At 62.8% G+C, this 60,948-nt stretch overlaps 5 protein-coding genes across 10 annotated transcripts in view; 4 read left to right on the top strand and 1 right to left on the bottom strand.

Moving 5' to 3' along the window:
- Positions 1 to 1,795: 1,795 nt before the first annotated feature.
- On the top strand, positions 1,796 to 27,064 carry PIK3R6 (phosphoinositide-3-kinase regulatory subunit 6). Of its 6 annotated transcripts, none has more exons than XM_077188410.1 (20): positions 1,796 to 1,961; positions 11,186 to 11,263; positions 12,900 to 12,983; positions 13,787 to 13,905; positions 14,250 to 14,318; positions 14,740 to 14,872; positions 15,742 to 15,811; positions 16,260 to 16,443; positions 17,367 to 17,508; positions 17,797 to 17,883; positions 18,533 to 18,953; positions 19,603 to 19,699; positions 19,910 to 20,026; positions 20,566 to 20,667; positions 22,030 to 22,120; positions 22,730 to 22,800; positions 23,289 to 23,379; positions 23,754 to 23,824; positions 25,201 to 25,313; positions 25,915 to 27,064. In XM_077188410.1, the coding sequence occupies exons 2-20, from the start codon at positions 11,251 to 11,253 to the stop codon at positions 26,069 to 26,071; spliced, it is 2,232 nt and encodes a 743-aa protein (XP_077044525.1). In that variant the 5' UTR covers positions 1,796 to 1,961; positions 11,186 to 11,250; the 3' UTR covers positions 26,072 to 27,064. The 6 variants fall into 6 exon arrangements, with proteins under 6 accessions (XP_077044525.1, XP_077044522.1, XP_077044521.1 ...); XM_077188409.1 differs by lacking the exon at positions 1,796 to 1,961 and adding an exon at positions 6,478 to 6,617 and having other exon boundaries at positions 13,814 to 13,905; XM_077188408.1 differs by lacking the exon at positions 1,796 to 1,961 and adding an exon at positions 6,478 to 6,617.
- A 977-nt stretch (positions 27,065 to 28,041) lies between these two features.
- MFSD6L (major facilitator superfamily domain containing 6 like) lies at positions 28,042 to 30,501 on the top strand. Its single transcript, XM_077188498.1, has one exon. The coding sequence runs from the start codon at positions 28,110 to 28,112 to the stop codon at positions 30,348 to 30,350; it is 2,241 nt and encodes a 746-aa protein (XP_077044613.1). The 5' UTR covers positions 28,042 to 28,109; the 3' UTR covers positions 30,351 to 30,501.
- Positions 30,502 to 34,420: 3,919 nt separating this feature from the next.
- Positions 34,421 to 46,358, top strand: LOC129128028 (bMERB domain-containing protein 1-like). The gene is made up of 7 exons (XM_054645057.2): positions 34,421 to 34,481; positions 34,602 to 34,720; positions 40,717 to 40,837; positions 42,689 to 42,762; positions 44,482 to 44,596; positions 44,725 to 44,798; positions 45,340 to 46,358. Exons 2-7 carry the CDS (start codon positions 34,645 to 34,647, stop codon positions 45,456 to 45,458), a joined length of 579 nt encoding a protein of 192 aa, XP_054501032.2. The 5' UTR covers positions 34,421 to 34,481; positions 34,602 to 34,644; the 3' UTR covers positions 45,459 to 46,358.
- Positions 46,359 to 47,240: 882 nt separating this feature from the next.
- On the bottom strand, positions 47,241 to 51,958 carry CCDC42 (coiled-coil domain containing 42). Its single transcript, XM_054645379.2, has 7 exons — positions 51,894 to 51,958; positions 51,136 to 51,241; positions 50,925 to 51,029; positions 49,637 to 49,834; positions 49,083 to 49,304; positions 48,267 to 48,425; positions 47,241 to 47,309 (listed from the first exon to the last, which is right to left on the bottom strand). The coding sequence occupies exons 1-7, from the start codon at positions 51,956 to 51,958 to the stop codon at positions 47,241 to 47,243; spliced, it is 924 nt and encodes a 307-aa protein (XP_054501354.2).
- A 5,629-nt stretch (positions 51,959 to 57,587) lies between these two features.
- Positions 57,588 to 60,948, top strand: part of LOC143695516 (TBC1 domain family member 24-like) — a 5,307-nt gene continuing 1,946 nt past the window's right edge. Inside the window, exons 1-3 of the mRNA XM_077188412.1 lie at positions 57,588 to 57,690; positions 58,750 to 59,785; positions 60,454 to 60,612. Of these exons, the coding sequence (XP_077044527.1) occupies positions 57,588 to 57,690; positions 58,750 to 59,785; positions 60,454 to 60,612 (1,298 nt within the window). The remainder of the gene's footprint in view (positions 57,691 to 58,749; positions 59,786 to 60,453; positions 60,613 to 60,948) is intronic.

Raw genomic sequence — 60,948 nt, 5'->3', positions numbered from 1 at the left:
GGAGCCGTCCTGCTCTCCCTCGGGGCGGCTCAGGGCGGGGCTGGGGAAGGGATGCAGCGTTTGGCACCAGCGCAGCGAGAGGAGCTGGCCCGAGGGACGCCGACAGCCCTCGCTGCCTCCTCCTGCCTTTCTGTCCGCTCAGGAAGGAAGGAGGTTGTTTTTAAACCTGGGCCCCAGGTACAGAGCGGTACCTAAGGCTTTTCCTCGTGCAAAAGGAATGGGAAGTGATGCAGAGTCAGCTGCAGTTCCCACACTCCCTCCAGAAGGATTTTCTTGCCCAAACCACTCCTCCAGCAAAGCTGGGTACCTCAAACCCTGCTCTGGGTACAGCTGGGAGCTCATCCTGCCCTGCCCCACATCCCACGGGGAGCAGCGCTCCTCTCCGTGTTCGGGCCGGGTCTGCCGTGTCCTCAGAGCCCTGCCGTGTCCCTGCCGTGTCCTCAGAGCCCTGCCGTGTCCCTGCCGTGTCCCCTCAGCCCTGCTGTGTCCTCAGAGCCCTGCTGTGTCCCTGCCGTGTCCCCTCAGCCCTGCCGTGTCCTCAGAGCCCTGCTGTGTCCCTGCCGTGTCCTCAGAGCCCTGCCGTGTCCCTGCCGTGTCCCCTCAGCTCTGCCGTGTCCCCTCAGCCCTGCCGTGTCCCTGCTGTGTCCCCTCAGCCCTGCCGTGTCCTCAGAGCCCTGCCGTGTCCCTGCCGTGTCCCCTCAGCTCTGCCGTGTCCCTGCCGTGTCCCTGCCGTGTCCCCTCAGCCCTGCCGTGTCCCTGCTGTGTCCCCTCAGCCCTGCCGTGTCCTCAGAGCCCTGCCGTGTCCCTGCCGTGTCCTCAGAGCCCTGCCGTGTCCCTGCTGTGTCCCTGCCGTGTCCCTGCCGTGTCCCCTCAGCCCTGCCGTGTCCCGGGTGCCAGCCCTGCCGTGTCCCTGCTGTGTCCCCTCAGCCCTGCCGTGTCCTCAGAGCCCTGCTGTGTCCCTGCCGTGTCCCCTCAGCCCCGCCGTGTCCCGGGTGCCAGCCCTGGGCTGTGCCAGCCCTGCCGTGTCCCTGCTGTGTCCCCTCAGCCCTGCCGTGTCCTCAGAGCCCTGCTGTGTCCCTGCCGTGTCCCCTCAGCCCTGCCGTGTCCCGGGTGCCAGCCCTGGGCTGTGCCAGCCTGCAAACAGATCTCGCTGTGCAGGCACCGCCAGGGCGCCGCCGGAGCCCGCAGCCCTGGGCAGCCTCACCTGGGCCCGGGGCTCAGCCCCGCTCTGCTGCCACTGGGTCACATTGCGGTGACAATGACACCGTGCTGAGCACAGACCCGCTCCAGGCTGGGCCGGGGCAGTCAGGCTGCTCCAGGAGGGGCCGGCCCTGCCCAGGCTGCGGCCCGAGCTGGCAGCGGGCTCTGAGCAAAAGCAGATGTGGGAGATGCTGCGGGCGGGAGGCGCTGCCAGGGGCACAAACACCGCGCCTGGAACGGGGAGTCCTTGGAGGCACTGCTGGTGTCCCGGGGCGACGCTGTTTGTTGGGAGCTGTGAGCACCCAGGCTCTCCCTTCCCTGCCTCCCTGCGCGGCAGCAGCGCCGGGACTGTCGCTGTCTGGGACGGCTGGCAGCACAGCAGGGGCTGTGCCAGGCCCGGGGCCGCTGCCAGGGGCGGTGCCAGGCTCTCAGACTCATCCCCGGGCAGCCCGACCGGCTTAGAGGGGACCGCGCCCAGGGCAGGGCTGAGCCCGGGGAGCGCCGGGGGAGCGAGCGGCGCACGGGGACAGCTCTGTCACCGCGGGACCGCTCCGCCAAAGAGGAAGTTGTCTCGAAAGAACTCGGCGCTTCCCCTTCTGCCCCCCACGCTTTGAAGCGGCTGCCGAGCCCGGGAGCCGCCGGGGCTCCGCCGCCACCCGCGCCCCCTGCCCGGTGTCCCCCGCGGGACCCCGCTGTGCCCCCCGCGCCAGCCCGAGGGGGGACTGCGGCTCCCTGCGCCCCCCGAGCCCGGCCTGAGGAAGGTAAGAGCCCCGGAGGGCGCGGTGCCCCGGCTCCGGCCGTGGGGAACGCTGTGGCTCAGCCTCCGCCATGCCCCACTGCGCTCGGGGCTGCTCTGGCACTGCCGAGGGCTTTGTCTGGGGACTGGCACCAGTGCGGGGTGTTTGGGGACTGGCACCAGTGCGGGGTGTTTGGGGACTGGCACCAGTGCTGGATGTCTGGGGACTGGCACCAGCGCTGGGTGTCTGGGGACTGGCACCAGCGCTGGGTGTTTGGGGACTGGCACCAGTGCTGGGTGTTTGGGAATGGCACCAGTGCTGGGTGTTTGGGGACTGGAACCAGTGCGGGGTGTTTGGGGACTGGCAGCACCACTGGCTGTTTGGGGACTGGCACCAGTGCTGGGTGTCTGGGGACTGGCACCAGTGCTGGGTGTCTGGGGACTGGCACCAGCGCTGGGTGTTTGGGGACTGGAACCAGTGCGGGGTGTTTGGGACTGGCACCAGTGCTGGGTGTTTGGGACTGGCACCAGCGCTGGGTGTCTGGGGACTGGCACCAGTGCTGGGTGTTTGGGGACTGGCACCAGCGCTGGGTGTTTGGGGACTGGAACCAGTGCGGGGTGTTTGGGACTGGCACCAGTGCTGGGTGTTTGGGACTGGCACCAGTGCTGGGTGTCTGGGGACTGGCACCAGTGCTGGGTGGTGTTTGGGACTGGCACCAGCCCTGGGTGTTTGGGACTGGCACCAGTGCTGGGTGGTGTTTGGGACTGGCACCAGTGCTGGGTGTTTGGGGACTGGCACCAGGGCTGGATGCCAGGGCTGACAGAGCCTGGAGGGCAAGGCTGGGGCAGAGCCATTCCTTTCCTCGGGAAGGACGAGGGGAGGGAGCCGCGGTGCTGCAGGAGATGAGGGCGGTGCTGCTGGAGGAACAGGAGTGCCAGCTGCCCTGCATCCTGCCGGCCACGGGCTGGCCCTGGAGCCTGTCCCGGCCAGGAGCGCGGGGTCTTTGCTGCCCCTGGCCCGGAGCGGGCACCGGGCGGGTTTGGTTTGGGGCCGCTGCTCCGGCCCCGGGACAGCCCCGCACAGCCTGGCTGGGTGAGTGTGTGTGTGCATGAGTGTGTGAGTGTGTGAGTGCGTGAGTGTGTCAGTGTGTCAGTGAGTGTGTGTGTCAGTGTGTCAGTTGTCAGTGAGTGTGTGTGAGTGTGTCAGTGTGTCAGTGAGTGTGTGTGTCAGTGTGTCAGTTGTCAGTGAGTGTGTGTGTCAGTGTGTCAGTTGTCAGTGAGTGTGTGTGAGTGTGTCAGTGTGTCAGTGAGTGTGAGTGTGTCAGTGTGTCAGTGAGTGTTTCAGTGTGTCAGTGTGTCAGTGTGTCAGTGAGTGTGAGTGTGTCAGTGTGTCAGTGAGTGTGTCAGTGTGTCAGTGTGTCAGTGTGTCACTGAGTGTGTCAGTGTGTGTGTCAGTGTGTCAGTGTGTCAGTGTGTCACTGAGTGTGTCAGTGTGTCAGTGTGTCAGTGTGTCAGTGAGTGTGTGTGTCAGTGTGTCAGTTGTCACTGAGTGTGTCAGTGTGTCAGTGTGTCAGTGTGTCAGTGTGTCACTGAGTGTGTCAGTGTGTCAGTGTGTCAGTGAGTGTGTGTGTCAGTGTGTCAGTTGTCACTGAGTGTGTCAGTGTGTCAGTGTGTCAGTGAGTGTGTGTGTCAGTGTGTCAGTTGTCACTGAGTGTGTCAGTGTGTCAGTGTGTCAGTGTGTCAGTGTGTCAGTGTGTCACTGAGTGTGTCAGTGTGTCACTGAATGTGTCAGTGTGTCAGTGTCTCAGTGAGTGTGTGAGCTCCGCCCCATGCCGGGGCTGCTGCGGTGCCAGCCCGCGCTGCTCAGCTTTGTTGTGCTCTGCAGCCAGGGACAGTCACCCGCGCAGTGCAACCGCCAGGCTCCTGTGCCCGCTGCCCGTGCCCGGGGGCTGTACCGGAGGTGCTGGCACGGCCGGGCTGATGCCCATGCTGGCACTGGCTGCGTGCGCGGTCCCGTGGCTGCCCTGGCCTTGGCCCGGCGCCTCGGCTGTCCCCTGGGGCCGAGCAGCGGTGACAGGGCAATAAAGAGCGATGGCAGCAGCGATAACGAGCAGAGAGCGAGGCCCCGTGCAGAAAGGAAGCAAAAATCTGCAGGCTCGGGCCGAGCTGCGAACAAACTCACGGGAGCCAACTGCAGGACGCAGGGCTTTGTGCTCCTGCCCTGAGTGCTCCCCTCGGCGTCCCCGGGCTGCTCAGAGCCAGCTCCCCATCACCATTCACCTGCTCGGGATGCTGCTCCCTCCCTCGGGAGCTCTGCAAGCAGGGAGATGCTCAGGGTCTGTGCTCCCCAGGGTGCCAAGAGAGCCCCCCGGGCCGGGCACACGGGGCTGGGTGCCACACACAGCCTGAGGGGTCACTCTGGTCACCCTCCTCCTGCCACCCCAGGTGGTTCCTCCGTGCCCTCCCCAGGTCACCCCCACCGTGGTCACCTGAGGGCAGCTGCCAGCAGGGGCTGGGCAATGGAGAGGGCAGTGCTGTGACCCTGCACGGAGCCGGGCCCTGGGGCACGGCACAGAGATGTGTCCCAGGGCTGGTGACAGTCCTGTCCAAGGGAGGGAATGGCTCTGGAGGGAGGCAGGGACCAGCTGTGCCACCCACAGCCCCTCCCAGCTGGGCTGCCTTGGGTACCCTGAGCCCTCCCTGCTCTTATTCCCCCTCAGGTGCTTGCCTGGGCTGTTTGTGAGCACAGTCCTGGCAGTGGCTCTCAGATCACACCTATTTTTTCCCTGTGATTGTTTTTCCAAAGTGGACTCCGGGGATGGAAAGAGATGCTAAATCTAAAAAGCTGCTGTTTCCGGAAAACTCTTTCCTTTCCTTAGGAAGAATGAAATGTGACGTTGGCAAGGAAGTCTCCAAACAGTCGGTGGTGTCCAGGAAGCTGCTGGACTTCCACAGCTGCAGCAAAGGCTGGGGGCTCTGCAGGGCTGATGGGCGCTCGCTGCAGGGCCAGTGAAGGCGTTTCACCCCTGAACTGGCCCCGGGGGCCGGGCGTGCTCCCCCCTGCACGGGCAGGACCCCCCTGGCAGGGCCGAGCCTTCCCCCAGCAGCCAGCAGGCAAAGGGAGCCTCAAGGAGATGCTGGAAAGCCGAGTCTGGGCTCCAGATTCTCTTCCTTGGCAGTGAGAGCCCCAGGGAGAGCATCTGCCTCCATCTCCAAGCTGGTGGGAGCAGAGTCCTGCCAGGGCTGCAGTTAAATCTGGAAATGAGAGCACGAGGGGCTCAGGCTGGGCCCCAGTGCCCCAGTGTGGCACTGCCAGCTCTCCTGCAGCTCTGTCCACTCCAGCAGAGAGCCCAAAGGGGCCAGGAAGGGGCCAGGGCATCTTTCTGTGGGGTTTGGGTCTCGTAGCCAAAGTTTTGCCCAGTTCTTGTTTGAGCTGGGAGCAGCTGAGGGAGGGGAGAGGAGCAGCCCCTGCCCTGGCTGTTTATCCTTGGCCAGGGGAGCCTGGAGCTGCTGCTGCCTGCAGAGCCAGGGGACTGGAGGAGGGAGAGCTGCCTTGTCCTGCTCTCCTACTGGCTGTGCAGCTGGGCTGGGGCTCGGCTGCACGGACAGACAGACAGGCTTTGAGAGGAGGGGACAAACGGGACACAGCATCAGCCTCTGCCGGGGTCCCCTGCAGCTCCAGGGCTGAGAGTGTGAGGGGTGTGAGGAATGTAAGGGGTTAAGGGACAAGGGGTATAGGGGATTAAGGGACCAGGGATGATGCAGGAGCCGTTTCTCAGCGTTCAGGAGTTGCCAGCTGCAGTTTGGGGCAGTCCAGAGGATGCAATGTCAGATTCCCAGCACGGCTTGGGGGACACGGCCCTTCAGCTGCCACATCCCCTCCTGCTCCCATCCCCATCCCCATCCCATCCCATCCCATCCCCATCCCCATCCCCATCCCATCCCCATCCCATCCCATCCCATCCCATCCCATCCCATCCCATCCCATCCCATCCCATCCCCATCCCATCCCCATCCCCATCCCCATCCCCATCCCCATCCCATCCCATCCCCATCCCCATCCCCATCCCCATCCCATCCCATCCCATCCCATCCCATCCCATCCCATCCCATCCCATCCCATCCCCATCCCCATCCCCATCCCATCCCATCCCCATCCCATCCCATCCCATCCCATCCCATCCCATCCCATCCCATCCCATCCCATCCCATCCCATCCCCATCCCCATCCCATCCCATCCCCATCCCATCCCCATCCCATCCCCATCCCCATCCCCATCCCATCCCATCCCCATCCCCATCCCCATCCCCATCCCATCCCATCCCATCCCATCCCATCCCATCCCATCCCATCCCATCCCCATCCCATCCCATCCCATCCCACCCCGCTCCAGCCGTGCCGGCTCCCGCAGTCAGCCCGGCCTGGGCGGGTACCGGGGGCCGTGCCCGGCTCTGCCGCCGCTCTCAGCGCCGCAGGAGCGCGGGAGGGCGGCACGGGGGGCGGGCCGGGGCTGTCCCCAGGCCAGCTGCCGTGCCGTGACGCCACCGAGCCCATGTGGGTCCGTCCGGTCGGGCTGAGCGCTGCCCGCGGCTCCCGCAGGACGCGCCGGTGCTGGAGCCGCTGCCGATGGAACCGGTGCGATCCCCCCGGGCTGGGGCAGAGCCGCTCCCGCTGCCGATGGTACCGGCGCGATCCCCCCTGGCTGGGGCCGGGGCGGGGCGGAGGGCTGAGCTGGGCCGGGAGGGGCTGAGCTGGGCCGGGAGGGGCTGAGCTGGGCCGGGAGGGGGCTGAGCTGGGCTCAGAAGGGGCTGAGGTGGGCTGGAAGGGGCTGAGGTGGGCTCAGAAGGGGCTGAGCTGGGCTCAAAGGGGCTGAGGTGGGCTCAGAAGGGGCTGAGCTGGGCTCAAAGGGGCTGAGGTGGGCTCAAAAGGGGCTGAGCTGCGCCGGGAGGGGGCTGAGCCGGGCTCAAAGGGGCTGAGGTGGGCTCAGAAGGGGCTGAGCTGGGCTCAAAGGGGCTGAGGTGGGCTCAGAAGGGGCTGAGCTGGGCTCAAAGGGGCTGAGGTGGGCTCAGAAGGGGCTGAGCTGGGCTCAAAGGGGCTGAGGTGGGCTCAGAAGGGGCTGAGCTGGGCTCAAAGGGGCTGAGGTGGGCTCAGAAGGGGCTGAGCCGGGCTCAGAAGGGGCTGAGGTGGGCTCAAAGGGGCTGAGCTGGGCCGGGAGGGGGCTGAGGTGGGCCGGGAGGGGGCTGAGGTGGGCTCAGAAGGGCTGAGCTGGGCTCAGAAGGGGCTGAGCTGGGGTGGCAGAGCCGCTCTGTGCCCGTGCGAGGCGCGGCTTTCTCTGTCCCTGCCCCGGAGCTCACAAACAGCCCCGGGGTGAAAGCTCGGCGTGCCCGGGCGGTGAGTTTGTAACCGAACACGGGCTGCAGGAGGCGTGGGGAGGCGCCTTGGGAGCGGATAAACAGAACGGGAGAGAGCTCGGGGATGTGCTCCGCGTCCTGCTGGGGCTGCGCTGGCCCTGGGGAGCGGGACAGGGACCAGCCCGGCTCCAGGTGGGGCATTTGGGGTGTGCCGGGCGCAGGGAGAGGATCCCGGACATGCTGGAGCTTCCCAGGGGAGCCTCGTTACTGCCAGCCCAGCTCTCACCACCCGAGGGTTTGGGGTTGGGTTTTCTTCCGTGGCTATTTCTGCCTCTCTTCAGCTATTTCTGTGCCTCTCTATTTCTGTGTTTCACCTGGCCGGGGGTGGTTGGCGTTCAGTGATTTCCGAGTGCTCACAGCCGGTGGCACAGAGCAGGAGGGGTTTGGGGAGCCAGCCCCACACCTCCGGGGGCAGCCTGAGTCCCCGCGATGGGGCTGCAGTGACGGCCCTGCATGGGCACGTCCCCATCCCTCAGGGGGATTCCAGTCCCACCCCGAGGGCTCCCCAGGGCTGAGCTCCAGCCCCTGCCATGGCTGGAGATGTCCCTCTGTGGGGTCGGGGCTGTGCTCTCCTGCAGGATGAGCCCAGGGCTGGGTGGGTGTGGATCCTCCTCCCTGGAGGACACGGAGCAGCCCGGCCTGGGCTCTGTGCGGGGACCGATGGCCCCGCAGGGACAGTGACCTGCTGGCTGTCCCTGCTGCTGCCCAGGACCCCCCCGACACACCCAAAGGGCACCAGGGCGATGTTTGAGCTGTGGAACCCAGCTGGTGACAGCGCCTTTGGTGCTCGTGATCTGCCCAAGAGAAGGGAGAGGGAACTGGGGGGGTGTCCCCAGAACAGGGGTGGTGTCCCAAACACTCGGGATGATGTCCCCAGCATTCAGGGTGATGTCCCCAGCACTGGGGGGGTGATGTCCCCAGTGCTCGAGATGGTGTCCCCAGCATTCAGGGTGGCGTCCTCAGTGTCCCCCCTGCCTGTAAGGATTAGGGAAGGGACAACCCTGGAGGGAGGTGACAATTTCCTTGTGCACACCTGGACTCGAGCTGGGGATCCCTGCTTAGGAGGAAGGAGCTTCAGAGGGATGAGCAGGGGGAGGATGGAGAGGAGCAGAGGCTGGAGGATCCCAGAGTGGGACAGAGCCTCCCCTGGGATTAGCGGGGCTGGGATGGGGCACTGGTATAAACAGCTCTGACCCCGGGCCCCCCGGCTGCTGCCCTGCAGAGGAGGCGCTGAGGAGGCTTTGGGGGGTGCTCAGCACCCCGTGCTCAGCCAGGTCCTGCTCTGCTGTCTCCTGCAGTTTGGAGCAGGAGGGTTCCCTTTAACCCTGCAATTCCCTTTAACCCGTGAATTTATCTGCCAGGGTCCAGGGAGAGCTGCACTTTCGCTGCCAAGTCCTGCATTTTTAAGAACAGAGCCACGTGTTCCCCAAAACTGCCCCAAACTCTTGGGGAAGGCAGTTTTGGTGTCATTTTGGATTTTTGTCCTATGAATCTCAGAATTATTGAAACCTGAAGGGAGAATTGTGACGACTCTTCTTGCCCATCCTTTTTCATTTTTTTTCCCTGCAAAGGGAATAAAATCCAGCTGATGCCACGGGTATTTTAGGAATTGCAGGGAGGAAGCAGAGATTTGCAGCTCTGCAAAGAAGTGGGATGAATGCAGAGAAGGCTCTGCTCTTGCTGAGCTGGCAGACAGCAAAACACCCAGGGATGGGATGAGCTGTGCCTCGTGCCTGCTGCAGGGATGAGGGGGACAGAGGGCACAGAGCCCTCCTGGGGTGGGCCAGGGAACCTTCCCAGCCTTCCTGGAGCACGGAGGGGCTCCAGGGAAAGGGGCTGAGTCCAGCAGGGGCTGGGACCGGAGCAGGGTCCATCCCCAGAAATGGGGGCAGCTCCTGTTGCTGGGGTCAGGGATCCTCTCAGGAGGGTTTGGCACACAGAGGGGCTGCCTGCAGCGGGGCTCTGGTGCCCAGCACCATTCCTGTGGGCTGGCATCATCCCTGCTGCCCTGCTGGGCCTGGGATGGGCACAGCAGGGCTGAGGGGCTGTGCCCCCACCCTGGGGAGCACAGCAGGCAGAGAACATCCAGGGAAAAGGGGGAATTTCTGCTCATTTGGGTTCCTGTGCTGCTCAGAAACATTCCCAGGGAAAAGGGGGAATTTCTGCTCATTTGGGTTCCTGTGCTGGTCAGAAACATTCCCATGAAAAAGGGGGAATTTCTGCTCATTTGTGTTCCTGTGCTGCTCAGAAACATTCCCAGGGAAAAGGGGGAATTTCTGCTCATTTGTGTTCCTGTGCTGCTCAGAAACATTCCCAGGGAAAAGGGGGAATTTCTGCTTGTTTGGGTTCCTGTGCTGCTCAGAAACATTCCCATGAAAAAGGGGGAATTTCTGCTCATTTGGGTTCCTGTGCTGGTTGGGAACATCCCCATGAAAAAGGGGGAATTTCTGTTCATTTGGGTTCCTGTGCTGCTCAGAAACATTCCCAGGGAAAAGGGGAATTTCTGCTCCTTTGGGTTCCTGTGCTGGTTGGGAACATCCCCATGAAAAAGGGGGAAGTTCTGCTCCTTTGGGTTCCTGTGCTGCTCCTGGCCAGGGGGAAGCAGTGGCTGGAGCTGGCAGGACCCTGCCTGACCCCAGTGCTCCTCAGAGCCTCTTCCTGTGCCTGTCCTCTCATCCCCCTCTCCCACGACTCCTGCCTGTCCCCCTGGGCAGCGTGACTGTCCTGAGCCTGCTGGGGACCTGTTCTGTCTCTTTATGTTGGATTTTCCCGGGAGACCCGAGCACTGGGAGCAAGCCGTGCCCTGTGCCTCAGCCCCAGCGGCTCTCTGCTGCCAGGGAGCCAAGGGAACCCTTTGGAGCAGGCAGGAGAAGCGGGAAGCGGAGTTTCTCGGGCTCACGTTGCCCTTTGCTAAATTTGGAAGCTGTGGGAGGCCGGCAGCGCCCGCCCCCGCAGCGCCGGGAGGATGCGGATGTGGGGAGCCACCGACACCTTCGGCCGCACTCCGCGAGCGGCTGCTTCCTCCGGCAGCGAGCGCCGAGAGCAGCCGGGGCAGCGAGGGGGTGGCCGGGCTCCGGGGGGCTCCGGGGGGCTCCCAGCTCCGGGGGGCTCCGAGCCCCGAGGGTCTGACAGCTCCAGGGATCTCCCAGCTCCGGGGGTCTGACGAGCTCCGGGGGTGTCCGAGCTCCGGGGGTGTCCGGGCTCCGGGGGGCTCCGAGCTCCGGGGAGCGCCGAACTTCGGGGAGCGCCGAGCTTCGGGGGGCTCCGAGCTCTAGGGATCTCCCAGCTCCGGGGGTGTCCGAGCCCCGGGGTCTCACAGCTCTGGGGGTCTCACAGCTCCGAGGTCTCACAGCTCTGGGGTGTCCGAGCCCCGGGGTCTCACAGCTCTGGGGTGTCCGAGCCCCGGGGTCTCACAGCTCCGGGGTCTCACAGCTCCGGGGTCTCACAGCTCCGGGGTGTCCGGGCTCCAGGGGTGTGCGAGCTCTGGGGGTGTGCGAACTCCGGGGGTGTGCGAGCTCTGGGGGTGTGCGAACTCCGGGGGTGTGCGAGCTCTGGGGGTGTCCGGGCTCCAGGGGTGTGCGAACTCCGGGGGTCTCCCAAGCTTCGGGGTTCTCCGAGCTCCGGGGGGCTCCGAGCTCACCCAGCAGCAGCTCCAGCCCCGGGACTGGCAGTGGCGGCAGCCCCGAGCTGGGGATTCTGCCCCAAACACCGCCCGTGCTCCCCCGGGCTCTGTCCTGGTCCCAGGGGGTCCCAGGGGGTCCCAGGGGGTCCCAGGGGGTCCCGGAGCGTTCGTGCTCCCCCCGCTCACCCTGAGCCCGCCTGTTCCGTTCCCTGCAGGGCCATGCCCCAGTGCCGTGAGCAGCCCCGCGCTGGTGCCCCAGGAGCTGCAGCCCGGCCCGGCCATGGACAGCTCAGGTGGGTGATGCTGAGCCCCGGGGCAATTCCCCCTCACCCACCCCTTACACCCCCCGCCCTCTGTTCGAACACCTGGGCGCTGCCCAAGGTGCTGCCAGGTGCTGCTGGAAGGTGGGAAATGGGCACAGGGCAGTGCAGAGGCAGCCAAAAGCTTTGCTGGGTCTGGGGCACTCACAGCTGGCAAAACATTTGAGTTTTAAAGCAGTTTATTTTATAGTAGTGTATTTTATTTTTTTAAATTATTTTTATTTTATAGTAGTATTTTTTATTTTATGGTAGTATATTTTATTATTTTTTTTATTTCATAGTACTATATTTTATTATTATTATTCTTTTTAATTTTATAGAAGTAGATTTTATTATTACTTTTTATTTTATAGTAGTATTTTTTATTTTATGTTAGTATATTTTATTATTTTTTATTTCATAGTACTGTATTTTATTATTATTATTATTTTTTATTTTACAGTAGTAGATTTTATTATTACTTCTTATTTTATAGTAGTAGATTTTATTATTACTTTTTATTTTATAGTAGTATATGTTATAGTAGTATATTTTATTATTTTTATTAATTTTTATTATTTTTCATTTTATAGTAGTATTTTTTAAAATTTTATAGTAGTATATTTTATTATTATTTTGTGTGTGTGTATTTCAGTCCATTTCCCCCACGTTTCATTTTCACGCTGTTTCAGAGGTGCTGTTGATCTCCCAGGGTCAGGATGTCAATGCTGAAAGGTTTTATTCCATTTCCAAGCCGCTGCTCTTTGTTGCTGGGTTTATTTTTTGCTGTTTTTAGATCAAAGTGCCTCTTGTTTGCGCTGGGTCAAGCTCTTTGCTCTGCCCTGTGAGGGACCCTCAGCGCTGGGGCTGCTTTGATGAGGAGGAGAGGCCAGGACTGAGAGCGGTGCTCAGGAAAAGCCTCCCCTGGCAGTTACAAACACACACAAAGGAAAAGAGCAGCACATTTCAAACAGCCCTTTGAGGCAGAATTCCCAATAAACAGGAGAGGGACATCAGGAGCTTCCCAAAATCCCTGAGGGGAAACCAAGGGTGAGGAAAGAGGAGTTTCTGAGACGTTTCTCCAATGACACCTCCTAAAGGAGACAGAGGCCGTGTCCTGAGGAGGTTTTGGTGCTGCGGCAGGGATGGGGCTCCCTGTGCACACACAGACCCTCAGCAGGGCAGCACTGCTGGCCCTGAGCCTGGGGCTGTTCCCTACCGCAGCTCCAAAGCCATTCCCAGAGCCACCTGTGTGGGAAAGGCAGCAGAACCTGGATCCAAAGGGGAATTTCTGAACGGTTCACACTTACCTGTGAGCCAAAACTGAGATTTCAGCCAAATGTTTAGCTCTCTTTGCTTAGAGCCATGGCTGAGGGATCTGACATAGAGCCTGTAGGCATTTGGGGTATCAAGTTTAGCACAGCCAGCCTAGCTGGGAGCTGCAGGCTGGGCCGGTGCTTGCTCACAAAAAGGGATGGAGAAGTCAGTTATTTCATTAACCACATGTACGAGGCAGTGATACCATCTTTAAGGGGATATAATGAAGAGAAAGCTCAGCTTTTTATCCTCTGCAAACCTGTAAAGAGGAGCAGGCTGCCAGGAGAAGCTCAGGTGTCGCTGTCCCCTGCAGAGCTGGAGTCGGACATCCTGCGGCGGGTGCGGGCGCTGCTGCGGGAGCTGGACGGGCACCACCCCTCCTGCCAGAGCGACCGAGGTGAGCGAATGCCCCTGCCCGGGCACCGCGGGCACCGCCTGCCCGGGCACCGCCTGCCCCGGCCCCTCCTGCCCGGGCACCGCCTGCCCCGGCCCCTCCTGCCCGGGCACCGCCCGCCCCGGCCCCGCCTGCCCCGGCACCGCCTGCCCCGGCCCCTCCTGCCCGGGCACCGCCTGCCCCGGCCCCTCCTGCCCGGGCACCGCCCGCCCCGGCCCCGCCTGCCCCGGCCCCTCCTGCCCCGGCCCCTCCTGCCCCGGCCCCTCCTGCCCGGGCACCGCCCGCCCCGGCCCCTCCTGCCCCGGCACCGCCTGCCCCGGCCCCGCCTGCCCCGGCCCCGCCTGCCCCGGCCCCTCCTGCCCGGGCACCGCCCGCCCCGGCCCCGCCCGCCCCGGCCCCGCTCCTCCCGCTGCCCGTGGGGACCTGGGGACTGACTCCGCTCATCCGCCCCGCCGAGCCCTCTGCGGGAGGGGACAGATCCTTCACCAGCTGCACCCGTGCCCCAGCAGCGTCTGTCACCCTGTGTCACCCTGTGCGACACCCTGTGCAGCCCCAGCATTGTCACCCTGTGTGACACCCCCTGCACAGCCCCAGCATTGTCACCCTGTGTGACTGTCACCCCTGCACAGCCCCAGCATTGTCACCCTGTGTCACCCTGTGTGACACCCTGTGCAGCCCCAGCATTGCCACCCTGTGTCACCCTGTGTGACACCCTGCGCAGCCCCGGCATTGTCACCCTGTGTGACACCCTATGCAGCCCCAGCATTGTCACCCTGTGCCACCCGGGGTCACTGTCACCCCTGCAGAGTGCCACCCCTGCTGTCCCTCCTCAGGAATGCTGCGCTGGACCCTGCACAAGAGAATGGACCAGAACCCCAGGACCAGCTGTGTCCTGGTCAGCATCCTGGTGAAGGAGCTGGAGAGGGTGAGTGCCACCCAGGGAGGGGACAGTGCCACCCCCGGGAGGGGACAGTGCCACCCAGGGAGGGGACAGTGCCACCCAGGGAGGGGACAGTGCCACCCTGGGAGGGGACAGTGCCACCCAGGGAGGGGACAGTGCCACCCTGGGAGGGGACAGTGCCACCCCCGGGAGAGGACAGTGCCACCCTGGGAGGGGACAGTGCCACCCAGGGCGGGGACAGTGCCACCCAGGGAGGGGACAGTGCCACCCCAGGGAGCCTGGCCCCCGCTGGGGGCTCTGGGGCTGCTCTGCCCAGCGCAGGGTCCTGCCAGGGGCTGACTGTGCCTGCCCTGCCTCTGCTCCCACAGGCAGAGCGAGGGGACCTGCGGCACTACATCATCCCCCTGCTGCACACGCTGATGTACACCTTGATCCAGGTGAGGCAGCACCGGGGCACGGCAGCACCCGGGGGACATCAGTGCACAGGAGAGGCCACCGGAGCCACTCAGAACCTGGAGCAGCCGCTCAGAGGCAGCAGAGCCCCGGGACAGCCCCAGGTGGGCTCAGATGGGCATCTCCCATGTCCCTGTGGCACACGGAGTGCCAGCTCCTGCCACCTGAGCCCTTTGCTGGGGGCCTTTCAGTGCCTGGCAAAGCAAAGGCGTGCCCAGGCTCCAGTGGGCATTCCTGGAGGCTCCCAAACCCCTGCAGGGCCCAATTCTGCCCCATGTTTTACATTTAAATCCAGAGTGAATTCAGTGCAGTGAATTGGGTGCCCTCCCAGCCTGGGGGCTGTGTTGGGGCAGATTCAGGGGTCACTGCCTGTCACCTCCCTGTCACCTCCCTGTGCCCCTGCAGGCTCCCTGCATCCCTGACGAGCTCTGTGCCAGGGTTTATGACTTCTGCAAGAGGCTGCTGACCCTGCCCAAGCCCTTCTGCACCATCGGGCTGGACTATGCCAGCAGGCTGCAGCTGGAGAGGGCAGCCCCAGGTAAGGGGGGCTGGCAGGAGCTGATCAGCTCTAAAGCAGTGCCGTGGGCACTGAGGTGTCAGAGGGGCTGCAGGGAACAGCCCCGTGCAGGAAGCAAGCCCAAGGACACCTGATTTCTTTTTGCTCCGTGTTCTTTTTCTCTGTTCTCATTGAAGTTCCTCCAGTTCCAGTTTTCTGTAACAGGAGCCTTTCAAACAATCCTTTAGAGCAGAGCGAGGTGCAGATACCCTGTGATGGGGAGGGAAGCAGGGGAATCCTGCTGGGGAATTTTGGTGCCATTCTGGGGAGCCTCAGCCCTCTCCAGCAGCCCAAGCTCTGCTCCCCAGCGCTGCTTTGGCTCCAAGGGGGACCCCTGAGTGTCCCCTCTGTGTCCCTGAGCTTGGGGGCAGGGGTGGCTCAGGGTGCACAGAGGGGATCTCCAGCAGGGCTCCCCTGGGGCAGCACGGGGGTCCCAGGGCATTGTCCCTGAGCCAGGCCAGGGATGGAGCCCCAGCCCTGGGCAGGGCAGGGCAGGGCAGGGCAGGGCAGGGCAGGGCCTCTCTCCTGACCCAGAGACCCCTGGAGCTCCTCAGATGTCCCCAGTGGCCCTGGGGACAGAGCTCTCCCTCCTGCCTGCTCCTAATGCCCCAAACAAAGGAAGGGAAACACAGGAAATCACCCGGAACAGACGGGGGTTTCTTTTTCTGGAGCCCGGGCTATCTTTGTCCTGGGCTGTTTTTAGCTCTGGCCCAGCTCTTGGCTGTTTAAGCTGAGCTCAGCGGGTGTTCCCCGCCTTGGCAGAGCCTCCTCAGGCTGCAGAGCCGGGAGCAGCCCGGGCTGGCTGCCCCGAGGGCTGTGCTGCTCCTACCGGCCGTGTTTGTCCTTGGCAGGGACCCTGTACCAGAGGACGGTCATCTCCGAGCAGAGCCTGCCCAGCGCCGCCTTCCCCTGCCAGGACAGGTGAGTGCTGCCCCGGGAGGGGCTGTGCTGTCATTTTACTGCCATTTTACTGTCATTTCACTGTCATTTTACTGTCATTTTACTGTCATTTTACTGTCATTTTACTGTCATTTTACTGTCATTTTACTGCCATTTCACTGTCATTTTACTGTCATTTCACTGTCATTTTGGGGTCTCTCAGGGAAACCCGTCCTTTCCCAGCACTCTCGGTAGGAGCAGACAGCCTGGGGCTGAGTCTCGTGGCCTTGGGGACACCACGGGGTGACACCCAGTACCTCACCGGGATTGCACGGGGAGGGCACATTCTGGTGTGTCCCAATTGTGTCCCCTCGCGGGGCACACAGGGTGGAGAAGGGGAACAGCAACAATGGAAAAAGTGAGACGGGAGCTGCTCCTGCCAGCCCCGGGGGCTCCGGTGTGAGGCTGCATCTCCCCCTTTCCCCCGCAGGATTTTCATCTTCGCTGACCCCGAGCTGCTGCCCGAAGCCATCTGCAGGGCTCTGGCCATGGACACCCAGGCTGCCCAGGTGTCCCAGAGCCCGCGGGGCTGCATGAGCTGCGTGGTCACCCACGCCCTGCAGGCGGCCCTGGGGGACACCTGCGACACCGCCGGCCTCAGGGCCTGCCTCCAGGTACTGCAGCGGCTCCTCCCCTGCTCCCCCTGCTCCCGCTCTGCACAGCCTGCAGGAGCAAAAGGTGCTTTGGGAAGTGGAGAAACCCCCCCAGCTCCCCAGTGCTGGGGCCCCAGAGCTGGGCTGGGCTGAGCTCAGACACCCTTCGGATGGAAAACAGCAGAGCCAGAGGGGGAACATTCGGTCTCAGTGCTGGTTTTGCCCAGCAAAGCTGGGACAGAGCCTCTTGTCAGCTCCTCTGGGAGCCGCTGGGCACTGCAGGAACCTCTCAGGGGAAAGGTTTCAGCCAGTTTTCTCCAAACCCTCCTGGAAGGAGCTGTGGGGCTGCAGTGGCACAAATGTCTGCCTCAGTCACTTGGCAGGGGCTCCCGGCAATCCCCACTCCAAGGCCACCCTCATGTGCCTGCTGTCCCCATGGCCCGAGGGTCACCCCAAGTGCCAGCACTGCCGGGGATGCCCCAGGTGCCCTTCAGCTGCCAAGCTGCCCCCGAAGGAGCTGTGAGCAGCCAGCACAGCCAGCGTCTGCTGGGGACAGGAGGACATTGGTGTCCCCTGGGAATCACTTTCTGCAGGACCTACTTGCTCTCCCTGCAGGAATCACTTTCTGCAGGACCCATTTGCTGTCCCTGCAGGAATCACTTTCTGCAGGACCTACTTGCTCTCCCTGCAGGAATCCCTTTCTGCAGGACCCATTTGCTGTCCCTGCAGGAATCCCTTTCTGCAGGACCCATTTGCTCTCCCTGCAGGAATCCCTTTCTGCAGGACCCATTTGCTGTCCCTGCAGGAATCCCTTTCTGCAGGACCCATTTGCTCTCCCTGCAGGAATCCCTTTCTGCAGGACCCATTTGCTGTCCCTGCCCCTCCCGCTGCCCTGGCCGTGGATCATTCCCCGTTTCCAGGTGCTCACAGCCCCTGTCCCGCAGGCCCTGCCCCCGGGGGATGTGGAGCACTGGTTCCAGCAGGTGGTGGCGGCCGTGGAGGGCAGCGAGGGGGGCTCGGACCGAGGCCAGCGCACGGCGCAGCTGGAGAGGATCTACCACAGCCTCCTGGGCTCCTCGCCCAAAGGTGAGCCCAGGCAGGCATTCCCATGGGACAGGGAGCCCTGGTGTCCTCCTGTGTCCCTGTGTCACTCCTGCCCCTGGCCCAGTTCCCCCCTTCCATTTCTCCCTCCCAGCAGTGCTGCAGACACCTGGGCATGGCTCGGTTTGTGAGAGCAGGGGCTGCACAGCCTCACATCTGGCCTCACCCAGCAGCTCTGGGCAGGGAGAGCCCCAGGGCTGCCCCAGCCAGCGCTCAGTGCTGGGGCTCGTGCTCCTGTGTGGGGAAATGCTCCAAGCGCCCTTGTTTTCCCAGGGAATGCTCCCCAGGAAGGGCTGCAGGGCACCCCTCTGCCCAGCCCCAACATCAGCTTCCACCTGTGGACAGAAGATGAGCAGCTCTGTGAGTGCCCCAGGGCTGGGGGCGCTGGGGGGGTCTGAGCCTGGGGGTCCTGTCCCAGAGGGGTCACTGAGCCCTGACCCGTGGGCAGGGAGTTTGGGCACCACTGTCCCAGGGCCAAGCTCATGGAGATGGGCGCTGACTGCCCCAGGCCTCCTTCCTGGTGAGGAGGAGGAGGAAGGAGCTGGGGCTGCAGCAGGACGTGCCCAGAGCACCTGTGGGTGCCCCTGGCAGTGCCCAGGGCACCTGTGGGTGCCCCTGGCAGTGCCCAAGGCCAGGTTGGATGGAGCTGTGAGCAGCCTGCTCTGGTGGAAGGTGTCCCAGCCATGGCAGGGTTGGGAATGAGGATGATCCTCAAGGTCCCCCCCAACCCGAACCACTCTGGGGTTCTGGGGCTGGAGCAGCACCAAGCTCTCTCGGTGGGCACTGGGGCTGAGGACTGGCTGCCCTCGGAGCCCTCAGCTCTGCGGGTTCCCTGCGGGGAGAGCAGCTGGGGCAGGACCGGGCTGAGCCCCTCTGTGCCCCTCTCCCGGCTCAGGCTCTCAGGGAAGGACCTGGGGCTGTTCCTGCTCTCAGCTCTGCGGGTTCCCCGGGTGAGGGAAGCTGTGCCCAGCTGTGCCCCTGTCCCCGCTCAGGCGCTCCGTGCCCGCAGGGAAGGAGCTGGTGCTGTTCCTGCGGCCGCTGTCGCAGAGCTGCGAGCCCGAGGGCCTGGGGCAGGAGCTGGAGCCCATGGAGATGCCGGACTCGCTGCCGGGCTGCGGCTGCTGCGGCCAGAGCCGCTTCTCGGTGCTGTCCACGGACAGCGGCATCGAGCGGGACCTGCCCGCGCCGGAGGAGCCCTGCGAGCGCTCCCGGCTGCACAGGAAGGGCGGCATCAAGAAGAAGCCGTCGCCGCTGGACAGCGTGGCCCTGCTGCAGGCTGGCGGCGGGAAGGCCCCCGGGAAGGCCCTCGGGAGGGCGGGGATGGCCCCCGAGCCCCCGGCCCCGCTGCAGAGGCTGCACAGCGCCCGCGTGGTGCTGCTGGGGGACGATCGCATCCTGGGCCGCCTGGCACAAGCCTTCCACTCGCTCAGGTACCTGCGGCCGGCCGGGCTGGGGGGGACGGAGCACAGCGGGGCTGTGGGAGCAGCCGGGGCTGGGGCTGGGGCTGGAGCTGGGGCTGGAGCTGGGGCTGGGGCTGGGGCTGGGGCTGGGGCTGGGGCTGGGGCTGGGACTGGGGCTGGGGCTGGGGCTGGAGCTGGGGCTGGAGCTGGGGCTGTGGGAGCAGCCGGGGGGCTGGGGCTGGGGCTGGGGCTGGGGCCGGGGCTGGGGCTGGGGGCGGGCTCGGATCCCGTGCTCGGCTCCCAAACGCACCCGACTGTCCCCGGCGGCTCTCATGGCCCGAGTGATGCACACAGCCTGTCCTCCCCTCTGTCCGGGGGCTCGGTTAAACGAACAACAAACGAGACAGTGGGAAAATCCCACAAAGAAGCTGTTTCCCAGCTGGTTCCCCCGGGTGGGGTGGGTGACAGTGTGGGCAGCCTGGGAGCAGAGCTGGGTGCACAGGGACACCAGGACCTGACAAAAACTCCTCCCCATCACCTCCCCTTGCTTGATTTGGGAGCCCAGGGCACATCCCGGGAAAGGAGGCAGCGAGGGGGGCAGGTGGCAGAGCAGAGGCCGTGTCCTGGCACTGCCCTGCCCTCTGCCCCTGCCCTCGGGACGTCTCCGCTCGCGTTTCAGGAAGCGGGAGGCCCGCCGAGTGTTCCTGACGCCCAGGCTGGACCTGCAGTTCTACCACATCCCCGTGGTGCCGGCACAGCCCCAGCCCTCGGCTGCTGTGAGTGCCGGGGGTGGGAGATGGGGAGAGCTGGGGATCAGGAATTCCTGAGTGTGAGCCAAGTGTGAGCCAAGTCCCAGAGGAGCTGGACTTAGGGCTGGAAGTGGCTGGGAGGGGCTCTCCAGGGTTTTCTCCTCACGTTTTGCTCAATACAAGCCCAGGCAAAGCAAACATTCCCCGGCTGTGGCTGTGAGCTGCGTTTCCCTGCAGGAGCACGCTGGCCCCGAGGAGCTGTGCGAGGTGGCCGGGTACCTGGGCAGGGCTGACCCCTGGTACGAGAGCAACATCAACACCCTGTGCCACATGATCCCCAAGCTGGCCACCATGGTAGGAGGAAAACCTTCCCATGTCCCAAAAACACCTGCAGCCCCTGGGGAGGGCTCTGTGCCCTGCAGGGCTCTCCATCCCAGGCTGAGATTTCCCTCCAAACCCTTCCCAGGCCTTGCAGGGCTCTCCAGCCCCAGACATTTCCCCTCCAAACCCTCCCCAGGCCCTGCAGGGCTCTCCAGCCAAGACAGAGATTTCCCCTGCCAACCCTCCCCAGGAGGTGCCTGTGTCTGACACTGCCCCAGCCCACAAAAGCCATTTGCTGTGGTGGGGTTTTTTGACCAGGGGACAGGAAATGGCAGATTTCAAGAAAGAAAACTTGTGCTGAAATCCCCCCAGCTGTCATTTCCTGGCACTTTGAGCCACCACTGCCTGCCCACACAGAAAGGGCTGCGAGGGGGGCTCAGCTCCTGCTCCCTGTGAGTGGCGAGGCCAGAGGACAGCTCATCCCTCCCTCGGTGCCCAGGAAGGTGTGAGGCCTCGTGGCAGGGTTTCTGAGAAGTGGCAGGGGCTGAGCCAGCCTGTGGTTTGTCCCCCAGCCCAGCAGGGCCCTGGTGACCGACCTGTTCCTCACCGACGTTATCGCCTACTACGCCCGCATGGGCACGCAGCCCGTCTGCTTCCAGGTGCACTCTGTCAAGGTGGGTGGCACAGCTGGCACAGCTGGCACAGCTGGCACAGCCCTGCAGGGGCGGGCAGAGCTGGGCAGAGCCAGAGGGGGCTCCCAGCAGATCCCAGCCCATGATCCTGGAGTGCAGCTCAGCTGAGCCAGTGCCCCTGGCAGGGCCATTTGGGGATCCCAGCCCAGCACAGGGAGCCTTGAAATCCCCCTCAGGGTCGGGGGTGTCCCGCCCTGCCGGGCTCAGGGTGCTCAGGAGCCCTGTTCCTGCTGCTCTGGGTGCTGGGAGCGAGCAGGGCACTGCTGGGCAGAGCACCAGAACCCCCCTGTCCCTGCGGGGGCTTTGCAGGGCTTCCTGCAGCGCCCTTTGCTGGATTTCCTGCCAGCTTTGCTCTGGGGCGCTATCACAGCCAGGGCTGGCATTCGATAGGAGAGCAAAGAAGGGCTAAATTCGGGCATACAGCATTAACCCTTCCCTCCCTGCTCCTCTGGCAGCCCCTCCAAAGCTCAGGCTGATGCACAGAGCTCTTTTTAATCTGCTCACAGCCACTGTGGCACCTATTGCAGAGTGGCTGGGACAGGATCTCCAGGACCTGCTCTGCACATCCTGCCCAATTCAGGCCCGTGAAAAGGAAATAATCCCCAGGGCTGGGGTGAGCTGCCCATTGCGGTTGGGTCAGAGAGGAACAGCGTCCCCTGAAGCTCAGCAGCAGCTCAGCCTGGCCGGGAGAATGGGAGTGACTCATCTCCGAGGGCACAGTGACATCCAGTGGCCGGGGACAGTGCCCGTGGCCGGGCTGGCCAGGTCCCCGCGTTCTGGCAAGGCTCCCACCCTCCTGGAGCTCAGGAAACGGAGCCAGGGCAGCTCCCCCGGCCCACAGGAGCCCCGAGTGCCATGGCCAGCCCCCAGCCCCCGGGGCTGCTCTGGAGAGGCTGTCCAGGGCACAAACCTCGTGTGACACCTCGGGGTGACAGAGCAGATGTCCTCAGGGCTGTTCCCATCAGGGCTGTGTCTCCCGGGACTGTTCCTCTCAGAGCTGTTTCTCTCAGGGCTGTTCCTCTCAGGGCTGTTCCTGTCAGGGCTGTGTCTCCGAGGGCTGTTCCTGTCAGGGCTGTTCCTGTCAGGGCTGTGTCTTCCAGGGCTGTTCCTCCCAGGGCTGTTCCCATCAAGGCTGTGACTCTCAGGGCTGTGACTCTCAGGGCTGTTCCTCCCAGGGCTGTGACTCTCAGGGCTGTTCCTCCCAGGGCTGTTCCTCTCAGGGCTGTGTCTCCCAGGGCTGTTCCTCTCAGGGCTGTGTCTCCCAGGGCTGTGTCTCTCAGAGCTGTGTCTCCCAGAGCTGATCCTCTCAGGGCTGTTCCTCTCAGGGCTGTGTCTCTCTTCCAGGTGCTGTTCCAGGACCCAGCCCAGGACCCAGCTGAGGACGTGTTCCTGACGGAGCTGCTGACGCAGGTGCAGGACAGCCCCTCTCCCAGAGGTGTGTGTGTCCCAGCAGCCCGGACAGGGCTCCTGCCATGCCCAGGTGCCCCCTCAGCCTGCAGAGCTCCAGGCCATGGGCAGCACTCCTTGTTCCTGGCCAGACCTCCCTGACCACCTCCCCGTCCCTGCTGTCCCAGGAGACCAGGCTGATGTGGGCCCTGCTGGCTCCTGGCCCAGCCAGGGTTTGCAGTCTGAGCCTCTGGTTGGCTCCAGGGCACTCGGGAGCTGAACCTGAGCCCTGATGTAGTGGAGGAAACAAGCTGAGCCTCACAGCCAGATGTTTCCTGGTAGAAATCCAGCTCCTCGAGCTGCCAGGGCTGGAGCAGGAGCGCTTGGAGGCTGCTCCAGCAGTGCCACCCAGATCCTCTGTCAGTGCACTCTGGTGCCCATCCAGGGGACATTTGTCACTGAGGCTGGCACGGAGCCTGCAGTGGGTCTGTCCCACTGGCACAGGGCCCCAGCTGCCAAGAGAGGGACAGAAGGGACAAAGCGTGACAGGAGGCCATGGTGGGACACTGGGGGGCTCAGCCCTGGGGGGATCCCTCTCTGCTGAGCACAGACAGGTGGGAGGAGGGAGATTCAACCCCACCTGGTTCCCTCCTGGCAGAGCTGAGCACGACCAAGAGGAAAAGCACCCTGGATGGGCCTGGCATGGACCTCACAGTGACCTACAGGAGGGTGAGTGGGGCTCCTGCACCCCCAGTCTCTGCTCCAGCAGGGCACAGATCCCCTAAAAGGGCACTGACCTCCCTCTTCCCTCTGGAATTGCTGTCCAGGCAAGGACAGGGGCTGTGCTGAACCTGTTAGCTCCCCTGTGCTTGTGACAAGCTGTGCCCAGCCCTGCCAGGGCACTGCCAGGGCATTGATTGCCAGGGCACTTCCAGGGTATTTCCAGAGCATTGATTGCCAGGGCACTGCCAGGGCACTGCCAGGGTATTTCCAGGGCACTGCCAGGGCATTGATTGCCAGGGCACTGCCAGGGCACTGCCAGGGTATTTCCAGGACACTGCCAGGGCATTGATTGCCAGGGCACTGCCAGGGCACTGCCAGGGCACTGCCAGGGCATTGATTGCCAGGGCACTGCCAGGGCACTGCCAGGGCACTGCCAGGGCATTGATTGCCAGGGCACTGCCAGGGCACTGCCAGCACTCTGCCCTTGCCCGCAGGTTGTGCTCAGCGAGCGGCAGAAGGAGCTGGCGCTGTCCCTGCGCTCCTCGGGCCTGCTGATGAAAGCCATCCCCGCTGAGGAGGCTGCAGGTGGGTTCTTCCTGCTTCCTGGGGTTCCTGGTGCTCAGAGCAGTGGATCTGCCCACGGCCCTTGGTGCCAGCTGTGTCTGGGCTCTGGGGGTGGGACCAGTGACAGGAATATCGGTGTCCCCACGGTCTGGTTGGGGTTTGCTCAGGAATGACGTGCCTGAGGCTCAGACAGGACTCCAGCATCTTCCTCTTCCAGCTGCCCCTTAGCACAGCCTGTGAGCTTTCCACCCTGGGCACGATCCCACACAGTTCCTGTGCCCTTGGAGCCTGCTGGAGCCCTGTGTGTCCATAGTGCACCCAAATGTGGGGCAGGGTCCCCAGAGCTGAGCTGAGGCTGTGCCATGGCCCCAGCCCAACCTCTGCTTCTGTCCCAGGCCTGGGCTGCCTCACTGTGACCATCACTGAAATCATCAGGACCAGCAACTTGGCAGGACGCTCATTCTCAGTGAGTACCCGTGGGATCCTCAGGGCCAAAATCCCCTCAACAGCAGGGAAAGGGGCAACCCTGTGGGGAGGAGGGGGATTTGGGGCCACCCTGTAACCATTTTCTGTGGAAAAGTTTGGATGTTTGAGCCAAAGCCCCAGATCCCTCCCTGCTGGTCACTCTGATCCATGCTGGTCACTCTGATCCCTGCTGGTCACTCTGATCCATTCTGGTCACTCTCATCCCTGCTGGTCACTCTGATCCCTGCTGGTCACTCTGATCCATTCTGGTCACTCTGATCCCTGCTGGTCAGTGCCATCCCTGCTGGTCACTGCCCTCCCTGCTGGTCACTCTCATCCCTGCTGGTCACTCTGATCCCTGCTGGTCACTCTGATCCCTGCTGGTCACTCTGATCCCTGCTGGTCACTGCCCTCCCTGCTGGTCAGTGCCATCCCTGCTGGTCACTCTGATCCATTCTAGTCACTCTGATCCCTGCTGGTCACTCTCATCCCTGCTGGTCACTGCCCTCCCTGCTGGTCACTCTCATCCCTGCTGGTCACTCTCATCCCTGCTGGTCACTCTCATCCCTGCTGGTCACTCTCATCCCTGCTGGTCAGTGCCATCCCTGCTGGTCACTCTGATCCCTGCTGGTCACTCTGATCCCTGCTGGTCACTGCCCTCCCTGCTGGTCACTCTGATCCCTGCTGGTCACTCTGATCCATTCTGGTCACTCTGATCCATGCTGGTCACTCTGATCCCTGCTGGTCACTCTGATCCCTGCTGGTCACTGCCCTCCCTGCAGGTCACTCTGATCCCTGCTGGTCACTCTGATCCATTCTGGTCACTCTCATCCCTGCTGGTCACTCTGATCCCTGCTGGTCACTCTGATCCATGCTGGTCACTCTGATCCCTGCTGGTCACTCTGATCCCTGCTGGTCACTCTCATCCCTGCTGGTCACTCTGATCCCTGCTGGTCACTCTGATCCATTCTGGTCACTCTCATCCCTGCTGGTCACGCTGATCCCTGCTGGTCACTCTGATCCATTCTGGTCACTCTGATCCCTGCTGGTCACTGCCCTCCCTGCTGGTCACTGCCCTCCCTGCTGGTCACTGCCATCCCTGCTGGTCACTCTGATCCATTCTGGTCACTCTGATCCATGCTGGTCACTCTGATCCCTGCTGGTCACTCTCATCCCTGCTGGTCACTCTCATCCCTGCTGGTCACTCTCATCCCTGCTGGTCAGTGCCAGGTTCTGAATACAGGGAAAGGATTCTCTTTGTGTCACATCTGAGGTTAAAGAGGAAAACCAGAGCAATGTCATTTTCTGTCCCACCCAGCACACAGCCCAGGCAGGGGAGGGACGCCCTCACAGGCCCTCCTTGCTCTCCCCACGCAGGCTGTGGCACACAGGTTCAGAACTCGCAGCATCAAGGTCAGGAGCGCAGAGCAGAGACCCTTCACAGTGCGGCTGGACAAGGACAGCAGGAGAACCTACAGGGACGTGATCGGGTGAGAATCCTGCTCTGCACATCCCCTGCCTCCCCCCTGCCAGGGAGCCCCGATCCCCATCCCTGACAAACCCCCGCTCCTTCTGCAGGGACAGCAGGGACACGAAGGCTCCCCTACATTTGTGTTTTGGAGATGGTGTGAGGAATAAGATTGTTCTTTACACAAAAGGCGCTGTCCTTGAGGCAGGAGAAAAGCAGGCACCTCCAGGGCCAAGCAGAGTTAGATCTCCTGAGCTATGAAGGCATCAGGGTGCTGATGCTCTGCCCTGACTGCATCCCTGCCCGGGCTGTCCAGCAGGGGCAGGTGGGGGAGAGCACCCAGCCCTGTGGGCATGGCCGGGGCCGGTGTGCCCAGGGTGCTGCAGGGCCAGGGGATGTGCTGAGGGTTCAAGGTCCAGCCAACACAAACTGTGAATTCCTGAGTCTCACTGGGCTCAGGAGCTCGGGGTTCTGTCAAACACTGACACCCAGCAGCTGATCTCTGTGGTCAGACCCAGCTGCAGAAAGCACAATTGCAGCTGTGGCTGGCAGGGGGAGAGCTGGGCTTTGCTCAGAGCTCACATCGGAACGTGCCACAGGAAATGTGCTCTGTGCCCTTCCAGCCTGGAGGTGTCTCCCTGCCTCGAGCCCAGCTACTGCCTGCAGAAGACGAGGACCACGAAATGCAGCCCTGAGGAAACAGAAGACGTGGGGCTGGTGAAATACCTGCCCAAGTCTCTGCTGCTGCCCATCAACACTTTCGCAGGAGTCATCCCGTGAAGGAGATGGGAAAAGGTGCTGGGAGCTACGACCTGGGGCCAGCACAGAGCACGCGGGGAGAGAAAACTCTCTGAAAGCCACCAGTGGGGACTTTACATGGCAATGGTGAGGAGAGCAGAGGAGGATGGGCTCAGAGGGCACAGCCCTGCCCTGTGACAGTGTGACAGTGTGACAATGGGCCCATGCCCCTGCCAAGGGCACAGCCCTGCCCTGTGACAGTGTGACAGTGTGACAATGGGCCCATGCTCCTGCCAAGGGCACAGCCCTGCCCTGTGACAGTGTGACAGTGTGACAGTGTGACAATGGCCCCATGCCCTTGCCAAGGGCCCAGCCCTGCCCTGTGACAGTGTGACAGTGTGACAGTGTGACAGTGTGACAGTGTGACAATGGCCCCATGCCCTTGCCAAGGGCACAGCCCTGCCCTGTGACAGTGTGACAGTGTGACAGTTGCTGACAGCCCCTGCCAAGGGCACAGCCATGCTCCAGGACTGAGCTTTCGCCTTTGCCCAGGTCAGGGAAAAGCTTTGAGCTCTCCATTCAGGAAGAGCAAGGCAGGTCCGTGGAGGTGGCGCTGTCACCCGGGGAGCCCAGGGCAGCTGGCAGCAGCAATGTTCCTTTTGGAGGTGTCTCACAGCCCAGCAGGGCTCAGGTTTTCACCTCACGAGCCAAACGCTGTTGATGCTCCCCTGTGCCAGCCTGGGGCAGCAAACATTGTGCCCCTGAAGGAAGCTGGGGAGCAGCAGGAGCCCTCGGGCATCTCAGGAAACCCCTGCATGAGCAGCTGCTGGTTTTGGGATCGTGTGGGCCTTAAGGGGGACCCCTCTGCACCCCTCTGCCTCTTCAGGGCTTCCCTGTGGGGTTTGCACACACAAAGAAAAGGCTCAGAAAGCCAAAAGGCTTGGAGCTGGGCTGGGGTGTGGGCTGGAGTGCAGAGTTTGTTCTGTACAGCTGTAAACTATGTAGATGGATGATAAATTATTTGTATAGGTGTCATGGATGACTTGTACCGGAGGGTGCAGTCCTTTTAGTGCCCATGGAAAGAAATGGTGACAAAGCCGAACTGAAGCTGCCCTTGGTGGTTCTTGTGTGTTTGCACGTGGCTGGGATGCTCAGGAGCTCCACCTGAACTGAGGCTCCATTCTTCCCTGTGCAGTGAGCCCCGAACAGATTGTCCAGAGAGGAGCATCCCTCACCGGGGCTATTCCACCCTCAATCCCGTTCCCTGGGGCTCCATTCCGTGTCCCCCGCGCCCCGGCGGGCCGGGAGGAGGGCGAGCCCCGGGCCGTCCCCTCCGAGCCCAGCGGAACCGCGGCCGCCGCTCCCCGGCCTGTGCGGGGCGCTGGGGCCAGATGAGCGCGGCGGCCGCGGTTCCGGACTGTTCCCATGCCGATCCCAGGCCATTCTCGTGCCGCTCCCGGTCCGTGCCGCTCCCGGGCCATTCCTATGCTGGTCCTGGGCCGTTCTGGTCTCGGGCCATTCTGGTGTTGGTCCCAGACCGTTTCCACGCCGGTGCCGGGCCATTCCCGTGCCGGTCCGTTCCGGTCTCGGGCCATTCCCGTGCCGGTCTCGGGCCATTCCCGTTCCGGTCCCGGGCCATTCCCGTGCTGGTCTCGGGCCATTCCGGTGTCGATCCCGGGCCATTCCCGTCCCATTCTGGTCCCGGGCCATTCCCGTGCCGGTCCCGGGCCATTCCCCTGCCGGTCTCGGGCCATTCCCCTGCCGGTCTCGGGCCATTCGCCTGCCGGTCTCGGGCCATTCGCCTGCCGGTCTCGGGCCATTCCCGTTCCGGTCCCGGGCCATTCCCGTGCTGGTCCCGGGCCATTCCCGTGCCGGTCTCGGGCCATTCCCGTTCCGGTCCCGGGCCATTCCCGGCCCGGCCCGCAGAGGGCTCTGCGGCCCCGCCGGTGCCGTGGCGGGCCAGGTGCGGCCGGGCCGGTGCCGCCCCGGTGCCGCAGGTGCGGCGGCTCCGCCCTGCCCGGAGCGGGGCGGGCGGGGAGCGGCGGCGCTGGCGGCGGGTGAGGCCGATGCGGCGGGGGCCATGAGCGGGCGCTGGGACGTGGGCCGGGCCCTGGCGCTGGCCGCGCTGTTCCGGGGGCTGCAGGGCGCGGGCCGGGGCTGCGCCGAGCCCTTCCTGCCGCTCTACCTGCGGCTGCTCGGGCTGCCCGCGCCGCTGGTCGGGGCGGCGGCCGGGGCCCGGCTGCTGGCGGCGCTCGCCGTTCCGCTGTGCTGCCCGCGGGGCCGCGCCGGGCGGCGCCTGCTGCTGCTGGGCTCGGCGCTGGGCTCGGCCGGGGCCAGCCTGGCGCTCACCCTCATCCCGCCCGCGGGGGACACGGGGGGCTCGGGCTGCAGCCTGCAGCTCGGCCTGCCCGCCTCCCTGCCCTCCCCGCTGCCCTCCGTGCTCCCCTCCGCTCTGCCCGGCCCGGTGCCCGGCCCTGTGCCCGGCCCTGTGCCCGGCCCTGTGCCCAGCCCGGTGCCCAGCCCGGTGCATAGCCCGGTGCCCAGCTCTGTGCCCAGCCCGGTGCATAGCCCGGTGCCCAGCTCTGTACCCAGCTCTGTGCCCGGCCCTGTGCCCAGCCCGGTGCCCAGCCCGGTACCCAGCCCGGTGCCCAGCCCGGTGCATAGCCCGGTGCCCAGCCCGGTGCCCAGCTCTGTGCCCGGCCCGGTGCCCAGCCCGGTGCCCGGCCCTGTGCCCAGCCCGGTACCCAGCCCCGGCAGGAGCAGTGACGGGGCGCTGAACCCCAGCGCTCTGCCGCACACCAGAGCCGTGCCAGGGCGAGCGGGGACAGCGGCTGCTGAGGTGGTGGCAGCGAGCAGGGAGCCCGCTCCGGGCAGTTCAACCTCCCAGGGATCGTTGGGCACAGCAGGTGCGCTTCAGGAACGCGGCAGAGGGCCTGGGGAAGGTGATCCAAAGGGAAAAGGCTCCTTGGATGGTCCCTCTGGCCCGACAGTGAAAGGCATCGATCAGCAGACCCCGGAACCAGGAGGGCCGGCATCCTACAGCCCTCCCTCCCCCGGGCTCCAGGAGGAAACTCCGGACTCTGCCGCCACCGATCCTGCTGATAACGCTGAGGAAAGCCTAAATGCCACCGAGAGTAACGAGCCAGCTTTGTTTAAAACAGCTCTTCCCGCTGTTGGAGGTGCCCACGTGTCCGAAAACCTTTCCGACTCTCGAGGTGCCAGCTTGGAGGCAGTGCAGAGCACCTCCCAGGACACAGAGTACCGGGTTTTTCTCATGGTCCTGGGCGCCGTGGTGCTTTGGGAGCTGCTGGCCACGTCCCTGGAATGGGCCATGGATGAGAGTGTCTACGAGTACCTGGACTTTGTGGACGCCACGGACAGGCACGGGCGGCTGTGGCCGTGGGGCTGCGTGGGCGCGGCCGCCGGAGCGTGCGGCGTGTCGGTGCTGGTGGAGCAGCTGGATTGCACCCTCGGCGGCTCCGTGCCCCGCCTGGCCGTGCACTTCTACGCCTACGCTGTGCTGGTGGTGCTCTCGCTGACGGTCGGCGTCTCCTTTCCCAGCCACGCTCCCAGGCGCGGCGCCCGCGCTCCCGGGCTGCCCAAGGCGCTGTCCCTGCTGCGGGGCCACGGCCGGGCGCTGCTCTTGGCAGCCACCCTGTTCCTCGTGGGCGCCGCCAGCGCTGCCAGCCACAGCTTCCTCCCGTGGCAGCTGCAGGACCAGGGCAGCAGCGAGCTCCTCCTGGGGCTCTGGGTGGCCCTGGGGCCGCTGGCGGAGCTGGCGCTTCACCCGCTCGGGCCGCGGCTGCTGCGGGCGCTGCCGGGCGGTGGGGCCGAGGCGCTGGGCCTGGGCGCGCTGGCAGCGCAGCTCCTGAGCTATTCCCTGCTCCGGGTGCCCTGGGCGGCGCTGCCCCTGCAGGCGCTGTCCGGCCTCGGCAGCGGGGCCCTGCGGTGGCGCATGCAGGGCACGGTGCGGGACGCGGCCCCGCCGGGCACGGAGCGCGCCCTGCTCGCTCTGCTGCGGGCGCTGGGCACGGCAGGGGCCGGCCTGGGCAGCCTCGGGGCAGGGTTTGTGGTGCAGCACCTCGGGCTGCCCGTGCTGCTCCAGGCCAGCTGCGTGGGGCTCGGCGTCTGGACCCTGTTCTTCCTAATTGTCCGATCCAGATTGCCCCGGCAGAGAAAAATCAATTATTCCCGGCTCCTGGCTGCGGATTCCAGTGAAGTGAGTGATTCTGAGGAGGAGGACGAGAAGGACTGGCTGGTAAAGGCTATGAAGGATGAGAGCTTTAACAGGAATTGGATACAGCAGCATGGGATCAACTAGTCCGTACCTAAATCTGTGGGGTGGAGTGGGAACCTGGGGTAATGATAATGTCCACAAATCACCATAAATTCTAAACTGCTGAATATATACTGCTATATCTGACAGGAGAGATTTCTATTAAAAAAAATATAAATCTTATTTTTTTACTTTATAGCATTCTAAATTTTTTGTATTTTTTTCCTTTTTAACCTGATGATTTTGCTTCCAAAATCCCAAAAGGATATTTCAGGTATACGTTGGGTAAATGAATGTAACTGAGTTTTTAGTCAAAAGCCAAACTTGCATTGTTGCTGCCAGAGCTGCTGCTGCTGCTGGGTGACAGTTGTGAGCTGGGCTGTGACACCACCCAATGGAAATTACTGGCATGCTGACAGCACACAGAACCCTTCCGGGGTGGCTGTGGACTCTCTGCACTTTATAAGGGGTGTGAATAAAAACCCGGTTCATTTGTAAGAGAAGTTTTTAACCCGCAGAGCACCCCCCGTGTCGTGCTTTGTGGTTTCAGTGTCTCCTGCTGGGAATCTGCTGGGAGAGCCCTCCAGGTGTGCTCGGAGCCCGCGGCTGGCCCGGCCCTCCTGGGCATTTCCTGCTGCTGATTGAAGGCGTGCCCGGCGTTGCAGGTGGCACGGGGCGGCCTGGGATTTCCGGGCACGGGAGGGGACACCTGAGCTGGGCTCCTGAGGCTGCTGAGGCAGCCGGGCAGGGACAGCCTGGGATTTCCGGGCACGGGAGGGGACACCTGAGCTGGGCTCCTGAGGCTGCTGAGGCAGCCGGGCAGGGACAGCACAACCCCAGAAAGAGAAGGGGAATTCATGTCCCTTATTAACCCTCACTAACAAAGCGACACCTGGGCACAGGTGCGCAGCAGAGAGCAGCGCTCGGTCCATGCCAGAGGAGCTCCTGAGTTATCCCAGGAAATTCCCAGCTGGAAGTCACTGGTGCCCAGCCTTCCTCTTTTAACCCATTCCTGGGTTAAACCTCCTCACCTGCCCTGCCTTCACCTCCAAGGCACAGATTGCAGCCCCTCTCCAGGACGGAAGTTCTGCTGCTCAATGGAAAATCGGTGGTCTGATGTCATCAGGAGATCTGAATGGGGTTTAAATGAGCCTTGGAGTCCCTGGAGCCGCAGCAAAGCTGCTGTCAGTTCAGTTATCAGGAATTCCTCGGCCAGGAAATGGCCTCATTCCTGTGCTCAGGGATGGATTTCAGTAACATCTGCCCGAGTGGCTCACAAGCCCCGAGACAGGCAGCTGCAGAAAGCAGAATATTTATGGGAATGCATATTTATTGTGGCATATGCAAATGGCCTGGCAGTGTGTCACCCTGCCGCGCTGTGGGCTCGGCAGGAAGCGCTGGAGACAAGGAAAGGGCTCCGGGCTGTAATTCCTCCCTCAGCAGGCATCGATCCCGCATTATGTGTCCATCAGGTGTTTTCAGGGTAATTAGCTCCCTCCCTCTCTCCCGGCAGCGATCCTCTGTGCCAGCGCAAAGCTCCGCTGGAGTGGCTCCACAGACAGAGCCGTGCCCGTGCCGAGAGCAGCTGGGACTTTGTATTAAGACGTTGTCTTCTCCCAGGAATTCAGACGCGAGTGGAGCAATTTTGATGTCAAGAATTTCTCCCGGTCTCATTGTCGTGTAATACCTGAGGAACAAAGCGTGTTAACGGGGAATCTGCCTGCAGTCAGGCTCATCCCTGCACGCAGCACACCCTGAGCCCTTGTGAGCGGCACAGAAAGAGCTGGAAGGCTTTGAAATGCAGCTGCTGCCTCAGCTGCCCGCGTTAGACGCGGTTACCTGGGTGAGCCGTGCCCTTTTCATCTGCCTCAGCTGCTGGATTGCAGATTCACGGGGAGAAGCCCTGCAGCGACAGGAGCCTGCCCATCCTGGAGCTGTGCAGAGGGCTGACTCCCCTGCATCTGCACCCAATGTCTTTATTGGCTTGATAATCTTCAAAACCCCTTATGGTGCGAGATTATCACACCGACTTTGGGCATTCCCTTGAATCCTGCCCGTCCACAGCACGAGCTCATCTCTCTGAGGAGGAGCAGGGAAGGTCCCATTGAAACTCCTCGGCCTCAGAATTCCAGGACCTGGGCGAGGGAAGAAGCCCCGGCTGCTCCGGTGCCTGATGTGCACTTCCCCCTGCCCCAAGGATTCCACCCAATCCAGCAGCTCCAGTGGTGAATTGTATCCTGGCTCTGGGTGACTCTGGGCTGTCTGATTTACTCCCGATAAATTGAGCGTATCAAATGCATTAAACTCCAGTTCAGCCCCCAGCAGATCTGGCTGCTCGCAGTGAAAGCCATCCTGGAGAGTGCTTGCCTGAAGAACTGATTAAAATATTTACAGGTTCATTTTCTCTGCGCTTCGGAGCGACCAAAACAAGGTGAGTCACTGCAGCCCCGCTGGCTCCAGGGCTGGGGGCGCTGATCCTTTCATCAGCTGAGAGGCAGCAGCGTCATGGCTCTCCTTCCCTGCACAGCCGAACCCCCAAAGCAGCTCCTGCACACCCGAACCAGCCCCTGCACACCCGAGCCCCCAAACCTGCACACCCGAACCCCCAAAGCAGCCCCCGCACACCCGAACCAGCCCCTGCACACCCAAACCCCCAAACCTGCACACCCATACACCCAAACCTGCACAGCCGAACCCCCAAACCTGCACACCCAAACCCCCAAAGCAGCCCCTGCACACCCAAAGCAGCCCCTGCATACCCAAAGCAGCCCGGGCAGCCCTGTCCTGTCCCTCGGCTGGGAGCCGGCATTTCCTTACAATCCCAGGGCATTCCTGAGCGATTCCCTGGAATGCTGGAGCTCCCAGTTTGTCAAGGGTCACCCTTCCAGCTCCCGGGCCACCTCCTGGCTTTGTGCTGCTCCTTGGAGAGTGCTCCTGCATTTCCAGAGGTGCTGCTGCTTCATTTCCATCCCAGAGCAGCAGCTCCCACATCCTTTCCCCCTGTTTTTAGACAGAGACTCAATTTTCGCCTCATTGTGTTTCTATTCCACAGTTATCCTCAAAGGATGAAGCACCATCTCTGGCACGTGTTCTGCTTCAAATCCTTCGCCTGCATCAGGAGCCGGGAGCTCCTCTTTGGCTGTTGGAGGTGGGAATTCCAGGATTTTGCTCGGGTTTGTGTTTCACTGGCTGGAGCTGAGGCTGGGCAGGGGCTGATCTCCCAGCCCCCCCAGTGTCACTGTGTCCCTGCTCTCCAGGCAGGGGCGCTCCCCAAAGTGTCCCTGAGCCACCTTGGCTGTCCCTGAGCCCTTGGAGCCGTGCATGGGGACACCAGTGTCACCTACAGGCCCGTCCTGCCCAAGAGCTGTCCCCAGAGGACTCTGTGTGTCCCCTCGGTGCGTTTTGGGCAGCGGGTGCTGGGGTGAGTCCCTGCAGAGCCGTGACTCCTCAGCCAAGCGCTCTGGGAGCACAAACCCTGTCAGAGCAGGTTTGCCCCCACTCCCAGCCTCGGGGCGGTGCCCCCGGGCATTGCAGTCCTGGCCGAGAGGGGAGGGAGCCCCAGGGTCCTGCTCAGGTGCCCGCTGCACTCCAGCCCCTGGGGCTTGGCTCAAACTCTCACTGTTGGGTTTTCCCATGGGCAAAAGTTGCTTGTACCAGAAAGCACGGCTGCCCTGGCTCAGCGGGTTTTGGGGGGGCTCTTGGGTGCTGAGCCTCACCCCCGGCACCCCGTGTCCCACCCCCGTGTGCCACCCCCGTGTGCCACCCCCGTGTCCCCCAGCGCCTGGGCTCCTTCAGTGCCCGGGCCCTGCTCAGTCGGTGCCGCTGCTGCGCGTTTGGGGCTGAAAGGGGCCGGGAGGGGCCCCGGGGCACGGCCCGGGTGAAGCTGCGGGGGCCGGGGGCTGCAGGCGGGGGGCTCGGAGGGGAGGGAGCGGCGGGAGCCCCCGCCCCGGCGGAGCGGAGAGAGCAGCGCGGAGGGAGAGGAGGGAGAGGAGGGCTGGGAGCGGAGAGAGCAGAGCGTAGGGAGAGGAGGGAGAGGAGGGCTGGGAGCGGAGCGGAGAGAGCAGAGCGGAGGGAGAGGAGGGAGAGGAGGGCTGGGAGCGGAGAGAGCAGAGCGGAGGGAGAGGAGGGAGCGGTGGGAGCCCCCGCCCCAGCGGAGCAGAGCGGAGGGATCGGAGCGGCGGGAGCAGCGCGGAGGGAGCGGAGGGCTGGGATCGGAGCGGCGGGAGCAGCGCGGAGGGAGCGGAGGGCTGGGATCGGGCCGGCGGAGCGGAGCGGAGGGAGCGGAGCAGCGGGAGCAGCGGGAGCCCCGGGCCAGCGGAGCGCGGCGCTCTGGCTGCGGATGGAGGGCAGCCGCGCTTCTCCCCGCTACGGATCCATGGAATCCACCCGCTGGCCGCCGGCCGGCGCGGGGCCAGGTGAGCGCCGCGGCACCGGCACCGCCCGAGCCCAACTTCCCCCGGCCCCGGGCTCCGGGACAACCCAGGCACCCCAGCCCGGGAGCTGGCGGGGAACCGGCGGCTTCATCCACCAAAGGGAGCCCAGCCCGGGTCCCCGAGCGGCCATCGGGAGTGGGGATGGAAGGATGGAAGGATGGATGGATGGATGGATGGATGGATGATGGATGATGGATGGATGGATGGATGGATGGATGGATGGATGGATGGATGATGGATGGATGGATGGAGTGCCTGGGGACAGTAAGGACGGCAGGAAGGGTGGCGGCAGGGGTGTCTGCAGGGACACACCGGGGCAGCACGGTCACCTCTCGCTGCGTGCGCGGCCCTGGGCACGGCTGTGAGCAGGGCACAGGGGGCTCGCCCTGTCCTTCACCGCCTTTGCCCCTCTCAGACCGGTTGGTGCAGCGGGACCGAGGTGAGGAGAGCGGGGATGCCCAGCGGGGGAATCGCCTCGAGCAGAGCCCTCGACCCTGGGCTGGGAGGAAGGGTCGCAGCTGGGCTGGGCCGAGGGAGGCGCCTGCGACCCCTCTGCCCCGCCGCCCCTCCGACCCCTCCCGTCCCTGTCCCTTGCACGCAGCGGGCTCAGGCAGCTGCAGAGGCAGGGCAGGAGGCACCACCAGCTCCAGCATCCTGCCGGTACTGCCTGGGGGCTGAGTGGTGCCCGTGAAGCTGCTCGGCTCCTGGGGCAGCTGTGGGAAGTTTGGCTCCTTTCCCCCTGTGCCTTTCCTGGCCGTGCCTTTCCTCCCCTACAGCTCCCGTGGGGCTCTGAGCACCTTCACCAGCCCGTCCTCTGCTCCAGCAGCTGGGTGACACCGAGCTGGGCCAGGGACCCCACTCAGGGTGCTGCCTATGGGCAGGATATCCCCCATGGCTGCCTGTGAGCAGGGCTGGGATTCTGCTGGTTCAGGGCACTTCTGTGAGCTCCCAGCTCCTGGGGACCTTGGGCTGGGTGAGAACCTTGGGCTGGGTAAGAACAGCAATCCCTGTCTGCCATTCAGGTGCTGCTCTGCTGCTTCCTCCCCACCAGCACAGCTCAGACCAAGCCTGTGCAGCCCTGAGCTCCTGGAGCCTCTCGTCCTGCTGGAGCCCAGGCTGGGTGTCCCCTGTCCCTGCTGCTGGCAGGAGCAGAGCAAAGCGCAGCTGAGCTGAGGCTTCTCGGGATGGTGCCCCCATGAAGGGCTCTGACCCCTCCGCGGGGGCTCACAATCGATTTCCCAACTTCAATCCGGAAGAAAATGGCTCAAAGCTCACCCTGCACTGTTGGCTGCAGTGACTCATCCCAGCTTGCTGCTGGCTGCCCAAATGCGGTCCCCAAACCCTCTGGAATGGAAGCCTGTGCCTATTGCACTCCTCGTTAGCAGAGGCCCCGCCCTGGGCTGGCGGGGATGATCAGAGCATCTCCAAATTCCTGTGCTTGCTTTGCCAGGCTGAAATGGTGCCAGGCAGGATCCCTTTGCCTCAGGCACTGGAGTTTCTGTGTGTGGCTGTGCTGCTCTGGGAGAGCTGTGGGGGCACAGGGACCCCTGGGCAGTGTGGCCACACCTGGGGCCATCCCTGTCTGTCCCCAAGGCGACATCTGGATCGTGGGCTTGCTCCCAGCTTTAGTGAGCACCCTGCCCTGGGTGCCCCCTTCTCCATCCCAGGGTGTGTGGGTTAATTTTCCATCATTTTCCTCCTGACACTGCTCTCCCTCTGCTTCTGCCCTGAATTCAGCAGCTCCAGGCACACGAAATTCCTGTCAGAGCGCCTTGCCCAGCACCGCCTGCTTTGGGGAGCAGTTCCTTGGAATTCCTGAGGGCTGCGGAGTGCCAGGGCTGACCACAGCTCCTGAAGGCTCAGCCAAGGGCTGGCACCCTCCAGCTGAGCCCTGCGGCCCTGGCTGGGCAGTGCTGTGACCTTCCCACTGTCCCCATGTCACAGGACACCCTGACCTGCTCAGTGTCCAGCAGAAAGGTGACCTGGGAGCAGCGTGGGAGGGCAGAGTGGTGCCAGCCCCGCCCGGCGGTGCCAGCCCTGCCCCGTGGGAACCATCCCAGAGCCCAGCCAGGAGCTTTCCTGCCCTTGTGGGCTCTGCCCAGGGGCTGGAATTACATCCCAGCCTCCCGCTGCAGGTGGGGGAAAGCAGCTCAGACCTGCCCCCTCCTCCCGTCCCATCATTGCCCCCTCCTCCCGTCCCATCATTGTCACTTCCTCCCGTCCCATCATCGTCACCTCCTCCTGTCCCATCATTGCCCCCTCCTCCCGTCCCAGCATTGTCATCTCCTCCCTTCCCATCATTGCCACCTCCTCCCGTCCCATCATTGTCACCTCCTCCTGTCCCATCATTGTCACCTCCTCCCGTCCCATCATTGTCACTTCCTCCCGTCCCATCATCGTCACCTCCTCCTGTCCCATCATTGCCCCCTCCTCCCGTCCCAGCATTGTCATCTCCTCCCTTCCCATCATTGCCACCTCCTCCTGTCCCAGCATTGTCATCTCCTCCTGTCCCATCATTGCCACCTCCTCCTGTCCCAGCATTGTCATCTCCTCCTGTCCCAGCATTGTCATCTCCTCCCTTCCCATCATTGTCACCTCCTCCTGTCCCATCATTGTCACCTCCTCCTGTCCCATCATTGTCACCTCCTCCCGTCCCATCATTGTCACCTCCTCCCATCCCAGCCCTGCCACCTCCTCCCGTCCCAGGCGCCTCCTCCCTTTGCCTCTCCTGCCGAGGATCCCCTCTCGCAGCTGGCACGGCTGTGCCGATGCCATTCTGGGATTCTGGAGCTGCTCCAGCCCTGGCGCTGCCCCGGGGAATTCCTGCTGGGAAGCTCAGCGCAGTGATCAGAACGTGCCGGGCTATTCCCAGGCCAGGAGGGACCATCCCTGTCCCCAGCCCTGCCCCGTGCCCCCGGGCAGGCTGGGGTGTCCCTGGGGTGTCCCTGGGGTGTCCCTGGGGTGTCTCTGCTGTGTCCCTGGGTGTCCCTGGGGTGTCCCTGCGGTGTCCCTGGGTGTCCCTGGGTGTCCCTGCGGTGTCCCTGCGGTGTCCCTGGGGTGTCCCTGGGGTGTCCCTGCAGTGTCCCTGGGTGTCCCTGCAGTGTCCCTGGGGTGTCCCTGGGCCCGAGGCTGCAGGAAGCCCCGTGTTTGTGTCTCTGTGTTTATTGGCACAGAGGGGACACAGCAGCGCAGCTTTTGGTGCCAGCTGTGCCCCTCCTGCCCCTCCAGCTGTGCTGGTCCCTGCACATCTGGCAGCATCTGCCACAGGCCCCTGGGGCCGTCCCCAGCTGCTCAGCCGGGTGCAGCTGCAGCAAAACATCCCAGGCCAGAGCAGCTGCAGGGCAGCAGAGCCGTGCTCGGGATGAAGGACCTCAGCATCCTGGTCCCTTAGCAACCGCACTCTGGTCCCTTAGCAACCGCACTCTGGTCCCTTAGCAACCGCACCGTGATGCTGTAGCAGGCACAGGCCGGTCCCTTGGCAACCGGCAGGAGGGAGGCAGAGGGAGAGCAGAGCCAGGCAGGAGCTGCTGGGGCTCATCCAGCCTGACCCTGACCCAACAGGAGCTCCTGGAGAGCTCATCCAGCCTCACCCTGACCCCAACAGGAGCTGCTGGGGCTCATCCAGCCTGACCCTGCCCCAGCAGGAGATCCTGGAGAGCTCATCCAGCCTGACCCTGCCCCAACAGGAACTGCTGGGGCTCGTCCAGCCTCACCCTGACCCACCAGGAGCTGCTGGGGCTCATCCAGCCTGACCCTGCCCCAACAGGAGCTGCTGGGGCTCATCCAGCCTGACCCTGACCCAACAGGAGCTGCTGGGGGCTTGTCCAGCCTCACCCTGCCCCACCAGGAGCTGCTGGGGGCTTGTCCAGCCTGACCCTGCCCCAACAGGAGCTGCTGGGGCTCATCCAGCCTGACCCTGACCCAACAGGAGCTGCTGGGGCTCGTCCAGCCTCACCCTGCCCCACCAGGAGCTGCTGGAGAGCTCATCCAGCCTCACCCTGACCCACCAGGAGCTGCTGGGGCTCATCCAGCCTGACCCTGACCCCACCAGGAGCTGCTGGGGCTCATCCAGCCTCACCCTGCCCCAACAGGAGCTCCTGGAGAGCTCATCCAGCCTGACCCTGACCCCAACAGGGACGGAGGGAAGGTCACACCCTGGCATCAGCTGAGCCTGCCCTTCCTGCCTTGGGGCAGGGACACAACCTCCAGGAACCCTCATGGGCTTCCAAGCCAGAAACAGCAGAAAACTCTTCCCCAAACCGCTCACAAGGATCCAAACCATCGGATTTCCACAATAAACCTTCCCTGCTGGAAGTCTTGGACATATGTCCCATCCTGGGAATGATTTCCTGAGTAGTGTTTCATGGTGGGGAGAGGACAGAGGTCCTGCTCCTGTGCCTTGGGGTTTGTCTCTTCCTGCCCTGTAACCCTCAGCACTGGCCTGGCTCCTGTTTGGGATGCCCAGAGCACAACCCTGGCATCTCCCAGCATCCCTGCCCGGGCAATCCTGCTCCTGGAGCAGCTGCACCTCCTGTGCCTTCCCCTCTTCCTGGGAGCAGCTGCACCTCCTGTGCCTTCCCCTCTTCCTGGGAGCAGCTGTATTTTCTGTATTTTCTGTATTTTCTGTATTTCCTGTGCCTTCCCCTCTTCCTGGGAGCACCTGTATTTTCTGTATTTTCTCTCCATTCCCTCTTCCTGGGAGCAGCTGTATTTTCTGTATTTTCTGTATTTTCTGTATTTCCTGTCCTTTCCCCTCTTCCTGGGAGCACCTGTATTTTCTGTATTTTCTGTATTTTCTGTATTTTCTGTATTTTCTGTATTTTCTGTATTTTCTGTATTTCCTGTGCCTTCCCCTGTTCCTGCACAGGGAACTCCCAGGGCTGCAGGAAGGCAGAGCCTCAGAGGGGAGCTGTGTCCTGTCCCAGGAAGGGTCAGGGGAAGCAGCCCCAGCCCCTGCAGGAGTGTTTGGAACGTTGTTTGGAACGTTGCCCCCCAGCCTGGCTCTGCCCCTGTCCCCAGCACCCCAGCAATGTGGGGTTGGCTGGGATGAGGTGAAGGAGCTGCTGCTGGCGCTGGTGACAGGCTCAGAGTGTGTCTGAGCCAGCCCCGGCCGGGAGCTGGCCTGGAGCAGATCCTCAGCTGCTCCCCAAACCTGGCTGGGAGTCCCTGTGGGATCCACCCAGCACCCAGAGGAAACCCAGGGGCCAGGCAGGAGCAGTGAGTGGGATTTGTGTGAGTCACAGCGGGGGAGGCAGAGCTGCTGCTCAGAGCCATGGGCAGAGCTGGAGGGGCTTTCATCCCGTCCCTCCTCTCAAACACAGATCACAGCCCCTCTCTCCCACATTTGGCTGTGAAGCTCCTGGCCCTCACCCTGAGCAGGTGACCCCCCCCCCCTTTTCTGCCTCAGTTTCCCCATGTGGGGGCTGGCTGTGAGCTCAGCCCTGCAGAGGGTGGGGCAGCAGAACGGGGGCTCAGCCCCGTGCCTGGGAAGGATGGGGGTGTTCAGCCAGCCCGTGATGGGGGCAGCAGCAGCAGCAGCAGCAGCAGGAATTCCCCCCGTGGCTCTCAGCTCCGAGCTGTGTGTGCCTGGGGTTTGCTCCTGGTCCTGCAGCAGGAGGGTGCAGGGCAGGCTCAGCGCTCTGTGCTGGACACAATGGGGGTTTCTGTGCCTCTGGAACAGGAGAGGGACATCCCTGCCCTCCCCTCCGGCAGTGTGCAGCTCCTTTGGGCGGCTGCTGCTCCAGGGAACGTGGGGCTCTGTCCCAGCACCGGGGACAGGGGGACCCGGGGAACGTGGGGCTCTGTCCCAGCACCGGGGACAGGGGGACCCGGGGAACGTGGGGCTCTGTCCCAGCACCCAGCCTGGCACGGGCTGGAGCGGGGCAAGCGCTGCTGCTGCTGCTGCTCCCGAGGCTGCCCCCAGGCCCTGCCGCTCTCCTGCTGCCTCAGGTGGCTCCTGTTTCGTGTTCCTTGTCCAGAGGACGAGATCGTGTCCATGGCCGACTCCACGGCCACCATGGATGACATCGAGGGGGAGCTCTTCAGGATCGAGCGGATCCGAGAGATCCTGGTGCGCCGGGAGTCGGAGCTGTGCTACATGTGAGTGTCTGTCCCTGTGTGTGCTGTGTGTCTGTCTGTCTGTGTGCCGTGTGTCTGTCCCTGTGTGCCGTGTGTCTGTCCCTGTGTGTGCCGTGTGTCTGTCCCTGTGTGCCGTGTGTCTGTCCCTGTGTGTGCCGTGTGTCTGTCCCTGTGTGTGCCGTGTGTCTGTCCCTGTGTGTGCTGTGTGTCTGTCCCTGTGTGTGCTGTGTGTCTGTCCCTGTGTGTGCTGTGTGTCTGTCCATCTGTGTGTGCTGTGTGTCTGTCCCTGTGTGTGCCGTGTGTCTGTCCCTGTGTGCTGTGTGTCTGTCCCTGTGTGCCGTGTGTCTGTCCCTGTGTGTGCTGTGTGTCTGTCCGTCTGTGTGCCGTGTGTCTGTCCCTGTGTGTGCCGTGTGTCTGTCCCTGTGTGTGCTGTGTGTCTGTCCCTGTGTGTGCCGTGTGTCTGTCCCTGTGTGCCGTGTGTCTGTCCCTGTGTGTGCTGTGTGTCTGTCCCTGTGTGTGCCGTGTGTCTGTCCCTGTGTGCCGTGTGTCCGTCCCTGTGTGTGCTGTGTGTCTGTCCCTGTGTGTGCTGTGTGTCTGTCACTGTGTGTGCCGTGTGTCTGTCCATCTGTGTGCTGTGTGTCTGTCCCTGTGTGTGCTGTGTGTCTGTCCCTCTGTGCCGTGTGTCTGTCCCTGTGTGTGCTGTGTGTCCGTCCCTGTGTGTGCTGTGTGTCTGTCCCTGTGTGCCGTGTGTCTGTCCCTGTGTGTGCTGTGTGTCCGTCCCTGTGTGTGCTGTATGTCCGTCCCTGTGTGTGCCGTGTGTCTGTCCCTGTGTGCTGTGTGTCTGTCCCTGTGTGTGCCGTGTGTCCGTCCCTGTGTGCTGTGTGTCTGTCCCTGTGTGTGCCATGTGTCCGTCCCTGTGTGTGCTGTGTGTCCGTCCCTGTGTGTGCTGTGTGTCTGTCCCTGTGTGTGCCGTGTGTCTGTCCCTGTGTGTGCTGTGTGTCTGTCCCTGTGTGTGCTGTGTGTCTGTCCCTGTGTGTGCCGTGTGTCTGTCCCTGTGTGTGCTGTGTGTCCGTCCCTGTGTGTGCCGTGTGTCTGTCCCTGTGTGTGCCGTGTGTCCGTCCCTGTGTGTGCTGTGTGTCTGTCCCTGTGTGTGCCGTGTGTCCGTCCCTGTGTGTGCTGTGTGTCTGTCCCTGTGTGTGCTGTGTGTCTGTCCCTGTGTGTGCCGTGTGTCTGTCCCTGTGTGTGCTGTGTGTCTGTCCCTGTGTGTGCCGTGTGTCTGTCCCTGTGTGCCGTGTGTCTGTCCCTGTGTGCCGTGTGTCTGTCCCTGTGTGCTGTGTGTCTGTCCCCGTCTGTGTGCTGTGTGTGCCATGTGTCTGTCCCTGTGTGTGCCGTGTGTCCGTCCCTGTGTGCCGTGTGTCTGTCCCTGTGTGTGCCGTGTGTCCGTCCCTGTGTGTGCTGTGTGTCTGTCACTGTGTGTGCCGTGTGTCTGTCCCTGTGTGTGCCGTGTGTCTGTCCCTGTGTGCTGTGTGTCTGTCCCTGTCTGTCCCTCTGTGCTGTGTGTGAGTGGTCAATCTGGGGAATGGAAGCTTTGAGCTGCTTTAAGGCTCAGATTTGGAGCCCCTTTGGGACACAGCTGCCCCTGAACTCGAATTTGAAAAGGAGTTTTGGAAAGCATCAGAAGTGTAGCTCCTAAAAGCTTTCTGTCTGCCAGCAACCAGAGCCCCAGCAAAACTCTGGGGTGAAGTGGGCTGGATTTCCCTTGGGAAGGCAGGGAAATCTGGGATCCCACCACAGGCACTGGTGCTGCTCTGGGGGTTTGAGCCTCTCCTGTCCCAGCTTTCCCCCTCAGAGGTCCCATTGGTGTCCCTGCAGGATGGACGACATCCAGCTCTGCCAGGAGATCAGCCGGCTGAAAACAGAGCTCCAGAAGCTGCTGGGCCTGCCAGGTGAGGCTCTGGGGGTGCCCCCTGAGGGTGCTGGGATCCCTGAGGGTGCTGGGATCCCCGACAGTGTTGGGGTCCCAAGGGTGCTGGGATTCCTGAGGGTGCTGGGATCCGTGAGGGTGCTGGGATCCCTGAGGGTGCTGCTCTCCCCAGGGTGCTGCACTCCCCAGCCCAGGGCAGATGTTACAGGGGTGATGGGCGCAGGCAGGGCCCAGCTGTGCCCAGCTGTGGCCCCAGGCAGCTCCTCTGTCTGTGCCCAGGACATCTCAGGGGCCAGGTGGCCCTGCCAGGTGCCACAGTGGCACGGTGCTGGCTGTGCCTGGCAGCGCCCAGGTGCTGCTCAAGATTCAGGTGCTGCTCCCCCCAGTAAACCTGGCTCGGGGTGCGGATGGAGGCTCGGTGGGGAGGGCAGTTTCCTGCCAGAAAAACAGGAGCTCCTTGCTCCAGATCTCACTGGGGCCTTTAATCCCAACTCCTCCCAGTCCATAAACCAAGCCTTTCCCTAAACCACATCTCAGAGCAGAGATAAATTGGTTTTTTCTGCTACTGGAGGAATGAGCCTGGCTTTCCTTCATCTGCTTTGGGCTTTCATTTCTTGCCTTTTCAGCACTCCCAGACTCAGCTGAGAGCAGAAATTCTGCTCTTTTTGTCTTCTTTCTGAGTTGACTCAGAGCAGTCTGTGCTGGAAAAAGCCTGCACACGCCTGTTCTGGTGAGACAGCCACGGCAGCCTCGGCTTTGGGTAAAGGCAGGGATAAACACCTCAGTGCTGCTCAGGGCTCGGCCAGGCCTGGGGCTCAAAACCTCCCCAGCCACGGACGGCGCCTTTGGTGACTCAGATGTCACCGTGATGGGCTCTGCCAGCAGCGGGAAGGGGCAGCGTTTGTCCAGGGCCACCTTAACCCTGACAGGTTCTGCCTCGTGGTTGTTAACGAACCCCAAATAGCGGTTTTAATGAACCCAAATAGTCAGTGTTAATGAACCCCAAATAGCCGGTGTTAGTGACCCCAAATACCGGTGTTAATGAACCCAAATAGCCAGTGTTAATGAACCCCAAATAGCCGGTGCTAGTGACCCCAAATAGCCGGTGCTAGTGACCCCAAATACCGGTGTTAATGAACCGCAAATAGCGGTGTTAGTGACCCCAAATAGCGGTGTTAATGAACACAAATAGCCAGTGTTAATGAACACAAATTGCCAGTGTTAATGAACACAAATTGCCAGTGTTAATGAACCCAAATACTGGTGTTAATGAACACAAATACCGGTGTTAATGAACCCCACAAAGCGGTGTTAATGAACCCAAATAGCCGGTGTTAATGAACACAAATATCGGTGTTAATGAACACAAATATCAGTGCTTGGGCAGAGCCTGATGCCCTGGGGGTAGCCCTGTCTCAGCAGGCAGGTGTGGGATGCCCAGAGACATTGCCCAGGTGACCCTGCACTGATTCAGGTGGTGGGAGAGCCCCAGGAGAGCCCAGGAGAGCCCCAGGAGAGCTGCCACACCCAGCCAGGGCGGCTGGGACGAGATTCCTCTCATTGAGCAGCCCGAGCCGGGATCCAGCTGCTCCCTTGGCCTGGCTTCGCCCCCACGCTCGGAGCTGAGCAGAGCAGCTCTGGCCTTGGCGGGTGGGATGGCTCCTGAGGGGTGTGAAATGCGCTCCCCGTGAGGATGTGAAATGTGCTCCCCGTGGCTCTGAGTGTGCTCCCTGTGCTGCAGAGAACCAGAAATCCAACGAGGAGAAGCAGAGGGAAGAGGAGCTGATGCAGCAGATCCACAAGCTGGTGGAAACACGGGATTTCCTGGTGGATGACGTGGAGTTTGAGAGGCTCAGGTAGCTGCTGTCACCTGCTGCTCGTGCTGGGGACGCTGCAATCCACCCCCTGAGCTGTGTCCCGCCTTCCCAGGGCTCCTGGGGCCCTGCTGCTCCTTTCCCAGCAGTAACCAAGGTCTTTGCCACAGGGAAAGGGAAGAGGACAAGGAAATGGCCGAGTTCCTGCAGAGCAAGCTGTCCAAAAGCTGCCTCCAGAGAGCAAGTGGGTGCTGGCGTGTTCACGGCCTGCACTGACCCTCCCTGGGGCTTGTCCCCTTCCCTGGCACTCTGCCTCCAAGGTTTCCCTGCCTGGGGCTGCCTCACCTGGGGGAGCCTGGGGAAGGGGCACGGGGGGTGCTGCTGCTTGAGACCCCAGCATGGGAGCAGCTGGCATTGGAGCAGGTGTTGGGGACCCATTTCCCTCCTGGCATTTCCCAGGTGGGCCACGAGAACGGGGCTGGGGGGGCTCTCTTGGAGCTGCCATCCTTCATCTCCCCTGGAACACTGGCTCCACCTCGGGTGGCTGCAGGAGGGACAGCACTCCTCTGATGACAGCCACCCCTTCCCTGTGCTCTGTCACCTCCCCAGGCCGCTGGGAGGCACTCCCAGCCCTGGGGACACCCACAGCCCCAGGGGACACCCCGAGGCCCGGGGCGGTGCCATGGAGGTGCAGGAGCAGCCCCAGAGCAGCTGTGAGCAACAGCCCCTGCTGTGCCCTGGCCCTGGCCCTGTCCCCAGGCACAGCTGGGTTCCTCTTCCCGCAGCTCCTGTCCCAGAGAAGAAGATGACATCGAGGGGACAGCAAACCTCGGCTCCCTACGTGACCAAGACGGGCCTGGCCCTGCTCAGGGGGTGCTGTGGCTTCACCTGCTCCATCATGTAGGGCACTGCCAGCGCCTGGCACAGGACACGGCCGTGGTAGGGGCACGTCCTGGGCAGCTGGGACGGGCAGGAGGGGCTTCCTTGGAGCTGGGCCTTCCTTGGAGCTGATCCTGTCCTGGGGCTGATCCCAGCCTGGAGCCAATCCCATCCTGGGCTGCTCCAGAGACTCTCCAGGGCTGCTGTGCTTGGCCCACAGGGATTTGCTTTGTTCCACACACACCACAGGCTCCTCCCTGCCCTGCCCTCCCAGGGCCTCTCTGGGGCAGTGAGTGACCCAGCCAGAGAGTTTGGTTGGGCTGAGGGGAGCCAGAGGCCAGGAGAGCCCTGGATTCCAAACCTGTCCCTCTGGAGGCAGCCTGGGCTGGAGGCAGTGCTGGAGGATGGGCAGGCTCTGTCTGTGTGTCCCCCTGAGGATGGGCAGACTCTGTCTGTGTGTCCCCCTGAGGATGAGCACGCTCTGTCTGTGTGTCCTGCTGAGGATAGGCACACTCTGTCTGTGTGTCCCGCTCAGGATGGGCAGGCTCTGTCTGTGTGTCCCCCTGAGGATGGACACGCTCTGTCTGTGTGTCCCGCTGAGGATGGGCAGGCTCTGTCTGTGTGTCCCCCTGAGGATGGACAGGCTCTGTCTGTGTGTCCTGCTGAGGATGGGCAGGCTGTGTCTGTGTGTCCTGCTGAGGATGAGCAGGCTCTGTCTGTGTGTCCCCCTGAGGATGGGCAGGCTCTGTCTGTGTGTCCCCCTAAGGACAGGCACGCTCTGTCTGTCTGTCCCCTGTGTCCCTGAGGCTGCTCCCCGGGCACACAGAACTGCTGGAGGGCTGGGAGAGGAGCCCAGCCCATGGGAGGGACACAGCTTTGTGTGCATCCACCTCAACCCCAACCAATAAATGTCTGCTGGAAGCTCTGCAGGTGTTTTCCCTCCTGGCACCACCTCAGGAGATGGCTCAGCTGTGGCACAGCAGGGTGGGCAAAGGCTGTGCCCAGCAAGGGGAGCAGAACCCTGACCCTGAACACCTGGGCTGCACTTGGGAGCTCCAGGAATGTCCAGAGCAGCTCCTGCAAGAGCCCAACCCTCCCATTTCTGGCTCTGACCCACACTTCACTTTTGGTCCCTCAGTGTCCTCACCGGTCCCTGTCCCCATCCGTCCCTCACAGGAGGGGACAGCTGTGTCCCCATCCATCCATCATAGGGCAGGGGACAGCTGTGTCCCCATCCGTCCCTCACAGGAGGGGACAGCTGTGTCCCCATCCATCATAGGGCAGGGGATGGCCCTGTCCCCATCCATCCATCCATCCCTCCCTCCCTCCCAGGGCAGAGCTGCTCCTGTCCCATGAACTCCTGCCACCACCGGCAGGGTGACGCCCCCGTGGGTGACAGGGTGGCCATGGCTGGGGACAGCTGAGTCATCTCTCAGGGGGGTGTGGATGGCCCTGTCCCTCTGGAAATGTCAGAGCTGAGATGAGATGCAGGGGCACAAAGGCCCCGCATGCTCTGTGCTCCGGGATGAGTCAGAGCTGATTTTCCAGAGCGGGAGCAGCTCCTGGTGGCGCTGCCAGTGTCTGTGAGGCCTCTGGGACCCCGAGAGCCACGCAGGCCTCACTCCCTCCTGCTCTTCTCTCTTCTGCTGCTGAGTATCTGGGCTCACAGAAGAGCAGGGAAAATCAGCAGGAATTGAAGAGATGCTTTAAATATTTGCTATTTTTTTAGTCTGCAATGTCTGCCGGGTTCTCTCGTCCTCTCCTCTCCCTGCCCACCCCGCTGCTGCCTCGCTGGCAGGGCAGGCTCTCACAGAGCTCGGCCACGCTCCTTCATGTCCTCAGTGAAGTCCTGGAGGTCGTGGATGAACTGCCGGATCTGGGGTGGGACAGGGACAGGGACAGGGCAGGGTCAGGCAGCAATGGGGGCAGGAGGCAGAGGGGAGCCTGTCCCTGCTGCAGGCCATATGATGTCCCTGAGCTAAGTGACAGGACATGAAAGCACCAGAGTGTGCCTCCGTGGGGGAATGGAACCAAACCCTGGCCATGGCTGGACCTGCCTCCCTGCACCCCAAAAACCCTTCACCTGAACCCCTGCACCCCCAAACCCTGCATCCCCATATCCCTGTATCCCTGCACTCCCAAAACCCTGCACCCACAAACCCTGAACCCCCAAACCCTGCATCCCCATATCCCTGCATCCCTGCACTCCCAAAACCCTGCACCCACAAACCCTGAACCCCCAAACCCTGCATCCCCATATCCCTGCACTCCCAAAACCCTGCACCCACAAACCCTGAACCCCTGCATCCCCATTTCCCTGCACTCCTGCATCTCCACAACCCTGCATCCCCATATGCCTGCACCCTGAAAACCTGCACCCCCATATCCCTGCACCCCATATCCCTGCACCTCAAATCCCTGCACTCCCATATCCCCTGCGCCCCAAAACCCTGCACCCCCATATCCCTGCACTCCCTGTCCCTGTATCCCTGCACCCCCAAACCCTGCGTTCCTGAATCCCTGCACCCCTGAACCCTGTAGATCCCTATCCCCACATCCCTGCACTCTCGAACCCTTGCATCCCTGAATCCCCATATCCCTGCACCCCCAAACCCTGCACCCCCTGTGCAGGTCTGACCCTCCCCTGCAGCCCCCGCTCCCCATGCTCCCAGGGACAGGTGTTCCCGCTGTCCCCACCATTCCCAGCCAGGTCCCCAGGGGAGGAGGGAGCCTGTGCTGGGCCCCTCGCCCTGAGGGAGCCGTTCCTGCTGCTGTCCTGGCCAGGACTGAGCTGTCCCCGGGGCTCAGAGTCCCTGGGGCTGTGCCACGTTACCATGTCCAGCTGCCGGTGGCTGTCCCCAGCTGCCACCCTGCCCTGTGGCTGCAGCCGCGCGCTGGCGGCGTGGAACAGGCCGTGGATGGCCATGGTGAGGGACCTCAGCTCCACGGCCTTCCTGGCTTGCCTGTCCTGCACCTGGGCCCAGCGATCCTCCTGGGGACATGGACACATCCCAGCGGGGCTGCCTCAGCCCTGGGACCCCGCTGGGGACCCCAAGTTCAGCCTCATCCGGGCTGGGAAGGACCTGGTGGGCTGGGAAGGACCTGGTGGGCTGGGAAGGACCTGGTGGGCTGGGGCTGGTGCAGCCCAGCCGTGCTGGGAGCAGAGCAGAGCCCAGCTGTGCTGCTCACCCTGCAGTGCCCACCCTGCCAGCCCTGCAGCGCTGCCACTGTCACCTCCCTTGGTGACAAATCTGCCCCCACCCGGGCTCTCGCTCCTCCTGCAGCTCCGGGATGGGATGGGATGGGATGGGATGGGATGGGATCCATGGGATGGAATCCATGGGATGGGATGGGATGGGATGGGATGGGATGGGATGGGATGGGATGGGATGGGATGGGATGGGATCCATGGGATGGGATGGGATGGGATGGGATGGGATGGGATCCATGGGATGGGATGGGGTGGGATGGGATGGGATGGGGATGAGATCCATGGGATGGGATGGGATTGAGGATGGGATTGAGGATGGGATTGGGGATGGGGCATCTCCTCCCACCCCAAACTGCTGCTGGCCCTGCCCCGAGCCCCTGGCTGCAGGAGGAGCCAGTCCTGTCCCCCAGGCCCCCCGGGCACCCCTCAGCTCCTTACCCACTGCTGGATGTCACTCTGAGCCCGGTCAAAGGATTCCTTGAGCTGCACCAGGTCGTTCCTGCACTGGAGCATCTCAGCCTCCTTCTCTGCCTCGAGCTGCTGCTGCAGGCCCTTGCCCTGCTCCATCAGCTGCCGGTGCCACCACTGGGACTGCAGCAGGTCCTTGCGGGTCCTCAGCAGGGCCTTGTAGTAGCTGATGATGTCATCGATGTCACGGAACTGCAGCACAGGCCCTGGGGTCAGGGACACCCTGCCCTGTCCTGCCCTGTCCTGTCCTGGGGTCAGGGACACCCTGCCCTGCCCTGTCCTGGGGTCAGGGACACCCTGTCCTGCCCTGCCCTGCCCTGCCCTGTCCTGGGGTCAGGGACACCCTGCCCTGCCTTCATCCATCCTGCTTGTCCTCTCCTGACCCTGCTCCCTGTGGCCCACCTTGGTTTCCAGGGAGCCCCTCCCAGCCCACCTGGAGTCTCTGGGTTTGCTCAGGGGTTGATTTCCCTGGCCTTGCCTCATCCCTCTGGTTCAAACCCTCCCCGAGCCACGTCCAAGCTCACCTGTGAATTCTCCACCACATCCTCCAGGTACCTCTTGAACAGGGAGTACTTCAGCAATTTTTTGGAGAGTTTCTGGTGCTTTTTTCTCAGGGCATCCAGTTCCCTCCTAGCCCTCAAGAGCTCACTCTCCTTTTTCAAATTCTCCTCTTTCTCTTCTTTGGCTTTCTTCAGAGCTTGGGTTCTCAGCCTTTCATTCTCCTGGGGAGGTTTGCAGCAGCACCCACAGCCAGAGGGGGAGGGAGGCACGGGAAGGAGGAGCTGGGTCACTCAGGGCACTGCCAGGAGAGCCTCCAGGGAGGAGATCCCAGCACTCGGGATCTTGTTCCAGGTGTATGAGATGTGCCAGGGGTGCCAGGGGTTACCAGGTGTATGAGGTGTGCCAGGTGTGCCAGGAGTATGAGGTGTATCAGGTATGCCAGGGGTGCCAGGTGTATGAGGTGTATCAGGGGTGCCAGGTGTGCCAGGTGTGCCAGGTATATGAGGTGTGCCAGGTGTGCTTGGTGTGCCAGGTGTATGAGGTGTTCCAGGTGTTCCAGGTGTATGAGGTGTATCAGGTGTTCCAGGTGTGCCAGGTGTATCAGGTGTATCAGGTGTATGAGGTGTATCAGGTGTGCCAGGTGTTCCAGGTGTGCCAGGTGTATGAGGTGTATCAGGTGTGCCAGGTGTGCTTGGTGTGCCAGGTGTATGAGGTGTATCAGGTGTATGAGGTGTATCGGGGTGCCAGGGGTGCCAGGTGTGCCAGGTGTATCAGGTGTGCCAGGTGTATGAGGTGTTCCAGGTGTATGAGGTGTATCAGGTGTTCCGGGTGTATGAGGTGTATCAGGGGTGCCAGGTGTGCCAGGTGTATCAGGTGTGCCAGGTGTATGAGGTGTATCAGGTGTATCAGGTGTGCCAGGTGTATGAGGTGTATCAGGTGTGCCAGGTGTGCCAGGTGTATGAGGTGTATCAGGTGTATCAGGTGTGCCAGGTGTATGAGGTGTATCAGGTGTTCCAGGTGTGCCAGGTGTATGAGGTGTATCAGGTGTATCAGGTGTGCCAGGTGTATGAGGTGTGCCAGGTGTATGAGGTGTTCCAGGTGTTCCAGGTGTATGAGGTGTATCAGGTGTTCCAGGTGTGCCAGGTGTATGAGGTGTTCCGGGTGTATGAGGTGTATCGGGGGTGCCAGGGGTGCCAGGTGTGCCAGGTGTATCAGGTGTGCCAGGTGTATGAGGTGTATCAGGTGTTCCAGGTGTGCCAGGTGTATGAGGTGTATCAGGTGTTCCAGGTGTGCCAGGTGTGCCAGCTGTACCTTCACGGTGGTCCCAGATGTCACCACGTGGGCTTTCAGCTGGTCCCTCCTGGCGTGCAGGTCCCTCCACTGCTCAGCGAGGGTCTCCATCCTCTCCGTGAAGGCCTGGCAGCACCAGAGCTGGGGTGACACGGCTGCCACAGCCAGAGCCACCCCCTGCCACCCTGCGCAGCCCCCCAGGCACGTCCCAGCAGCCCCCCAGCTTCCTCACCTCCTCTGTCTCCTCCACAACCTTCTCCATCTGCCGCACCTCCTTCATCTTCTTCAGCACGCAGATGAAGGAGTTGGTGGAGTCCTCCTCCGCCGCCTGCAGCTCCCTGCCACGCATGGCCCGAGCTCACAGGGCATCCTGGCAGGGTGCTCTGGAGCTGGGCTGCGTCCCAGGGGCGGGCAGGACCCCCAGCCCCACTGCAGGGACCCCCCAGCACAGCTGGGGCAGCTCCGGGGGTGACGGGGCAGGGACAGGAGCAGGCGAGGGATGGGAGCAGGTGAGGGATGGGAGCAGTGAGGGATGGGAGCAGCTGAGGGACAGGAGCAGGTGAGGAATGGGAGCAGTGAGGGATGGGAGCAGTGAGGAATGGGAGCAGTGAGGGATGGGAGCAGTGAGGGATGGGAGCAGGTGAGGGATGGGAGCAGTGAGGGACAGGAGCAGCTGAGGGATGGGAGAAGCTGAGGGACAGGAGCAGCTGAGGGACAGGAGCAGTGAGGAATGGGAGCAGTGAGGAATGGGAGCAGTGAGGGATGGGAGCAGTGAGGAATGGGAGCAGGGGAGGGATGGGAGCAGTGAGGGACAGGAGCAGCTGAGGGATGGGAGCAGTGAGGGACAGGAGCAGTGAGGGACAGGAGCAGCTGAGGGATGGGAGCAGTGAGGGACAGGAGCAGGTGAGGGATGGGAGCAGCTGAGGGATGGGAGCTCGGCACAGCAGGGAAGGAGCCATGGAGGCAGGGGCAGCTGGAGAAGCCCCTGACCTGAGCAGGGACAGGAGCCTGTCCTTGTACTGCCCCCGGTAGTAGCTCAGGTCCTCGTGGGCCATGCCTGCGGCCACTGCACGTCCCAGTGCTGCTACTGCTGCTGTGCACTGCTCACAGGGCCCTGGGGCTGCTCCAGGGCACCAGGACAAGCCCCGTGGCTACTCAGTCCCAGAGAGAGCCACTGTGGCTCCTGCAACCATTGTGAGAGTTCCAGTGCTACTGCAGGCACTGTGACAGCTCCAGGGGCACCTGCAGCCTTTGTGACAGCTCCAGGGGCTCCTCCCAGCACTGTGACAGCTCCAGGGGCTCCTCCCAGCACTGTGGCAACTCCTGTGAATCAGAGGGACTGATCACTGGTGTCAGGGGGACTGACCACTGTGTCCAGGACCTGGAATTTTTTCGTTCCCTTCTCTTCTTCATTCATCTTCTCTGCTTCTTCCTCTGCCCAGGTTTGGCCCCTGTGCCCTGTGCTGCCCCCGGGGTCTCTGAGGCCCCTGGCAGCCCCTGCCCCTGCCCCAGAGCCCAGCTGGAGCTCAGGGACCCTGCACACTGCCCTGCCCAGAGCTCCCTCTCTGGCTCCGCCTGAGCTTCCCCGTTTGCCAAGAAATTCTATAGAATTGATATAACAAATACCAATGCTAAAATATACTAAAAATACAGATTTATTGGAATATATAATAATATACAATAGATTATATGTGATATAGCTTTATAGACAATGAGTAAAACATATAAAACAAAACCTATGGCATAAAAATATCTAAAGAGGCAGATTTGCTGACTTCATAAAACTTTTGCTTCCTCTTTCCCAAAGCACTCCCACAAACAGAAGGAATGAGAGGGATTTTAGGATCTCTCAAGTTCTCCATGATTTCAGCTACACCCAGACCTACACGAGAACGCTGCCGTTGTTTTGGTGTTTTTAACTGGGTTCTTATGGAGCTGCTCTGATCTGCCCAGAGCCCCCCTGTGCTGGGCACCCCTCTGTGGCCATGCCCGGGGCAGGGGGGCACTGGGGGGCACTGGGGGGGACACTGGGGAGCACTGGGGGAGGCACTGGGGGACACTGGGGGGACACTGGGGGGGACACTGGGGGGCACTGGGGGACACTGGGGGGGGACGGCACTGGGGGGACACTGGGGGGGCACTGAGGGGGCACTGGGGGGACACTGGGGGGGACACTGGGGGGACACTGGGGGCTCCGGGCCCTGGTGGCACTGAAGGCTCCGAGCCCAGCCCAGCCCAGCCCAGGCTCCTGCAGCAATCCCGGGCAGCTGGGGACATCTCCTGGCCGTGGGATGGAGCAGCGCTGCTGGAGAATCGCCCGAGCAGAGCCCGCAGCTCCTCTGCCTGGCCGCGGCAGCGCGGGCACGGCGCTCCGGCCCCAGGCGACTTGTCTGAAAGAAAAATAGGAAAAAAAACCCCCTTTTTGGCTAAAAGCGACTAAACCCCACTTGTTTTAAATCACAACATCTCCCTTAATCACCCTGAACACCAAAGCAGAGCCTGCCTGCTGCTCCTGGGCACATTTCATTTCATTCATTTAATTTCATTTCATTTGGTCTGATTTTCCTCTTCACTCCCTCCAAACACATTCCACACTCAGATTTCCAGGTGATTAACCCTTCTGTCAAACACCGGGGTCTCCTTTCCACGCCTCTCCCTGTTCCTGTGCAAGATTCCTTACAAATGTGAGTGGCACCCAGAGGGTCCCCATTCCTGGCTGCTTTCCCCACCCCTGCCTTGGCAATGCAGGGACACCCTGGGGATTCTGCCCTGCCCAGAAACAGCTTCAGAGCAGCTTTCACAGGATGTGGAGCTCACTGAGTGCTGAGCAGAGCAAAGCAGCTTAATTCCAGGGCAAAGCTCCCAGCCCCAGGCCCTGCACAGCAAACATGTGATCAGTGGTGCAGGAAGGTTAATGAAAGGAAGGGCTGCTGGCAAGAGCAGGGCCTGGGCACCGTGGGCTGTCACATCAGGCCTGGATTAGATCTGGAAAAGCAGCACCAGCCAGGCAAGTGTCAGTGCTCAGCTCCATCAAAGCCCAGGTGCTGATTGTTCTAATGCAGGGCAAAGCTGAGAGTCAGCCCCAGGCACATTCCAGGGGGGCTCTGCCACCTCCAGGCTCCCAAAGCTGGGCCAGGATCTGCCAGGGGGACCCCGAGCTGGGAACGGCAGCTGAGCCCTGCAGAGCCTGGGGCTCCATGCCTGGCACCAGCTCCTGCCAGGACCTGCCAGGATCCCCCTGAGATCCCCCCAAGCTCCCTCCAAGATCCTCCTGAGATCCCCCCAAGATCCTCCTGAGATCCTCCTGAGATCCCTCCAAGATCCTCCTGAGATCCTCCTGAGATCCCTCCAAGATCCTCCTGAGATCCCCCCAAGCTCCCTCCAAGATCCTCCTGAGATCCCCCTGAGATCCCCCCAAGATCCTCCTGAGATCCTCCTGAGATCCCTCCAAGATCCTCCTGAGATCCCCCAAGATCCCTCCAAGATCCCTCTAAGATCCCCCCAAGATCCCTCCAAGATCCTTCTGAGATCCCCCCAAGCTCCTTCCAAATTCCTCCTGAGATCCCCCCAAGATCCCTCCAATATCCTCCTGAGATCCCCCCAAGATCCCTCCAAGATCCTCCTGAGATCCCCCTGAGATCCCCCCAAGCTCCCTCCAAGATCCTCCTGAGATCCCCCTGAGATCCCCCCAAGATCCTCCTGAGATCCTCCTGAGATCCCTCCAAGATCCTCCTGAGATCCCCCCAAGCTCCCTCCAAGATCCCTCCAAGATCCTCCTGAGATCCCCCCAAGATCCTCCTGAGATCCCCCCAAGATCCCTCCAGGATCCTCCTGAGATCCCCCCAAGATCCCTCCAGGATCCTCCTGAGATCCCCCCAAGATCCCCCTGAGATCCCCCCAAGATCCCCCCAAGATCCTGCCAGGATCCCCCCAAGCTCTTTCCAAATTCCTTCCAAGCTCTCTCCCAGCCCCTTCCCTACAGACCCACTCCCAGCCCAGGTTCAGGCAAGAGAGCAAAGTTGGATTTCCTGGCACAAGATCCAGGCCCTGAGGTGTCTCTGCCTGTACCCCTGAAAACCAGATCCACATTTGGGAAGGGCTGGGAATTCACCCTGCAGGAGGAAATGGCAGAGTCACTTTGCTGTCCATAGCTGGCCACCAGCCGAGGAGCAAGGCTGGGCTTTTATCATCTCTTTCATCCTCTCTCTTCTCCAGGAATTATCTCATTGGGTGCTTTGAACTCGTGGAAGGAGAAAGAGAATTGTTCCAAGGCTGTGCCCAACGTGGTTTGTGTGTTATGGACACAGAGCCTGTGTGGCTCCCCCCAATCCCAAAACTGCCTTGAACTGAGCCAGAGCAGCACAAAGGGGACACGGCCCAGAAAGTCACTGAGCACAGACCCACTGCTGGCTCCTGCTGCAGGGGAGAACAAAAGAGCTCCATTTCCATTTCAGAAAAAAAGAAAAAAAAAAAGAATCCAGTGGAAGCTTTGAGATCAGCTCAATGGAGCAGAGTTCACTGACGGCAAGTGCTGGATTCTAATCTTACCCTACAGGTTTTTTTGTTCTATTTTAGATTTTGTGCTCTATTTTTGGCTCAGCAACAAGCAAGAAATTTTTCCGCCATTCTAATTGCAAACTACTACAAAAATAAACCCCTGTTTACATTCTCCCTAAAAGGCCAGTGCTGTACAAAGACATTTCCCTGCATTTCAGCACTCAGGGGGCACAGGACACGCGACTGCTCAGCCGTGGGTTTCTCAACAGGCATTTCTGTTATGGAAACACCTCTCTCCTTGTGGGAACCTTGTTTAGAGTAGAATCAAACGCTGCCAAATATTCCCCTTTACCTGTTAATGGATTAAAGGAAGCTGGAAAACACAGGGCACGGGACAAATGATTTTATGGAGAAGTCAGCCAACCCTGCAATGTTTCCATAAAACACAGGCCCGGAGAGTTCCAGCCCCACAAAGGCTCCAAACAGCACCAGCCCCACGTTCCCCTGGGCTTTGGGCTCCTCAGGGTGGCCCTGATGGCAGGAGAGAACTTTGCCCTCTATAAATACAGATACATTGAGCAGCAACCTTTTTATTGGTCTGCTGATGTTGAGGTGTATCTGTGCAATTCTGATACTTCACCATGCTGAAAGCAGGAATTTAATCTGCACCTCCAAACTCTCCAAAGGCAGAGAAAATACTGCTCAAATCCCACTTATTTGGGGTTTCTGAGACCCCCCATCCAAATCCCCAGCCCCAAACCCAGCCGAACCCCTCCCTGCCCGGGGCACAACGACAGCAATGGTGATAACGATGTTGATAACGGGGTGGGCTCTGGGCCCTGGCCCGGCTCTCCGGAGACGCTCCCGCAGCCGCGGCCATCAAACATTCATGGCCTTCGGCTGCGCCGCTCAGCCCGAGCCCCGCGGCCTCTCCATATTTCATATTTCGCCATTAAAAAGGCATGAAGCGACATTTGCTTTCGCCCTGTCGCTAATTCACTTCCATCTCCGTCTCCGGAGCGGCTGCCGGAGGTGTCAGAGCTGCGGGGGCTGCAGGAGGGGCGGCCGCTGGCCCGGCAAAGGCAGACGAGGATACGGGCGGCGCACGGGCTCCGGGGAGGCAGCGGGACGGAGCCGCTGCTGCCGGAGCCGGGCAGGGCTGGGGCTGCAGAGGGAACCAGCGGCCCCTCGGCCCCGGGGAGCAGCGCGGGGACCCCCGGGAGCGGGGCTGGGGCCGGCCCTGCCCCTTTGGGAGCGGCTGTGGAGCAGAACCGCCCGTCGGGAGCCCGGGCAGGCTCTGGGGAGGATCGGGAGATGAGGATAAGGACAACTCCCATTGGGAGACCCCCTGGCCCCCCGGCACCCGGCGCAGCCCGGCGGGAGCCTTCGCTGACCCTGCCGGGGCTCCCCGCCCGTCAGGGGCAAAGGGAGGAAGGGGCGAAGGGACAGCCGAGCTGCTCCCGAGGGACTGGCACAGCACGGGGAGGGCGAGGGGAAGGGAGGAGCAGGGAGCCGTGCTCGGGAGGTGCCGCGGGGCCAGGGGATGCTCAGGGAGGCGCTGCAGGTGCAGCCGGAGCTGGCCAGGAACACCCTGCAGCTGCTCTTACCACAGCAGAAACAATCCGATTTTAAAGGCAAATAAAGATCCTTTAAAAGGTTAGGATGCCTATAAAAGTGCCCGCTAAGTGCAGCCCGAGCTGAGAGCAGCGCTGTGGGACCGGGGCGGTGTCCCGGGAGCCTCTCCAGCTGCTCGAGGCCGCTTTTCCTCCAGCCCAACCCTTCTGTCGGTGAGCACAGCGCTCATTCTGCAGCTCTGCAGCGCGTTCTGAGGCTGGAACCGATCGCTCCCGAGCATTTCCCGGGGGCACACCGGGAACGCCGGAGCCCCAGGGCCGGGCCGCAGCAGCCGCAGCCCGAGCGGGAGCACGAAGGTTATCCTCGGGAAAATCAAGGCTTCATTTAGTGCCCGTGTTGCTGTTTGATGCTATCTCGGCCCACGGGGTGTTTACAGCCCCCGGCCGGGCCCGGCGCGGAACTGGGGCAGGAAGGGGCGATGCGGGCGCGGAGCCGCTCCACCCCTCGCTGTGTTTACCCCAAATAAACCGCGGGGCCGGGGCCGGCCCGCACCTTAAAAGCGCGGGCAGGTGCGGGGCAGAGGGGACCCGGCAGGGGTGGCCGAGCTGGCAGATGCTGCAGCTGGGGCTCAGCGTGCCCCGCTGCCCCGGGGGCGCGGCCGCCGCCTTCCCCATGGCCGAGCCGGCGGCGGGCGAGGAGCCGGGACCGGGCCCGGGTGAGTGCGGGACCGAGCGGGACCCGCCCGTGCCGGGACCGGGGCCGGGTGAGTGCGGGACCGAGCGGGACCTGAGCAGCGCCCTGAGAGAGGAATTTGGGGTGAATTTGGGGTGATTTTGGGATTTTGGGCTGCAAGCAGCCCCTGATCGCCCCCCGGTGTTGTCTCAGCCTGGTTTCTGTGGCCAGGAGCCCCCGTGACTGTGCCGGGGTCAGGCTGTGTCCGGGACAGGAGCCGGCCCGAGCGGCTCCCGATCCAGCAGCTCCTGCCCTGAACCAGGCTGAGCCCGACCCGCTGCTCCCGCTGGCCTTGGGCAGGCGCCAAACTGAGCTGGAGAGCGAGAGCCAGAGCCGGGCCCGGCCCGGGAGCCTCCCGATGTGCCACCACGGGCTGTCCCCGTGTCCCCTCGGCTCGGTGCGAATCCATCCCTGACCCCAGCAGCCGAGCACAGGCACGGTGCAAACACCCGAGGGTTAATGAGTGCGCTAATTGCGGTGTCCCCGGCCGTCGATGAGCGCCCAGCAGAGCTCACCCACGCGGGGACAGCTCCCAGCCCCGGCGGGGCTCGGCTCAGCTCTCCCGAGCCCCGGGGAGATGCCGCTCCCGTCCGTCTGTCCAGGCGGAGCTCGGAGCCTGCTCTGCCCAGCGCCGGGCGGGGGCTGCCCGAGCCCTGATCGGGGCCGGGAGCTTTGGGAGCAGGGAAAAGCCCCTCACGGTGTGAGAAGCAGCCCTGATCGGGGCCGGGAGCTTTGGGAGAGGGGAAAAGCCCCTCACGGTGTGAGAAGCAGCCCTGATCGGGGCCAGGAGTTCTGGGAGCGGGGAAAAGCCCCTCACGGTGTGAGAAGCAGCCCCGACACCCAGCTGGGACCTGGCCCCACGCTGCTCCGGGGCCCGGAGCTGATGGGAGCGGGAGAGGGCAAAGCCTGAAACGCTTCCCTTTGCGGGGGAGAGCAAAGAAACGCAGGACGCGGCTGCGGGACTTCAGAGCGCCCTGAGCCGGGGTGGAACGCCGCTGGTGGGGCCGGGAGAGGCGCTCAATAAAAGCTCTTTGTCCCGCAGAGGGGCTGGGCTCATCCCCGGTCACCATCGTGGTCACGTCCGAGGCCGACACCTGGGACATCGACACCTCCCCGGGCCGGGGCTGCGGGCCCTTCGTGGACTGGGCCAAGATGCCGGAGGCGCAGGGGCCGGCGCGGATCCCGCGGGACGTGCTGGGCCGGCCCCCGAAGGAGCTGAAGCGGCTGGCGAGGGAAGGCTGCTGGGCCGGGAGCCACGCGGGCCGGGCCCGGCTCTACCCCCGCCTCATCCAGCGCGTCTCCTGCCGCCTCGTCACCCCCGACGCGCTCGTGTACCGGGACGTGGCCGGCCGGCTCTTCGGGAAGCGCAGCGTGAGCTCGCACCCGCTGCCCGAGTTCCTGGAGGGCTGCCCCGTGCCCACCTACTGCCTCAGCCCGCACGGCGTCGCGGCCCTGAAGAAGATCCTCATCTGCGTGGGCGCCCTGTTCCCCGACATCACGCACAGCCCGCTGCTGCCGGCGCTGGCGGCGCTGCTGCTGCACTACAGCGAGGACGAGGCCCAGTGCTTCGAGAGCCTCTCGCGCCTCATCGCCAGCAACGCTCCCCACGCCGCCTACATCGACCAGTCCTTCCTGGCCCACCAGGCCTCCTGCATGACCTTCGGGGACCTGGCCAGCAAGCACTGCCCCGCGGCTCACAAGCTCATCGCCGGCGCCGCCGACAACGTGCTCGAGGTCTACTCGGAGTGGCTCTCGTGGCTCTTCCCCGGGCTGCCCTTGGCCTACGCCGTGCGCGTGCTGGACGTGTTCCTGCTGGAGGGCCAGAAGGTCCTGTACCGCATCGCCCTGGCCCTGCTGAAGCAGTTCAGGCTCTCGGCGGCCCCGGCCGGGCCCCAGGGCTCCGACGTCAAGGCCGAGCTGCAGGCTTTCGTCAGGAACATTGCCCAGCACGTCACCGTGGACAAACTCCTGGAGAGAGCCTTCGGCATCCGCCTCTTCTCCCGCAAGGAGATCTGGCTGCTGCACATGGCCAACAGGAAGGCCTTGGTGGAGAGGGGCATCACCGTGGTGCAGAGGAGGTGAGGAGAGCTCTGCGCTCCCAGCTCTGGGGCCGAGCCGGCAAAATGGGAGCTCCTGTGGAGAACTCTGGGGGAGCTGCAGGAACCTCCCACAGCTGTGGCTGTGCTGGGCACCCGCAGCCCCTGGGTGACCCTGTCAGGGGACACGGCCCAGCCACAGTCAGGGACCCTGTCAGGGGACACGGCACAGCCACAGTCAGGGACCCTGTCAGGGGACACGGCACAGCCACAGTCAGGGACCCTGTCAGGGGACATGGCACAGCCACAGTCAGGGACCCTGTCAGGGGACACGGCACAGCCACAGTCAGGGAGCCTGTCAGGGGACACGGCACAGCCAGAGCTGGAGACCCTGTCAGGGGACACGGCACAGCCACAGTCAGGGACCCTGTCAGGGGACACGGCACAGCCAGAGCTGGGGACCCTGTCAGGGGACACGGCACAGCCACAGTCAGGGACCCTGTCAGGGGACACGGCACAGCCAGAGCTGGGGACTCTGTCAGGGGACACGGCACAGCCAGAGCTGGGGACCCTGTCAGGGGACACAGCCCAGCAGAGCTGGCGGTGTTGGCAGGGAGCTCACGGTGCTCAGGGCAGGGCAGAACCTGCTGCAGGGGCTGTGCCCCATAAAGCACAGGGCCCCAGCCCGTCCTGATGTCCGTCCCCCCCAGGCCGTCCTTCCACCTGGCCGTGGACATGCAGAAGTTCAGCTCCAGCACGGTCACGGCACAGGAGATGCGCCTCGTCTGGTCCTGGCTCCCCGAGCGCTTCTCGCTCTTCCCCCCGCTGCTGCTCTTCTCCACCTGCCAGGACGGCTGCAGCCTGCAGAGGTGAAGCCTCACCTGCCCCGGGGCCGGGGCACGGGGGAACCTGGGCAGGGCTTGGTGCTGGAGGGAGGAGCAGCACAAGTGACCTGGGCACCCCTGGGGCTGCTGGGGACCCTCCTGGGCTCAGCTCGGGGTCCTGAGGGTGGCTGAGGGCAGAGGGCAGAGCCTGGCCCAGGTGGGCACCGGCACCTGGCCACCGCCCGGGGCACAGGGAGCCCTGTGGCTGTGCCAGGCAGGGATGTCCCCTGTGCCACCCTGTGCCAGCACACTGTGAGTGGCCAGGGACAGCCAGCACACCCTGCCCAGGGCTCCAGCTCCCCCCAGCCCAGCCTTGTCCAT

This window comes from Agelaius phoeniceus, chromosome 19, assembly GCF_051311805.1.
Source record: "Agelaius phoeniceus isolate bAgePho1 chromosome 19, bAgePho1.hap1, whole genome shotgun sequence".
Classification (NCBI taxonomy): Eukaryota; Metazoa; Chordata; class Aves; order Passeriformes; family Icteridae; genus Agelaius; species Agelaius phoeniceus.
Note: the sequence above shows the minus strand (reverse complement) of the source record. Positions and strands in the feature narration are given on the sequence as shown.

Coding starts and splice junctions, on each gene's coding strand:
- PIK3R6 (XM_077188406.1), top strand. CDS start 6,490: ATGTGGGTCCGTCCGGTCGGGCTGAGCGCTGCCCGCGGCTCCCGCAGG. Junction 6,618..11,185: donor AGCCGCTCCCGCTGCCGATG/GTACCGGCGCGA, acceptor CGTTCCCTGCAG/GGCCATGCCCCAGTGCCGTG. Junction 22,121..22,729: donor GGACAGCCCCTCTCCCAGAG/GTGTGTGTGTCC, acceptor CCCTCCTGGCAG/AGCTGAGCACGACCAAGAGG.
- MFSD6L (XM_077188498.1), top strand. CDS start 28,110: ATGAGCGGGCGCTGGGACGTGGGCCGGGCCCTGGCGCTGGCCGCGCTG.
- LOC129128028 (XM_054645057.2), top strand. CDS start 34,645: ATGGAGGGCAGCCGCGCTTCTCCCCGCTACGGATCCATGGAATCCACC. Junction 40,838..42,688: donor GAGTCGGAGCTGTGCTACAT/GTGAGTGTCTGT, acceptor GTGTCCCTGCAG/GATGGACGACATCCAGCTCT. Junction 44,799..45,339: donor AAGCTGCCTCCAGAGAGCAA/GTGGGTGCTGGC, acceptor CTCTTCCCGCAG/CTCCTGTCCCAGAGAAGAAG.
- CCDC42 (XM_054645379.2), bottom strand. CDS start 51,958: ATGGCCCACGAGGACCTGAGCTACTACCGGGGGCAGTACAAGGACAGG. Junction 51,242..51,893: donor AGGCTCCTGTCCCTGCTCAG/GTCAGGGGCTTC, acceptor CATGCGTGGCAG/GGAGCTGCAGGCGGCGGAGG. Junction 51,030..51,135: donor TTGTGGAGGAGACAGAGGAG/GTGAGGAAGCTG, acceptor TGGTGCTGCCAG/GCCTTCACGGAGAGGATGGA.